General features: G+C 35.8%; 9 protein-coding genes, 1 long non-coding RNA gene and 1 other non-coding gene across 18 annotated transcripts; 8 read left to right on the top strand and 3 right to left on the bottom strand.

Moving 5' to 3' along the window:
* Positions 1-5,877: 5,877 nt before the first annotated feature.
* On the top strand, positions 5,878-11,803 carry LOC130733725 (pyridoxal kinase). Of its 3 annotated transcripts, XM_057585971.1 has the most exons (13): positions 5,878-6,025; positions 6,208-6,320; positions 6,479-6,572; positions 6,661-6,765; positions 6,950-7,033; positions 7,381-7,454; positions 7,669-7,733; positions 8,560-8,623; positions 9,475-9,540; positions 10,320-10,376; positions 11,122-11,166; positions 11,262-11,315; positions 11,497-11,803. In XM_057585971.1, the coding sequence occupies exons 2-13, from the start codon at positions 6,243-6,245 to the stop codon at positions 11,635-11,637; spliced, it is 927 nt and encodes a 308-aa protein (XP_057441954.1). In that variant the 5' UTR covers positions 5,878-6,025; positions 6,208-6,242; the 3' UTR covers positions 11,638-11,803. The 3 variants fall into 3 exon arrangements, 2 of the variants coding, with proteins under 2 accessions (XP_057441954.1, XP_057441953.1); XM_057585970.1 differs by lacking the exon at positions 5,878-6,025 and having other exon boundaries at positions 6,042-6,320; XR_009017577.1 differs by lacking the exons at positions 5,878-6,025; positions 11,262-11,315; positions 11,497-11,803 and having other exon boundaries at positions 6,039-6,320; positions 9,475-9,576; positions 11,122-11,165.
* Positions 11,804-13,671: 1,868 nt separating this feature from the next.
* LOC130733724 (uncharacterized) lies at positions 13,672-21,903 on the top strand. Of its 3 annotated transcripts, none has more exons than XM_057585968.1 (13): positions 13,672-13,887; positions 14,004-14,059; positions 14,438-14,495; positions 15,612-15,671; positions 16,390-16,519; positions 16,613-16,836; positions 16,980-17,072; positions 17,150-17,221; positions 17,764-17,796; positions 18,533-18,658; positions 20,637-20,693; positions 21,352-21,447; positions 21,530-21,903. In XM_057585968.1, the coding sequence occupies exons 1-13, from the start codon at positions 13,792-13,794 to the stop codon at positions 21,578-21,580; spliced, it is 1,152 nt and encodes a 383-aa protein (XP_057441951.1). In that variant the 5' UTR covers positions 13,672-13,791; the 3' UTR covers positions 21,581-21,903. The 3 variants fall into 3 exon arrangements, with proteins under 3 accessions (XP_057441951.1, XP_057441952.1, XP_057441950.1); XM_057585967.1 differs by having other exon boundaries at positions 13,675-13,887; positions 13,977-14,059; XM_057585969.1 differs by lacking the exon at positions 17,764-17,796 and having other exon boundaries at positions 13,977-14,059.
* A 1,679-nt stretch (positions 21,904-23,582) lies between these two features.
* Positions 23,583-24,227, bottom strand: LOC130733722 (histone H3.3-like). Its single transcript, XM_057585965.1, has one exon. The coding sequence runs from the start codon at positions 24,162-24,164 to the stop codon at positions 23,760-23,762; it is 405 nt and encodes a 134-aa protein (XP_057441948.1). The 5' UTR covers positions 24,165-24,227; the 3' UTR covers positions 23,583-23,759.
* Positions 24,228-29,906: 5,679 nt separating this feature from the next.
* LOC130733723 (histone H3.3-like) lies at positions 29,907-30,651 on the bottom strand. Its single transcript, XM_057585966.1, has one exon. The coding sequence runs from the start codon at positions 30,590-30,592 to the stop codon at positions 30,188-30,190; it is 405 nt and encodes a 134-aa protein (XP_057441949.1). The 5' UTR covers positions 30,593-30,651; the 3' UTR covers positions 29,907-30,187.
* A 4,445-nt stretch (positions 30,652-35,096) lies between these two features.
* On the top strand, positions 35,097-38,678 carry LOC130733720 (receptor-like cytoplasmic kinase 176). Of its 2 annotated transcripts, XM_057585964.1 has the most exons (7): positions 35,097-35,370; positions 35,442-35,488; positions 36,039-36,370; positions 36,714-36,849; positions 36,948-37,090; positions 37,171-37,294; positions 38,113-38,678. In XM_057585964.1, the coding sequence occupies exons 2-7, from the start codon at positions 35,458-35,460 to the stop codon at positions 38,529-38,531; spliced, it is 1,185 nt and encodes a 394-aa protein (XP_057441947.1). In that variant the 5' UTR covers positions 35,097-35,370; positions 35,442-35,457; the 3' UTR covers positions 38,532-38,678. The 2 variants fall into 2 exon arrangements, with proteins under 2 accessions (XP_057441947.1, XP_057441946.1); XM_057585963.1 differs by lacking the exon at positions 35,442-35,488 and having other exon boundaries at positions 35,099-35,370.
* A 407-nt stretch (positions 38,679-39,085) lies between these two features.
* LOC130733721 (uncharacterized) lies at positions 39,086-41,235 on the bottom strand. 2 transcript variants are annotated; one of them, XR_009017576.1, is made up of 3 exons: positions 41,099-41,235; positions 40,809-40,895; positions 39,086-39,739 (listed from the first exon to the last, which is right to left on the bottom strand). It is a non-coding gene; the product is annotated as an uncharacterized LOC130733721 (long non-coding RNA). The 2 variants fall into 2 exon arrangements; XR_009017575.1 differs by having other exon boundaries at positions 39,086-39,736.
* A 3,134-nt stretch (positions 41,236-44,369) lies between these two features.
* LOC130733719 (uncharacterized) lies at positions 44,370-50,721 on the top strand. The gene is made up of 10 exons (XM_057585962.1): positions 44,370-44,616; positions 44,727-44,802; positions 44,948-45,045; positions 45,613-45,714; positions 45,879-45,965; positions 46,170-46,286; positions 48,733-48,836; positions 49,592-49,731; positions 49,832-49,968; positions 50,064-50,721. The coding sequence occupies exons 1-10, from the start codon at positions 44,443-44,445 to the stop codon at positions 50,247-50,249; spliced, it is 1,221 nt and encodes a 406-aa protein (XP_057441945.1). The 5' UTR covers positions 44,370-44,442; the 3' UTR covers positions 50,250-50,721.
* A 1,802-nt stretch (positions 50,722-52,523) lies between these two features.
* LOC130733718 (serine/arginine-rich SC35-like splicing factor SCL30) lies at positions 52,524-56,595 on the top strand. Of its 2 annotated transcripts, none has more exons than XM_057585961.1 (8): positions 52,524-52,681; positions 52,795-53,053; positions 54,003-54,167; positions 54,282-54,319; positions 55,607-55,685; positions 55,761-55,958; positions 56,056-56,177; positions 56,262-56,595. In XM_057585961.1, the coding sequence occupies exons 2-7, from the start codon at positions 52,803-52,805 to the stop codon at positions 56,174-56,176; spliced, it is 852 nt and encodes a 283-aa protein (XP_057441944.1). In that variant the 5' UTR covers positions 52,524-52,681; positions 52,795-52,802; the 3' UTR covers position 56,177; positions 56,262-56,595. The 2 variants fall into 2 exon arrangements, with proteins under 2 accessions (XP_057441944.1, XP_057441943.1); XM_057585960.1 differs by having other exon boundaries at positions 54,279-54,319.
* Positions 56,596-58,395: 1,800 nt separating this feature from the next.
* On the top strand, positions 58,396-61,429 carry LOC130733717 (16 kDa phloem protein 1). Its single transcript, XM_057585959.1, has 5 exons — positions 58,396-58,806; positions 59,196-59,261; positions 60,380-60,518; positions 60,902-61,037; positions 61,166-61,429. Exons 1-5 carry the CDS (start codon positions 58,740-58,742, stop codon positions 61,217-61,219), a joined length of 462 nt encoding a protein of 153 aa, XP_057441942.1. The 5' UTR covers positions 58,396-58,739; the 3' UTR covers positions 61,220-61,429.
* A 616-nt stretch (positions 61,430-62,045) lies between these two features.
* Positions 62,046-62,117, top strand: TRNAK-UUU (transfer RNA lysine (anticodon UUU)). Its single transcript has one exon. It is a non-coding gene; the product is annotated as a tRNA-Lys (tRNA).
* Positions 62,118-62,661: 544 nt separating this feature from the next.
* LOC130731618 (uncharacterized) lies at positions 62,662-65,971 on the top strand. Its single transcript, XM_057583894.1, has 9 exons — positions 62,662-62,780; positions 63,220-63,336; positions 63,449-63,767; positions 63,985-64,405; positions 64,632-64,731; positions 64,836-64,895; positions 65,003-65,086; positions 65,288-65,395; positions 65,463-65,971. The coding sequence occupies exons 1-9, from the start codon at positions 62,712-62,714 to the stop codon at positions 65,769-65,771; spliced, it is 1,587 nt and encodes a 528-aa protein (XP_057439877.1). The 5' UTR covers positions 62,662-62,711; the 3' UTR covers positions 65,772-65,971.
* Positions 65,972-68,423: the final 2,452 nt, after the last annotated feature.

Below are 68,423 nucleotides of genomic sequence, written 5' to 3'. Positions count from 1 at the left end.
CAATTAGAAATATATTGACATGAAGTACAAGGGGTACTTCAACCCAATACAAAGAGAAGAGAGTACGAAGGAAAAACTAAAAGCAACAACATATGCAGTAGACAAAGGTTCCATCTACTACTAAATTAGCCCCACCACCCTTTGAAGAAGGATTTTAAAGAACAAGTCTCATTAAAACCTTACTAGGAAAAACCTCATTGAGAAAACCTAGTGAAGGAAATCGTATTAATTCATCGCCACACGGTCAATGCAATAAATGGTAAATGGTTGGTCAATTAGTTTTTTCATGGACAACAATCAGGATTCAAATCTCTAACCATTAGTTTAAGAGACAAAATACTGAATAAGTCAATTCATTTAGTACATGTTTGGTTTAACGTTAAAGTCGACGTCAACATGATTTCAATTTTCAAGTATCCCAATAAACTAATGAAGAAGTTGAAATTTGTCACATTGAGTTTAACGTGAATCAAAAAAATAAGTTTTTAAAATGTTGACTTCCACGTTAATCCACCTAAAGTTCAACGAAAATCCAAACACACATAGTTCCTATGAACTTACTTGATCGCTTTTTTTTGTGTGCAGAAAATGCAAAATTTATTTTAAAGGAACGACCATAATATGGCAACCAGGCCTACAAGCCCAATATTTGAGAGACCAGGAAGATAATAAGAAAACCCAACTGGATGGTTGATTTTATTTAAAATTTAAAATTTATAGATAGTACTCAAAAAAATTAGTCAATTAGTCAAAAGTTGCACCCCTCAAAATTCTTTTACTCCACCCTCCCTTAATTAGTCAATTGTTGATTTTACTCGACGTGTTAAATTTCCATTTACCTATTTTTTCTAGTTCCATCAATTAACAAAGACAACCAGTAGAGATTTTTTTTTTGAAGGCCAAAAGATTATTATATTATATATATAAATCAAAAGATACAACTAGGTACAAGATGTACCCATCCCAAGTACACAAACAAACCAAATGGAATCAGACAAACAGCCTGAGACCAAACGAACAAAAACAGCACACTAGCAAAGATGTGCCTCAAAACCCACGAGGAGACCAAACAGTGGCTCAACAAACCAGAGAAAGACAAGGGAAGAGGGAGCACAGTTTTGATAAGCAAGAAAAAACAGCTCAAAACCACTTCCTGCTCGAACCACACAAGCACATAGAGAACAAAGAAACCAGTAGAGATTGATAACTGAGAGTTACAAAGATCAACAAGAAGACTCAACCCAAAAAGTTGCGAGCTGCATAGCTCATGGATTGGCTATTCCACTAATTTCATGATCTTCCTCGACAATACAACAACAATGTCTGATTTTCAGGATCACTTAACTCCAAAATGAGCCAGGTTGGATCTTGACTCTTGAGTACCCCCTGGTGATTGGGTATCATACAGAAAAAATTTCAAAGCTACAGCAACAACTGATGGTAATTGGTAAGTATGACAAGTTGACACTCTTCTTGAGAGAAATAGTATAGAATAGAATAACATCAACAAAATATGTAAGCAACAACAGTAGTATACTAGCATAGCATCCTTGCACAAACTCTGTTAACACAATACTTGACCTATCACCACAAGTGGAGGTGTCAACCATAAATGATCTACATTTGATAATCTAAACAACAAAAATACTATACTGGGAATTTGTTAAAGGTAAGCAAAATTCCTAAAGTGGCCCACTTTACTTGAATGGAATAAGATAACAGCATCAACAGCAGTCATCCCTTCTATTGGCACTGAATTTTCAAAGGAAAAGTAATTTTGAAAACACTAGTCAACAAAGTGAATCTGTCATTTGTTTTGGGTAAAGAAATATCAGTTGGCCTAATTTCAGAGCATCTTAGCAACATAACCAGCAAAAGGTCGCAAAAGAATCAAGGAACTTACACACCCCAACAATATTAACAAGTTAGATGAATAAGAAACATGAATGGAAGCCAAAAAAACACTATCATCAAAACTATCTAAGAAATTATCATCATTGATATCCAAGGAAAAAATGTTTTGAAATTCATCGCATATTATAGTCCAGCACAAACATGAAAGTCAAGCTCTATCCCGAACACAAAAAGCAACAATTTATTATTAGCCATACCGCCCAGAAGTTGCACGCACTTTCGATGAAAGAAAGGATCAAATATGTGATGCATCTATCTATCTCATTGTAAAACTTACAATTGTTTGCACAAGTATTACACCTATTGAAGCATATGTATTATCAATCAGCTACTAGATGAAGAATAAGATATTGCATGCCAAATGGTGGAGCTGGAATGAATATTGAGAATTTCAACATGTACAATATTAATGAATAAGGTTTCTTACTTCAGTCAATATGCTTACTCCTCAATTCTTTTCTAATATATCCTGAGCAGGCTTCAAAACACAGCATGATTGCATGAACACACAGTTCTAATGTAATGTCTACACTACAGTACCTTAATCATCAGAGGAAAATAAAATGATAACATAAATCCACTAAGACAATAACCAATGCATATAGCAGCAGAAACAGCAAAATAAATTATTGAAACTTTAGACCATTACTCCTCTATTCAAATTACAAGTGCTAAAAAGTAACATTTTACATCTTTTCAGCAGACTAAAGATCCAATAGTATTCTTAAAGGTTAAAAACATGTCAAGTATACTCAGATATTACTTGTTGCAGCCATCCAGCATTCATATTTCCCCAAAATTGAACATTTTCTTCAAAGGGAAAAGGTTTAAGAATATGATACAATTGCCAAAGATCAGAACCATCTAACAGAATAACAGAAATGAAACCTGATGGCACTTCACCCGCGAGAAGATCACTAGGACTTTAACTAGAACACAATGTGCAATGAGGAATTCAAATCCGAAACGGATTCTATATGAATTCAGAGGGCGAATTGGCATCAGGCTTCACATTTTCCAAACCATCCGCATGGTGCAAATCCTGAGGAGGCAAAGCCCCTAACCCAGCACCCAATCCATCACTCCTGGAACCGAAGAACTGACATAGAATCCGAGCAATAACTCCAAGAACCTGCATCTGATTCTGACAAGCCTCGGCGTGCAACTGCATCATCTGCTTCTCGTGCTCGACCTGCATCGCCACCATCCTCTCCCTCCACTCCATCTCCTCCTCCTCCATCTTCTCCTCCACCTTCTTCCTCCTCCTCCTCTCCTCCTCCAGCTCCCTCTCAACCCTCACCCTCTTGTCAATCTCCCCCTTCACCCACCTCAACTGCCTCTCTTCCATCTCCAACTCCTTCTCCTCCAACCAACTCTCCTTCTTCTCCTTCCTCTTCCACTCCCCTTTCTCCCTCAAAAACTCCCTCTCCCTCCTCCTCTCCTCCCTCTTCACCACCGCCTCCCTCAACCGCAAAACCCCCAACCCCAATCTCTTCACCACAGCCTCATCCTCAGTACATCCACCATCACCATCATCCTCATCATCCTCATCATCATCATCATCATCCTCATCGATCTCAAACCCTAATTCACGAGAGCGATTACCACCACTCTTAGACTCAAGTTGAACATCACCGAAGACTTCCTTGTAGTTGAGGAAATTCTCCCAGTGGTTAGGGCCATCCTTCCAGTTGAAGTGGTGAGGTGAGAGGCGGATCTTCTGCTTGACGCCGAGGTACTGGTGGCGCATGTTCTGGACCTTGATGGAGACGTCGCGCCAGGACCAGCGGAAAGGGAAGGCGGCGGGGTCGTAGAGGTGGTGGACGGCGTTGACGTGGTCGGCGATGGGTTTGAACTTCTTCTCGCGGGTTTTGAGCTTGGTTAGTGTGCCGGAACGGAGGAGGTCGGAGTATTTTGATAGAAGGGTTTGCTCCTCCGTTTCTGACCATTTCTTCCGCTTCATTGCAATAATAATCGATTAATGGATAATTCAATACTTCACAGTTCACACTCAGTCTCAACCTTGCTTAGACACTGGCATGACACTTTTTCTCCTCCCCACAGATAAGAGCCACGCACGCAAAGTAGAAGGGAGTCAAGGAGGTAAGAAAACGTGAAAGTGTTTTGTGGAGGAGTATTGATAATGGAAAACAGAAAATGTGGATTTTTTTCTTATTAAGAAGTTTCGGTGAGTTGGGCTCCGATCACGATAAGTCATTTACAAACGTGCTTACAGGTCGTTTAACCTCCACATCAACAATGAAAATCTAACTCACAATTTTATGTTTAGAAGTGTGGATTGTGTTTATTAAGAGAAAGAGTTGTGTTTTTTAACAGGTTACTATATCGGTGAATTCATGTAAATACAAAAGAACCATATGACTAATCCATATGTTTATTCTCTTTTTTTTTTTTTACAAATCCATATGTTTATTCTAGGTCTATAGAAATGATGGTTCACACAATAAATAATCATGTGCACAAAATATATAAGAAATTATCAAATTGGAAAAGAGTTTTATTGAGAATACTAAATGTACTTATAACGAAAATTACTTAATGATCCTTAAAATTATCTGATGGTGTGCCTTTAGTCAAAGGATTGGCAATCATCAACTCACGGCTAACATGTTTGATGATCACTTTCTTTTTCTTCACACGTTCTCTTATGACTAAATATATAATGTTTGATGTGTTTACTTCTACTTTCACCCTCGTTGTTCTTAGGCATAAATATTGCAACTCGGTTTTCGATATAGTAAACTTTAATGGTGTAGAAAATAGAGTCTATTACTCCAAACCCATATATAAAACTCTTTAACCATAAACTATGTGAGGTAGCCTCCAAACAAGAAACAAACTCAGCTTCCATTGAAGTAGTAGCCAATGTCTGCTTGCACTTCTTCAGATATAACTCCGCTAGCTAGCATAAAAACATAACCAATGTAGATTTTGGGAATCAATGTTACCGATGTAATTTGAACCGGAGTAGCCATTCACTTCCAAATCATCAACATGTTTGTACATCATTATGAAGTTCTTTGTTCCTTAAAGAGATGTCAGTACCTTTTTTGGCAGCTCTCTAGTGCTCAACACCTCGATAATATATTGCTAAACCTCCAACATCATCTGCAATGTTGGGCCTAGTGTAAACCTGAGCATGCATAAGGCTTCCAACAAGTGAAACATATAGGTATTCTTCACGATTTCTTGTTCCAAATAATTTTTGGGCCATTGACTCAAATTAAGTTTGTCACCCTTCACAACGGTAGACTTGACGAAAAATATTTCATGTTAACTCTTCTCAAAACTTTGTTGATATAAGTCGCTTAAGATAAATTTAAAATACATCCAAATCTTTCTCCATTGATCTAGTCAAACAAATGATTATTCAAAAACTTTAAGTTATTGAAACATGAATAATTTGATATTATTATTTCTAACGTGTTATCTCACGCAAGAACCCGTGTAGACTTGCCTAATTTGATTTGAAGCGTGGACAATACACAAGTCTACTTACCATGTACTGATATACAATTTTTTTACTATAAGATTTGAGAGTAACAATGATCAAACTTTATACCTTATCAAGAATTTAATACCATATCAAATAACTAATTAACTCAAATGCTTAAACTATTAAACTCTTAAATTAATGTCACATCCATAACTTTAGACTATTATTTATACCAACAACTATGCTTGCCTACAGTCAAAATTTGAATTTTAAAAGCACACATACAAAAATCTCAAATTTCAACATGGAAAAACATGTGAATTTGGTCGGGTTCAGGCTTCTATACATTAATCTTATTTTCTCCCAAGCCAACCCGACAAACACTACCTAAACAAAACCAATTTTTTACCTGCTAACTTTCCCATTTTGGGTTCACCGGTGAATGTGATTACAGCTTGCCAAATTTTAAGTCAAACATCCACGTCATATCCGAGTCACCCTACTATTATTTTCTTACTTTTTAATTATTATTTTTACTAAAATCTCCTAATTCTCTCTTTCACCAGTTTCACACAACATTGTAAGTGGTCGTTGTTTGTTCCTCTTCCATTTTCTCATCACACTACATTTTCCCGAGAAAATCACATTTTCCCGGTAAAACACCTCTCTCTTTCTTTCTCTCTTTTCCAAATCCTCCATTATCTAAATCTCTTTCGCTCTCCACGTGTTTGTTCAAAGTCGATGCATCATGCACAGGAGCCTCACCTATATACGCGCATTCGATTTCGCAGTTTCATCTCATAACAATAATCTTAACTTCCGTTTTCTTATCTCAGATTCAAACCCGAGAAGAAACTCCAGGAATTCATCCATGGCGCCTCCGATTCTCTCCCTTGCTCTTCCCTCCGAGACCGGTCGCGTTCTCAGCATTCAATCTCACACCGTTCAGGTTTTCTTTCCCCTTTTCAATGTGTAAAACTATTTACAATTTTGATTGATTCTACTTAGCTTCAGCTATTGCATGTTCTGTATTGGCATGATCATGAGTGTCTTCTGGTTTAGGAATTACATTGACATTGTGGCTGAGTTTGCTGTTGTTGTTGTCAGGGTTATGTTGGGAATAAATCAGCTGTGTTCCCACTGCAACTTTTGGGCTATGATGTGGATCCAATCAATTCTGTGCAGTTTTCGAATCACACAGGCAAGCTGTTTCTATTGCTTCCATTTCTTGATTCCTCCTCTGAATAATAGTGGGGTTTATGATTGATGGATTTTTGGGGACTATGCAGGGTACCCAACTTTTAAGGGTCAGGTTTTGGATGGAAAGCAACTATGGGAACTTGTAGAAGGACTTGAAGCTAATGATCTCTTGTACTACACTCACTTATTAACAGGTGTGTGTAATTTAATTGTTACTCCATCAGGGACTGAAATTGTTTTTTTCTTTTTCGCGGGGGGAGTAGACTTTTATGCATTGCAGTGCTGTTGTCTAAATTGACAGTTTTCCACATTTTAATTTTGTTTCTAGTTTTAATTTTAGTTACTCTAATTATTTGGATCTGTCTCATGTACTTTCAGGTTACATTGGTTCAGTTTCTTTTCTCAGCACTGTATTGGAGGTTGTCAGCAAGCTTCGCTCGATAAACCCTGAGCTTATATATGGTAAGACCTGAGAGCACTGGAAATGCTTAAGTTCATGGGTTGGTTTAATTTGGTTCAATTCTATTTGAGATGCAGATTTGATATTAATTATAGCTTATTAATGCAAATACCAAAGTTTGAACATTTTAGGAACAAAATTGAACCAAGAGAAAGCTTAGAACTTCCCAAAGCAAACCACTAATTTTGGTTTGATGCAGTTTCAGCTCTCATTTTTTGTTGCTATTTTTATTGTCAGGGTTAGCGGTTGTCCTGGGGAATGACATGTCTTTATAGAAAATTTTCCCTTTATTTTGTATTTCTAGAGAGGAGTTGCCTAAACATGTGTCTGCAATTTGTTTCCTTTTCAGTATGTGATCCAGTGTTGGGTGATGAAGGGAAGCTTTATGTTCCGGAGGAGCTGGTGTCAGTGTACCGTGAGAGGGTAAGACTGATAATATACACAACATGACCAGTTCAAATATATATAAACTTCTCTAACAAAACTATGCATCCCAAGCTTATGTCTCGTATAACTGAAAATTATATTTTAATACATTATTATTGAGTACCTATTTATGAGATGGTAGAAGCATCATGCTTTTAATGCCTATAATTCTTAACTTGTTTTGACATCTCAGTAACACACATTTTGGTAGGTTGTTCCTATGGCTTCAATGTTGACTCCCAACCAGTTTGAAGCAGAACTATTATCAGGACACAGGTAATTATAATAGAATTAAGATTACTCAAATTTACTCTGTCAGGAAATCACTGATATGTAAAACTATGTGCGCGTGTGAGTACGTAAGGAAAACTACCTTTTGGAAATGCATAGCATCCCCTGTATGCCTCAGACATTTCATATCTTCGATCTCTTTTGATTTTGCAGTATAGCTTGTATCATCTTGCTTTTGTTTTTTCTGGTACATAAATCAATTCCTTGACTAAGTTTGTGAGTAAACATTGCATTTCTTGAGATGGATAGGAATGAAGAAGTAGAGACACAAATTATTTGAAGTACATTTACTCTGTTTATTTCATGGTTTTTTTGTGTGGAGGGGGGATGGGCTTATCAATATTAATGGTCCCCTTCTCATGTGCATTGACATCTTTGTTTATGTGTTCTGCATGCTATGTGTTAGTTTGGGGTTTGGATACTGTCCACAATCCACATTGATGGAAAGGGTCTTGTTCGTTTTTTAGTAGGATGTTGCATGTGCATTGTGCACTGATGTCCGTGCCTCTGTGGGCACTTGTTGGTGATGCATTTGCCATTAATTAGGTTTAGAGCTAAAGTCACACCCACCGGTCACATTTTTTTCATATGTCTAGAAGGCATCGAGTGATTGAAATATTATTTTCAACATATGAAATACAACAGATTGGGTTTAGAACACATTTTGTGGTCTTCAATTGTTTTAATTTTTTCCTCTCTCCGCTGGGAGCCTGGGAGCTGGAACTATCAATTTTTGTCTATTTATTCTGTTTGTTGATTTTCTAGAACATATCTGGTTTATGTTTTAACTTTGAATATATATATGTCACAGGATTCAGTCTGAAGGAGATGGTCGAGAAGCTTGTAACTCGCTTCATGCAGTTGGACCTTCAAAGGTTTGCTTCCAATCTTCTATGTTTGAAATTTTTCCCAGTTAGGTGGGTGGGGATTGAAATCGCTGAGTTCCAAACTGCTTTTTTGTCCCTCTTTGGACAGTCTTCTTGTTTTGATCCTGACTTTCCCTTCTGATCTATGTCTTGACATGTACTAGGACCAATTAGTCACAAATGTCTCATGCATTTTCTTGTGCTCAGGGATTTTGAACAGATAATGAAGATTCACTAGATCTATCTTCTTTCAGTTGCAGCTTAATGATTTGGATGAATTCCTGTTTTATTCCATAGGAAGCATGCTGATATTTAGTGTACACTGTACATTAATAGAAAAAAAAATCAAACTGCTGTTTTATTCTTTACTACTGAAATATCAGTACAACAGTTATACACATTTCAATCATATGGCTCTGTTGAAAGGTGGAATCCTATCACTTCAGCCTGTCTTCCACCATATGCATCCTTTCACTGATGGTAAAACATAATCTGAAATCAATGCTGAGCTTTAAGGATTACAGGCTTCAATCTTTTTCAAACCCAAACATTCTATTCTGATTTTAGCTATGCTTCAATATTTTTCTTGCATTTTTTCCTAGTTCACCTATTTCTTTACATAATAAAGTTCTGATGGTTTCCTGGCTCCATGAAAATTTTGGATTTTAAATTCGTACAAGATATAAGTGGGAGATAGCAATGACTGAAATTTGTACACTCTGCTGTAAAGACGCCTGCAGGCCCACACACACAAAAAAAGTTGTCTAAACCTAATGTTGCAACTAACTGAACTTTTCTTATAATGATTGTTCTGTTTCTCACAATCATTAAGCTAATGTATCATGTATGTGCATCCTCAGGTTGTAATTACAAGTATAAGTATAGATGGGAATCTTCTCCTCATTGGAAGCCATCAAAAGGAAAAGGTGGGATAAATGTCACGTATAATGTTATTATCAATGGTAATATTTTATTTCTAACTTCAGAGTTCAGATATATGAATAATAGTATAGATCAATATTATTGACTTTTTGTAATTAGCTTATGGTATGTGTCTGCTTGCCCCTTTAATAGTTCTGAGAACCAAACTGAGTAGACTAGTCAATTTGATTTAAAAAACTGGTGAACTGGCTAATTGTCCAATTTGTTAACATATGGTACCTGGAGAAGCTGCGAACCAATGTAAACTAGGACTGAAGCTGGTTTAGAGCCAAACTAGCAATCAGTTGGGTTTAAACAGTTGATGTGGTGCAAATTATGGTAATGTTGCACAATGTGGATAAGCCACATGATCACCAGATTACACAAGTAAAAGCTAGTGCAGGTGGGGTTGGACCAAAGTCCATTCACTTAGGGGATTTGGCTAGTGTCACACCAATGTGTTAATTTGTTTTTATTAATATATGCTTTATGGGTAAAATGTTTATTTTTCTGTCACTCAATGATTATAATAAAACTGCAAAATTTCATTGATGGTATTCAGTATTTAAAGTTTTAAACACTTTCATTTTACAGAAAATAGAAATTTCTTTTTTTTTTTCTAGACATGCATATCCACTAGTTTTGATTTTTCAAAACATGTTTATCAAAACACACTAACCATGGGAACACTGAAGTATAAAGCGTGGAATTTCTATTTAGTCATACTCTGAAGTCTGACCTCTTCATAAGAACCTCTTAAATTTGTATTGCCTTTTGTGTGCAGGGACATCCTCCCAAACAATTTAAAATCGCGATTCCCAAATTACCAGCTTATTTTACGGTATGAATATTCTATATATAGTTCTGTTGATTTATTTAGTGTTTGTCGTGCAATCCATAAAACATTGTGTTAACTACTTAAGTTTCTTTGGAGTCAAACATGAATGAAATTCAGCTGAAACCAAGTGGCTGTTATTTGTAAGCTATATGGATTATGATAAATTATCACTCATATATTGTCTATCTATTTCCCTAAATAGGTGAGAGCTATGTGTATTGCTACTCATTAGTGTGTACATCCGGAATAAATGCCCTTTTTCTGAGTTTCCATTACAAAAAATTGAAAGACAAAAATTTCTTGACATCAAATTTCCATCGAAACTAAAAAATACTGCATATTGTTCCCGTTTACATTGTTCTCCTTGGGAAAAAATGATGAGGAATGCAGTTCACTTACATGAGTTGCATCATTTAACCGCTTTGCAAACTAGCTTCCAACAAATTCCACCTTACATACTTCTGTCAAACACAGTTATGTAGTGCCCAAGTAGACAGGACATACTGCTTTAACTGCTAATTGTCTAATGAACCTGGTGCTTGTTAGGCAGTATGAAGTATTGGACGTGTTATCCAATTCCAGACAATGAAAAGAAAGAATAAAAAACTCAATCCAAGAAACTTTCAAACCAGCCAAATTGACTTAAAAATTTATTCTATAAAGTTATCTATTCCTATTCTGCTAAAAACTGCCTTCATGCAGTCGATAACAGTTGCTTTAATTATGTTTAATGTTCTTATGTTTGTAGGGAACGGGAGATCTCATGACTGCACTTCTTCTTGGTTGGAGCAACGTAATGAATGCCATTGCTTAATGGTTATGGCTTTGATTATAGTCTTCCTTGTAATTACATCATATGAACCTAAAATATGCCTTTACTCATCGCAGAAATACCCGGACAACCTTGAGAAGGCTGCAGAACTTGCTGTATCAAGCTTGCAGGTACTTTTTTTTAAATACATACTATCAATCTTGTTCTTTTTAGATTAAACAAATTATTCCTAGTCCTGAGATTTTAAAATTTGGATAATTTCGGTGAATAGACCGGGTTACCATATCATTACCAAAAAAAAAATTTCCCAATGATAGATGATCAATGGTGTAACGATGACAATGTATGCAGGCACTTTTGCAAAGGACACTTAATGACTACAAAAGCGCTGGACATGATCCACAGTCAACCAGTTTAGAGATCAGATTAATTCAAAGCCAGGATGATATTCGCACTCCACAAGTCAAATTCAAAGCTGAAATATACAGCTAAGTTGATGATATGATATGAAATATACAGATAAATTGTATTTAAACTTTTTTGTGAGAATGGTGTTAGAACTTAGAACTCAAGACATAAACGGTGAGGAGGAAAGTTGCTTCTTTCTTCGTCTATTTCTTTGTTCAAATATAGAAAATTGAGTTATGATGTTGAGTAATTACACTGCAAGCCCAGCCCTTTAAAACCAAGTCACTTTAAACCGATATGGCAGATAACAAATAAATAGGAATAGTGTTCTGTAAGATGTTCATTTTCAAATATAATCCTCTTTAAATACTTATAATTTTTCGAAAAAGTAAGTATTGAATGTTTTTTATATTTTAAATGTATAGATAGTTTATTAAAGATTTGTAACCAATGAACTTAATACACTGGCTAGCATTTTTATTATAAATTATGATTAAATTTTTTCTCGGGTTTCCTTTTTGTAAATTATTGAGTTTTTCTCTACATGAAACCCTCAATATATGGTTCACATTATGTGTATCATCCAACATTGAAATGAATTACATTATTCTAAAACCCTCTCCCAATGGCTAAGTACAAAAAAATATTCTTTCAAAGAATTGATTTTGTTCAAACTAATTATAATAAGAGTGAGTTAAAACTTAAAAGTGATGTTATTAAACTCGACTTAGTCATCATTGAGTCACTAGTTGAATTGGTTGACTCGATGTATATATTCATAATACAAGTTAATAACAAGTTCAAACTCTAAAATTAAAACCATTGATAAGTTTATAATATAAGGTAGCATTAGTATTATATTTTTGACAATTCTTATTACATTTTCATTTTAAAAATGTTATTAATTATTATTATTATTTTAATTAATTATTATTGTTTTTTACCAGCTCGCCTTTGCTTACTGCTTTATTTTACGGAACAAAGCCATAACCCTTTCAATTTGGCGTCACAGCCTTTCAAACGGGCAAAAGGCCTAGTCTTTCCGGAAAAAAATATGAATAAAGCAAACCTGTTGGGCCCAATAGCCAAAAAAAGTCTAAGCCAAACAAAAAATATATAATCTCACTAATGTTTTGTTTGGTTTGAGAAAAAGAGAGGGTGAATAAAGAGAAATAGGTTGGAAAGAGATTATATTTTTTATATTGTTTGGTATATTAAAAATAGAAGACACAAATAGAAGGGTTAGAGTTTGTTTGATTGTAATCTTATTTTTTTAGAATTTAAAAGTCATTTTCATAAATCTAAAATTTGTTTTTTTCAAAAGAAAAAAAACTATTTGAATAAAATGTTTTACAATATTAAAAAAACTTAATAAAATATTAAAAACATAGCACCTCCGAAAGAAACGAAGGACTTCATCCAGTGACTCCGCGATCGCCCTTTAAACGATCAAAATAAGGTAAAGTCTGCTCGCTTGGTTTGGTCCTCGTCATAAGATTCTCATGCCAAGCTGAACATTGATGGTTGTCATTATTCGCAATTCATCTTCTGAGTGGGTGATAGGTTTTTCAGCTTCCTTTGATGGTAATTGTTCTCTCCATGTTGAGCCTTTGGCCTTGAAGGAAATGTTGTTGTAGGCTTTAGGACTTAGGACACTATCATATGATTTGTGAGAGTGATCCCTTAGATGTCATTCATTCGCTTGAGGCTCCCTCCATGGGCAAGGGGAAGATGTTATCTCTATTACTATTCACTCTATAAATATCTCCTTCAAGCATACTATTCGTCGAGCAAGCTCTTGTTTTATTTCTTTAGCTATTTTGGGAGTACACAAACAATGTTGTTTCCCTCATTTTTCTCTTCCTCCTCGAGATATGTTGTGTTGATTGCACAAGATAGTAAGAGTTTAATTTTGTTTTGCTTGATTTGTTGTTTTTGCCTTTAATTAAGTACTAAAAAAACAAGTTTTTTTATTTGTTTTTACTAAAAACAGAAAATAAAATAGTTTTCAGAAACTAAAAAAAAAAGCAAATTTATCTTTGCAAAAATTACAAATTCTGGAGCCATACTACACTTTCATGCGGCTAAACACCGCCAGAAGTAAGGGCAAAACTGAAGAAAAGAAAAATTAATAGCCAACACTGCCTTTTAAGAGCATTGTAGAAGCTCTAGACAAGACGCTTCTCAGTTCTCAATTCTTCGAATCGCTACTTTGAATCTTCTTCTTCTTCTTCATCGATGGATTCTTCCACAGCGTTGGAGCTTGTCAAGCATGGTGTCTCTCTTCTCTTCCTCGATGTTCCTCAGTACACCCTCATTGCCATCGATACTCAGGTAACCAACACTATTCCCCTTTTTTTGTTTTAATTTTGTCATCATGGTATTTGAAAATTCAATGAAGCTCTGACACTGATTTTCTATAGATGTTTTCTGTGGGGCCTGCTTTTAAGGGTATTAAGATGATTCCTCCAGGCACTCATTTTGTGTACTATAGTTCATCAACCAGGTTTCATCATGCTACCTAATTCTTTTGCAAGTACCCTTTTATTCCTGCAATGTATTTAAACAGTGTTTCTAGCATCACTTGTACTGAATTACTGAGGTCTTAGTGTATTACTGTATCTTGTATACTGTGTGGCATTGGAAATAATATCACTTTCTGAAGGTCCCTTTATCAGTGTTATCAAATCGCCATCGCGGTGAGCCAAAAATCCGCTATTTCGGCCGCTATTTGGCGGCGAGTAGCGGAAATAGCGGGCAATAGCAGCGTCGCGATTAGCCAAAAATCCGCTACGCTATAGCAGCATAGCGCCGCTATAGCCGCTATTTGATAACACTGCCCTTTATTAATATGTTTTTTTTCATTTTGTTTTTCTTTGTACAGAGATGGAAAGGAGTTCTCGCCAATTATCGGATTCTTCATTGATGCTGGTCCTTCAGAGGTATGTAAAACAATAATTCAACAACTCTAATTCATCCAGTTGTATTCACATTCACTGAGTTTTGATTTAATCCTCGTTGTAGTTCAGGAATCATGACGAACTGTATTTCTTAATGTTGTGATTTGTATTTTTCTCTTTTTATTTGACAGAGGAATCACTGTTGAAACGGGGGTGGGTAGAGTGTAAGCTTGATCAATAACTTCTATGCTTTGCAGTTTGCTTTAAATGTGTTTATTTGAGGCTTTGTTGATGAGTACTTTCACTATGGTTTCTTGATTGATTCAATTCATGAGATTTTGTTTCTGTATTAGCCTAATAGAACTTGTCCTGAATATGCAAAAACTGGGAGAGTTCATAGAAGATTTGGTTTTGAGCATCAACTATGGTTAATTTTTTATTAAGTCAGAATGACTAAATCATTTCCTGTTAATAGTGCTAGAAATTTTATTATCTCCTTGTAAAATGACGGTGAAATTTTATAGGTACCAGCAGGAAACATGTAATTATGAATGAAACTCTGAAAAAATGTATATTAGGATCTGGGTAATGCACCAGAATCAGTATAGAGATGTTTACAGAAGAAAAAGAACAAGGAAACAAGTATAGGCAAATTAGAGAGAGCCTAATTCTCTCTCAATATTTCACCCAAGTCCTAGCCTACCTCATGTTCTCATCCCTTACACAGTTTTAACCATCTCCCATTCTCTCTCCCACGATTCCCTTTCCTACCTAACGTGTTCCTTTCCCCCCTAGCCACGTCACACAATTAGCTATTCCTCCCTCTGGATGTGATTTGGTGTACTGGGTCTGTTCTGCCTCCTTTGGTAGACTCTAGTGATTTGGGCCTAGCATATACTTGGCCTGGATTAAATAAAACTACAGCTGCATGTATTCATTGCCTTCTAATCCTAAGTTTACTATATTTTCTATTACTCTTTCCACATTAAATTTCAATAACTATGTTGTGTGTAAGTGCTCTTCAACATCTTAGTGATAACTAAAATCACATCTGAACTGGATTTGGTCAAAGTTAACTGATGCTCATCTGTTTGAACCTTTTTGTGGTCTGAACATCTTTTAAGAAAGTGTATATGTTTTGGTTTCATTGCCATGCAGGTAATTGTTCGTAAATGGGATCAACAGGAGGAAAGGCTGGTCAAAGTATCTGAGGATGATGTATGTGTTCATTTAAGCTGTATTAATATATACAGTAAATGTCTTATGTGTGGCAAACGTTTACTATCGACATAGTTTACATTCTGTTGGTCAGCTTAGGCTTTGTGAGAAAGTGTTTGGGTCACTTATGTTTTTATTGAATTTACATTCATATATCTTGATCATTTTGTAGAAAATGTGTTTTTACAAAAAGAAGGTAGAAAAGTATGCACCGACCTTAATACTCCATCAAATCAGCACTAATGTGCGTTTGTGTTCACATATTTGCGAATTACTTAATGAGGAATAAATTTTCTTTATTTTATTCAATGAAAAAAACAGACTTTTAAGGCGGGTCAACAGTGTTCTGAGCTGCCTCAATTGTACAATAAGATCAATATGTTCTATCTCTTTGTCTACATGTTCCTATCTTCATGCAACGCAATAACTTTATTAGTTTTGTTGAAATAATGATGATATCATCTATCACTTGATGTTGCGGGCACTGACATTGGTTTAATTCTTGATGATTTTACTTCCAACTTCTTTCTTTTTCCATCCTCCTGTCTCTGCTTTAATTTATCTCTTTCTTGACTCAATTTCCATGTCATATGTGCTTGCTTTAGAGATTTCATCTTGAGCTAAATAAGAAACTTCAGCTCAAATGATTATTTGTTGAATTCTATGCTCTTCTATTTATGGTATATATTTATTTTCTCTTCTCTGTTTTTTCCTTCAGGAAGAAAGATATACTCAAGCTGTTAGAAATTTAGAATTCGACAAACAACTTGGGCCTTACAATCTTAGCCATTATGAAGATTGGAAGCGATTATCGAATTTTATTACTAAGAGTATCATTGAACGACTTGGTATGCTATTTGTAATTTGCTTGACTGAGATATTCTTTGTATTACATAGTTAATTGATATTCAAATTTGAATTAAATTTTCATTTTTGAGCAGAGCCCATTGGAGGTGAAATTACTGTTGAATGTGAAAATGAGATGGTTAAAAGCACTCCTAAAGTACCAATGGAGAAAGCACTAGACGAACAGCTGAAGGCTAGTACTTCTGCAACTTCTGTTGGTAGGTCTCAGAGGAAAGGCTGTTATTATACCACCATTCCACGTGTTGTAAAATGCAAGGGGATTAGTGGACAGGAACTTACTTCTTTGAATCTTGACAAGGTAGGCATCCGAATAATATTGAATATTTGGTATCGAAAATGAGATTGCGAGAAAATTTACCATAACCAATAATCTAGCTTTAAAATCTTAGCCTTTTGGTGTTTTCTGATTTGCACACATGTTTTTTTTGTTCACCTTCTCAGACACAATTGTTAGAAACTCTACTGGCAAAAGATTATGGAGGCTCAGAAGACTTGCTTCTTGGAGAACTGCAATTTGCATTTATTGCGTTTTTGGTATTGTGAAAAAACATAATTTCTTAGTAAATTTGTTGATCCTGTTAAATCTGATATCACTTTTGCTGTTGGTTCAGATGGGTCAATCGCTAGAAGCATTTCTCCAGTGGAAGTCCTTAGTTAGCCTTTTGCTTGGCTGCACTGAAGCTGTAAGTATAACTTTCCTGTCATATATCCAGACTGAATAATGCATGCATAGACTTTGTGCGTGCATTTAAAGTTTCATGTTTCTTTTGGTATAGTTGTTTGCTATTTCTGCCACACAAAGTTTCATGTGTTCTGTTAGATCTTGGTTTGGTCTTTTAACTTGGGTGGGTCAGCTTGTGGCTTTCAACTTCGATTTGTGGGCTTTCCCTTTTTTTCCCTTGCAGCTTTTGCAGGAGTGTTCCTTGTCGTTTGAGAATTGTATTTCAAGCCTCCTAGTAGATTTGTATATGATGAGATTCATGATTTTCTTTTCTTTTAATGGAAATTTCTGTTGTCTATATTTTTTTCTATGAATGGTTTTTATTTCTTAGGAATTTTATGGTGTGGTAAGGCCTAGGTTATGAGTTATGACTGCATATGGATACAAGATACTTATTGATTATGGTAAGACGTCTAGTAAGGGATTAAATAGGTTTAAATCAGCTTGACTTCATAAGCATATATTTTTTCTATTATATTTGTATGACTGTGTAATCTTTTGCAGCCTTTCCGTACACGAACTCAGCTATTCACGAAGGTAAATTTAACTAATGTTTTATTACAAAACGGTGGCATTTTTACTTGCTGTGCTGTTACATTCATCCCTGATTGTAGTAGTTGTCATTGTAGTTTAGGAACAGAAAGCAGCTGAATCCAGATTTGGAAAATGATTCACAATCTTGAATCTTATGGCGTGTTATTCCTCAAAATCGTTTCGAACAACAACAAAATCCTTTTTCCGCTAGGTGGGGATTCATCAAACTCCTTTAATGAAGAAATTCAGAACCTTTACCTTCAACTTTTTTATTTGGGGGGAGGGGTGCCTAAGATCAGGCCGAAAGGCGTAGTGATAACATAAGTTTTGTTGTTTTGACGATGTGTTGTCCTAGACATCAGAGAGAGTTGTTCAGCAGATGAATCTGGTATTGTTATTTAAATGTATAAACAACACTTATCAGAAAAAAGAAAAATCTGCAAAATAATTTGAAAGGCTACTGCAAATGATCTGAAGTATGTTACTATCCAAAATTTTGAAGTCTTTTAGAAACTTGCCATATTTTAATATTTTCTTCCTTAGCTATTTGTAACATAAGATTTTGTTCGGGAATTTGATTGGCAGTTTTAATTGGGAAGCAGTAACTTTTCACCTTTTCTACAATATATGTGAGAATGTTTTTTTGGTTAATGATGGTCTAGTATTTGTACCTGCATTCATATTTTCTGTTCATTTCTTCTCACCGAACTGACGTCTAATATTTAATGGATTCTCGCAGTTCATTAGAGTCATTTTTTACCAACTAAAATACGGACTACAGAAAGATCGTGTGGATGAAACAGGGCCAGCATTGTTGGATGATTCCTGGCTTTCTTCTGATAGCTTTTTGCACCATCTTTGCAAGGTATTTTATGGATTGTGCATTCATGTGCACAAAATTTGATCTATTTCCTAGCTTTGTATTTCATGAAAATATATAGGCATACCTATTCCGATCAGTCTTGAAATCAAGATCTTGAAAGAGACTATAACAGATTATTTTAGCACCTAAAAGATACACATGAGCCAATCTTTGATACGGAGGCCAGCAATTCATTTCTTCATTATATGTCGCGTGTACTTCTTGAGGGATAATGGTTTGCATGTTGGGTTGTACATTGTTTGCCTCTTCTTAACATCACTGTCCACTTTCTTTATCTTTCCTTCCTTTTGTATTTTTTAATGGATAAATAGTTTCATATCCTTAGGCGAATACTTGTTTAATAAGCAACTCACTCCAGGGAAAAAAATCAGAAAAAGCTGAAAATTTTAATTAAAAAATGTAGAACCTTTCAGAATGCAGTTTCACAGGACTATTTGAGTTTGTGAAAGTGACCATAACAGATTTGCCTCTGATAAATAGCCTGAACCATTTTTTCAATGCCATCCAGCCTGGCACCTTGTTGGGCCTGTGCTGCTTCAATGTTGGAGATGGATGCTTAAAGGCTGGAGGCATCATCGGTTGGTTGATCTGAATACTCCGGGCTCTGGCAGTTCTTCAAATGGGAGCCCTACTCAACGGGGTCTTGTTGACTGTTGAGGCTTGTGGGGAGACTTAGTTGCCCTTGTTCTGGATGGTTTTTCTGTTGGGGTCAGGGAGGGGAATCAGCATTCCGTTATCCTTGATCGTTAAATAGTAGACAACTCCATGCTATCTAGTCTAACTTTGTTTAACTTACCCGATGAAAGAGCAGTTCGATTATATGAAGAGAGTCATTTTGATCAATGCATCCAAATATCTTATGAGACATTACGCAGTGGACATACTGGAGTGCGCTGGATTTTGATTTAAAGGAATCAAAAGAGCATGAGTTGTTAGAGCATACCAAACCTATGTGCATCAAACTCCCTTGGAAGTTACATATTAAGCCTATGTTCTTATTGAGGGACCTAAATAAGACCCTCCTCAAAATCTTCCCTCATAGAATCTGTACGTTGAGAGCTTAGAAATTCTAAGGTCATGCTCATAAGTAGGGGCTTTCATAGTTGCATGAGTGGACCAGCCAACCCTTTCTAGCATCTGATTAACATTGTCTAACAGTTCTAGGGTTGCTAAAGTACCGTTATCCAAGTATTGAGTGCACAACAATTTTCTCTTTTCCAAACTATTATACCTAGTCTCATGTAATTGATCACTAAATACAATACTTATACTATAACGGTTATGACTTATGAGGCACTTGAGCTTTACCTTGGGACTTGGTGCAGTAAAGATACTCCCAATATGAAGAGGATATTTTTTAGCAAACAGTAGGGTGTTTGGAGCTTAGGGATTGAAGAATGGGTTTTGGAAGTTCAGCTTTGGAGGAAGGGGGTGTGGGTGAGTGGGAATTGGAGATTAGATGTTAGAGTGAAGGTTGAGGAAGAATGGAGAAAAGGTTTGGAGGTGAGAAGGAGATGGGTCAAGGTTGTTTTATGGTGTAGGGAAGGTGGCTATGGAGGTTTTGTGGTGGTTGAGTGATTGGAGAAGAGAGTATGGAAGGTATGAATGTTTTATGGGGTTTTAATGGTGGCTTGGTCGTTTGTAGGATTTGTGGGAGATGGAGATGTTTAGACTTTAGACTTTAGGGGTGATGGGGTGGCTGAGAGAAGAAAAGTAGGGGATAAGTGAGAAGGCTGTTATTTTTAGCATCCTCACACTCTCACAGTCATGCGGCATGGGTGTGGGTTGGTTGTATCATATGATATCCAGATCATATATCCCATATTTAGGATGAATATGATTCTTTCCCTTTTTTGCCTTGTGCATTGTATATATACTATGATTCAGGATCAAATCATTGTATATAATCAGTTTCCTCTAAATTCAAGTGTGACTAATGCTTCTTGTTTTGGTACTGCAGGATTTCTTTTCCGTGCTGCTTGATGGTTCAGTCGTTGATGGAGATCTTTTAAAATGGGTATGGGCATTGAACTTATTTCATAGTATAATATTATTCTTGAAATTTACCCTTCTTTCCTACCACCTGTCAGTAGGAACGCAAACAAAGTCCCAATAAGGAATTGAATCTGGAAAAAACGAAGATCAGATAGAAAAAGAGAAATAAGTGAAGGGTATAAAAAAAATACAAAGCAACTTCAATATTAGTTCAATGTGCTTGCAAAGTATATTACGCAATACTCAGCAGTTATGGGATTCGTGAATTTAATTACATCTCAATCTGGGTAATTCATGGTTTAAAATTATTTATGGTCCCATTTTTAGGCTGAAAATATGTTAATTTGATTTGTATAGCTCTGTGAACATTCCTTTGTATGCCAAGTCTAGTAATTTAAGTAGGAACTGAATACTGATTCTAATCTTGCACCTAACGTGCATGCACCCGCCGGCAAGATATACAAGATTTCAAGCTTATTACGCGATAGGGTCTAGAGTAGTATGCCAAGTCTAGTAATTTAAGTCGGCATGCATAATCACTGTCAATGCTTTTAACTTATTTTGTGTGCAACAAAAATTTGTTGCTAACTTACTGCATTTGCTTTTGCCTAAGCAAATCGGCAACGTAAGGACGATTTATGAAGGTGAAGTATTGAATTATAATATTGCTCTCCTTGCAGACAAGGAAATTTAAGGAGCTATTGGAGAGCAACCTAGGGTGGAAGTTTCAGCAGAATAGTGCTGTGGATGGTATTTATTTTGAAGACAATGATGAGGTTAGTAGTGAACGAGTTACTTTGATCTGTGCGTGTGTATGCGTATGTTGTTCATGTAACTCATTGGTTGTTCATTTTGCAGTTTGCTCCAGTAGTTGAGATGTTGGATGATGAAGAAGCGTTAGCTGTTTAGTAGTGGATTGTATCATCTTTTGGCCATAACAGGTGTTTCCAGGGAATCAAGTTATGAGTATTAAGTTGTCATATATTCCTAATTTGATAATGTAATCCAAATTACGTAGATATAGTATCTTAATTTGAATAGAGATATAGTTTGTTATATCCGTATTCTTCCTTATATCATGCCATTTTGATTGTTATTTGGCCAATTTTGCATGTTCTTTGGCCAACTTCACTCACATTGTACAGTGGAACATGTTGAACCTACATTAGCAAACTCTGGAAAGTGAGTATTCTGTGTTAGCCTACACCAGAATGGAAGAATATTTTACAATACCTCAAAGTTTGATTGTGTTGAAATTTGTGGTTGGACCTGAAGCAGTAACCAAACAGTATGCACTACACTGAATGTCAGTTATTATTTATTTTAGGGCAAAACTATTAATATCATCCTTATACATATTCTCACTATCCTCCTTTTTAATTTTCCAAAAATGCCCTTGACAACCCCACCTACCTAACCCTTTCACCATCCCTTCTTCCCAACCCCATCATCTTTGAACCCTTGTAACATCTTCTTCCACACCATATTCCTCACCCTTCATCATCTTCTCCAAGACCAGATTTTTCGAACTCCACTCTCTTTGGGTTGTTCTTGATGACGAGTTTTGAACTCTCCATGAAAGTAGCAAAAGGGACACAGACATGAACTTTGGACGAACCAGATTCTTGCAATGTTCCATGAAAGTAGCAAGAATATAGTTCGTTGCAAAAATCTGGACACATACCACATTCTCGAGAATCCCTTTTTCTGCAATAACTACCAGCCCGCAAAGAAAATGGCGTATGTAAATACAATTTTAGATCATTGTAAATTAAGTTGCTGTATGTAACTTTTTTTTTGAAACGATCAAGTTTAATAAAGCACAAATTAGATTGTAGAAATAAAGATTTATACGGCAATTTAAATTGTGGAACGTAAGTTTCTAATTATGCATTTCAGATTGCAAAATTTTCTTGTACCCCTAAAAATACGTCCAGCAAATTTTAAAATGCATATGTAAGCGCGGAATAAAACTAGCTACCACAATGTGTCACGAAGAGTTTCGATATACTCCCTCCGTTCCTTATTAACTGTCCATTTTTTAAAAAAAATTGTTCTTATATAAACTGTCCACTTAGAGTTTCAAGAGAGCATTAATTGATGTTTTTCCAAAAAATGCCCTTACATAAACAATAAATGAAGAAAGATAAAATACATTCTAAAGGGTGACATAGGAAAACAAATAATACTTTTATGAAAATCAACACAATTAATTGTTTTTCTTAATTTGTGTGAACCTTCTCTTCCTGAACAGATAAATAGGAACGAAGGAAGTAAAGAGTTTTACTTCATGGAATATCTCAATCATAACAGGACATGAAATTGATCTAAATTATTTATGGAATCATTTATTACGGTTATTTGTTACGGTCATTCCTAAATATACTCTTTTCCCAATCTCATGAATATTTACATGATTTTCAAGATATTCATTTTTTTTAAGATCGAAAAGATTCAAGATAAAAAAAAAAAGATATCCCTTTATGATTTGATGAAGTTTTACATACTAATTAAAAGAGTGCATACACACAAACAAATGTTCATTAATTACATTTTAATCATTAATTACCTTCTAATTCTAATTTTATCTAAAGGCACAAATTTAATTAAATTGATATTATATCAACCCTTCCTTATTTCAAAAAAGAAAACCCTTCCTCATAGTGCTTTTCAAAAAAAATAAAAAACCTTCCTCATAGTATCAATAGCCACAAAATCAATCAATAACTATAAATGCAAATTGATATTATTAATTATTCGATCATATTTGGACGCGTTAATAGAAACCACCATATGAAGAATAGAATAGAATATATTCAATGTAACTAGAAGAACAAACTTGTGCGATGAAAACAAAACCTAATTTATTCAGGTGCTTCTGATAACGAATACTAAAAGGGAAGCATAGGTATAGTCCAGAACAGAACTACCATTGAAAATGCATAGGAAACTAGAACGCCTGCCACTAAAACCCTAAGAACATGACAGTGTACTAAGAAATAAACGAAACGAAAGAGAAACTAAATCCCTAAGAACATGAGACTGCATTGAGAAATAAACGAAACGAAAGAGATACTAGAATCCTAATCTAATCTGCACGAAGACGGCGAGCGAGTTGAATATCCTTGGACATGATGGTAATCCTCTTGGCATGGATCGCACACAGGTTGGTGTCCTCGAACAAACCAACCAAGTATGCCTCAGCAGCTTCCTGAAGAGCAAGAACAGCATGGCTCTGGAACCTCAAGTCCGTCTTGAAATCCTGAGCAATTTCACGAACAAGACGCTGGAATGGTTGCTTCCGGATCAGGAGCTCAGTGGTCTTCTGGTACTTTCTGATCTCACGTAGTGCAACAGTTCCAGGACGGTACCTATGAGGCTTCTTCACTCCACCAGTTGTTGGAACAGACTTTCGTGCAGCTATTCGTGCTATGTCCTTCCGAGGAGCCTTTCCGCCGTGGGACTTGCGAGCAGTTTGCTTCGTGCGAGCCATCGAACAGACAAGATTGAGAGAGAGAGAGAGAGAAGAGAAAATTTATTGGTTTTCCGAAACTGTTTCAGTTGGAAGTGTGTGAGAAAGAATGGGATGGATTAGGGCTTTTATATGAGAGTTAAGGTCGGTCTAAATTAGGATTAAATCAAATCTTCTTAATCCGTGTGCTTGTTTTCTATTGGTTCTAGTTCTTAGACTCCAGGATTGCCACCGTGGATTTTTTCTCATATAATAAAGATATACTTATATTGAGTTCAAGTTTTAAATATATAGATCAAATTTTAAAGTATACATAATATAATATAGGGTACATTAAATTACATCTTATAAATTTCAAAAAAAAAATTACATCTTATTAATCCGTGTGCTTGTTTTCTATTCGTTCTAGCTCTTGGAGTCCAGGATTACCAGCATTGCCAATATATTTTTAATACATTCTAACAAAAAAAAAGTATTATCCAATCTTTTTTTTCAAAATATTTACTGAAAATTATAATTTTTTTTAGTTTTCCTTAGTTATAACCTGTGTATGGTGCATGTGTTATTAGACAATATATAAAAATTGGATTAAATATAATTTTAATTTTGTCCTGAATTAATGAAAAATTGGTTTTCATCCCTCAATTAAATTTTTTTCAATTTTTCTCCCTTAACTTGTGTTGACATGTGTGGTTTTTATTCTTTGACCCATTTAACTGATGACAGAGTGTCAGCAAGTCAATTTTTACTAATGTTTTTTTTTTTATGCTTAACAACAAAGGAAAAGAAAAACAGAAAAGAAAAACCAACCTACTGCCTAATCACCACAGTCCCCATGGAATCAGCCAGAAGAAGACTCTCCATCCCTGGCAGGGGATGGTGCACCATATAGAAGCTCTGATCTTGCATAGCACCCGCCTTGGCCAAGAAATTCGCGCAAGAATTCCCCTCACGTAAAATATGCTCCACTCGCACCTCCCAGTCACGCCTCAACAGGGCACAAATGTTATTCACCAAAACAGCAAAAATATGAAACTGAGAGGGGGGATCACGCACTAATGAAATAGCTAGCATGGAATCTGAGAAACAAACAACATGTCTGATTCCCAAGTCCCAAGCAATGCGTAACCCTTGGAAAATCGCCAGAAGCTCCATATGGAGAACCGATTCCTGCCTACCATAACCCAGGAACCCCACGCACTAATGTGAATTTGTTTCTTTTTAAATGCTCGTGTAGAATATAATATCATAGAATCAAATAAAAGTTAATTTCATCATCCCTCATCATCTTCATCCCCAATCATCTTCAATCTCCATTATATATTTAGCTCCATCTTCAACCCCACTTAAAAACCCAAAAATTTATCCTCTTCTTCATCTATCTTCTTCTTTCTCATTCATCCTCAAATCATCAACCAAAATTGTTTTGTTCATACCTCTTAAGAGCCGGAAAGAGGTGAAAGGATGTATGAGATAGGACGAAAAGAGAGAAAAGTTATAAGATATGATTAATGATATAATAGAAAAGGAGGAGAGAGATAAACACAAAATTGTGTGAAAATGAAGTGGAAAAATAATATGGTGTGAATGAATCATTGCTGATATCATTAACCTAGCTAATATTATAACCCAATCATCTTCAACCTCCATTATATTAAATATTAAATACTCCTATGAAAGCTTTTTTTTATGCTTCGGAAATACTCATATAAAAGCTTTTGTTACCTATGAATGAATTTACATCTTATATAGAAAATAATTGTGATTAGAGTAAAAAAATTCTGCATCTAGCTCTATCTTCTGGAGTTGGTCCTAGTCTAATGTGTAGATATCATATTGACTAGTAGAGCCACGTGCGTTACACCATTTTTCTTCTGGTAAAACCTTTCGTGCAATTTTTTTATTATATATCAATATAAATAACTTGGTTGATAAGTTCTTTCGGTTCAGTGTCCGAAATACTTCAAAGATCTAATATGCACAACTCTCAGTCTAGCAGGGCGGGTCACGAATGCTCACCCCTGCTAGACCCCAACTTGGAGATTGTTGTGGAAATGGAAAGAAGCATAGAGGGGCTAGACTCGTTGTTTGGAAGGCGCGCGTTGAATGGTGGCCTGATGAATAACCAGAGAAAATTAAAGACTTAGATGCCACTAATTTTCTGACTTGGATTTATGTCTTCTTTGCGGGGCTGTTCGGGAGACCACGATTAATGTGTTAAGGGACTGCAGCGTGGTGCTTCCAACATGGATGGCGTTATTGTTGGTGGACTAGCATGCTGACCCTTAATGTGCTGCACAATGGGCCTTAATTTAAGAATTAAATTGGGTGCACCTTGAGTTTTTTTATAAGAATCATATTGAATTTTGCATGAGAGAGGAGACTGGCGTCCAGCATCAGCAAAGAATGGCATTCCCCGAATGGAGAATGTGCCTATGTTGGGTCTCTTGACCCTTAGTTTTTGTTTGTTTGGGGCCTAGCCTCTCATTTGTAACCAAAAAAAAAAAATTTGAATTTTGCATCATATTAAATTATTAATTATATTTTGATAATATTACTCTTATTTAATTATGAATGTATCATTTTTTTTAAAGAAAAATATATTGATAGATAGTGTTGAGAAATATCCCCTCTCAACATGGGTATAATAACCTAATTAAGCCAGCAAAAGTCGGTAAAACCCAACCAACATAAAAAACCCAAGAACCCCTCACAGGCAAAACCTGCAGTAAGCATGAGTGACATGCTTAAGCGCCTAACAAAATGGACCCTAACAACACCTCAGAGGGACACCATTTATTATAATAATTTTCCTTTACTTTAATCAACAATGTGGAATCTGCTTCTATATCTGCCTTGGTAAATGGGAGTCCGACAGATGAATTCTTTATGGAAAAAGGACTAAGACAGGGCGACCCGATAGCTCCTTTTCTTTTCCCGATTGTTGCCGAGGGATTGGGTGGATTAATGAGGGAGGCAGTGAGAAAAAATCTATTTGTTGGATTCAAGGTGGGCAAGAGCAATATAGAAGTGTCTCATATCCAATTCGCAGATGATACATTGTTGATTGGTGACTTTGTGGCGCAAACTATATTTACTGTAAAAAGCATCTTGAGATGGTTTGAATTGGTGTCCGGGCTGAAGGTCAACTTCTTTAAAAGTAAATTGGCGGGCATAGCAGCGGATGAGAGGGATGTGAGAAATTTTGCAGAGATTCTTAATTGCAAAATCATGAGGGTTCCCTTTGTGTACTTTAGAATCGCGGTTGGAGCAAATCCAATAATTCAGAAGCTTCAGAAACGATTGACCCCTTGAAAAATGAAACATATCTCTTTTGGTGGCCGCCTTTGTCTCCTTAATTCGGTACTTAGTTATATCTCTCTCTTTTATCTTTCTTTTTATAAAATTCCTATTTTAGTGGCTAACAAAATTAAACAGTTGCCGCAGAGGTTCCTATGGGGGGATGATGAAGAGAGGAAAATCTCTTGGGTTAGGTGGGACAAGGTGTGTAAACCAAAAGACCACGGGGGGTTGGGAGTGAAGGATATAGTTTTATTTAATAGGGCATTACTACGGAAATGGAGGTGGCGGTTGTTGATGGAGGGAGATAGTTTGTGGGGGAGTGTGCTGCATTCGAAATATGGGGAGGAGAAGCGAGTTGAAGGGGAAAACTATTTTGGCAAAGGGTCGATTTGGTGGAGGGATATAGGCAAGGTGGGAGAGTGTAGTGAGAAGACGGAGTGGTTTAAAACAAATTTGAAGAAAGTGGTGGGAGATGGTAGGAGTGTGAATTTTTGGGAAGATGTTTGGGCTGGGGAGGTGTGCTTGAAGCAAAAATACAAAAGGCTATTTGACATGTCGGAACAGAGGGAGGTTGCTGTAGCTAGTATGGGGTGTTGGGGGGTGGCTGATTGGGAGTGGAAGCTTCGGTGGAGGAGGAATTTTTTTGATCATGAAAAGCCTTTGTTTAATGCTCTTATGCAGGATATTTCTACAGTTCAGATTGTTAAAGATAAGCATGACGGTTGGAGCTGGTTGGGAGATTCCAAGGGTGTGTACAGTGTCAGATCAACATATATGGTCCAGCAAACATATGGTGATGGTAGCATATTCTTCAAGATTATTTGGAAATGTTTGGCACCGTCTAAGGTGGTCTCTCTTGCATGGAAAGTTGCTCATGGAAGGGTACCAACTTTGAGTAATCTATTAAAGAGAGGGGTGCTGTCACAAAACAATTCCAAGGGTCGCTGTTTGTTATGCTCACAGTGCTTGGAAGATGTATCCCATGTTTTCTTTGGATGCGTTTTTTCATACAGAATCTGGATGTCATGTTACCATTGGTTGGGGGTGAAAACAGTGTTGTCGTTGAGCTGTGAGTCTCATTTACTGCAGCATGAATTTTGGGGAAAAAATAAGAACCAAATGCAGTGTGTGAGAACAATCTGGCTTTCAGTAATTTGGAGTATTTGGATGCACAAAAATTCAATTGCATTTAAAGGGGGACAAGTGGATATTGAGACTGTTTTGGACTTGGTAAAAATGAGAGCTTGGGTTTAGCTTAAATCTCTGTTACAAAATTTGAAATTCACTTTTTATGATTGGGATAGAGAACCACAGATCTGTATTGCAGCTTGCTGAAATTTTATAATGGATAAAGGTTGCTAATCTGGGATGGCAGCAAGTCTTGGAAAATGCTATTGAATGGAAGCTGATTTACTTGGGGAAAATAGGGACAAATTTGGTACTTGGGTGTAATGATTCTATTCCTTGTATTAGTCTTCACTATTTGCTTTGTTTACCTCTTTTGTATTTAACTCTTTGGGTTGGGGCACCCTTTGTGCTCCATATTAATTTATTGGTCTTTCAAAAAAAAAACAATGATATATTTACACCTAATTTTTTATACACTTCATTTCCACTTATTTTTATTTCTATCTTTCTAATTTTATTATCTACTACATCTTATATTTTATCTCTTTTGTTTTTTCTTTTCTTCCTATTTCTCTCCACCTTCACCTTTTTCCACCTCATCTTTGAGGTGTGAACAAACAATTATTCTAAAATAGATTTTCTTAAGGGGTGCAAAATTGTTAATTGGTTCACATTGATTATATCACTCACAGCCTTAAACTAATGATCACTCACAGTTTTGGAAATCATCCGTATTTAAGAATAAGGTAAAAGTAATTAACCAATTTTCTTAAAGGATGTGAAGTACGTAGATCTTATATTAATGACCGAAGGAAGTGATACTAATAAAAAATTAAATAAATATATATTAGAAATATTATTTATTTAGAAGTTTTCAAATTCTAAAAATAAATTGTATATTTTTTCATTCTTATCATTATTTAGTTCTTTTCCTACTTACTACCACTGAGCTCTTATCATTAGTTTACAATAGATTGATAGTAAGTAGGACAAGAACTAATGAAAGAAATATGAGATAACAGCTGGAAACAAAATGTGCATCCACCTTTGGTATGATACTAGTCTATACAGACTCTTCATCTATTCCTAACTTTGATTGAGATCCAAATATTCATGATTTAGGTCTAATTCAGTCACGTTTTCATGCTCCAAAAATATTTATTCTTTTTATTTTTTATTTCTTTCATCATTACCAAATAAATCAGATTAAATTTTAATCAGAAGTACATAGCCATACAAATATTATCTCTGTTTCTTCTACCGTTTACGGAAAGGTTAAAAATAATTTTGAATAGTTTCACTTTTCTCATATAGATAGGAAACCAGCATATGAATACATTCAATGTAAACAAACTTGTCCAATGAAAACAAAACCTCATTATTCAGGTGCTTCTTAGTTTACGAATACTAAAAGGGAAGAGAAGGTATATATAGTTCAGAACAGAACTACTGAACTACTATAGAAAATGCATAGGAAACTAGAACGCCAGCCACTAAAACCCTAAGAACAAGAGAGTGCATAGAGAAATAAACGAAACAAAAGAGAAACTAAAACCCTAAGAACATGAGAGGCTGCATTGAGAAATAAACGAAACGAAAGAGAAACTAGAATCCTAATCTGAACGCAGACGGCGAGCGAGCTGAATATCCTTCGACATGATGGTAACCCTCTTGGCATGTATGGCGCAGAGGTTTGTATCTTCAAACAAACCAACCAAGTAAGCCTCAGCAGCTTCCTGAAGAGCAAGAACAGCATGGCTTTGGAACCTCAAGTCCGTCTTGAAATCCTGAGCAATTTCACGAACAAGACGCTGGAATGGTTGCTTCCGGATTAGAAGCTCAGCGGTCTTCTGGTACTTTCTGATCTCACGTAGTGCAACAGTTCCAGGACGGTACCTATGAGGCTTCTTCACTCCACCAGTTGTTGGAACAGATTTACGTGCAGCCACTCGAGCTATGTCCTTCCGAGGTGCCTTTCCGCCGTGGGACTTGCGAGCGGTTTGCTTCGTGCGAGCCATCGAACACAGAGAAGAAACAAGATCAGAGAGAACAAGAAGAGCAGAAGAAGATTGAGAGAGAAGTGAATATTAGTGTGTGAGAGTGAAAGGGATGGGTTAGGGCTTTTATAAGAAAGTTAAGGTCGGTTTAAGACTACAACGGTAAATACTAAATATGATTAATTAAATCTTAATCCGTGTGCTTGTTTTTTATTGGTTCTAGCTCTTGGAGTTCAGGATTGCCACCGTGGAATATTTTCTCATATAGATAGATACTTGACAAAATTAATTGATATACTCATGATATGGTTTTTGTTTTGGTGCACTCATGATATGGTTTGCTTAAGAAAGATATAGGATTTCAAAATAAAAAAGATATAGATCAAATTTTAAAGTATAGAGAATATAATCGAGGATTAAATTAAATCTTATTAATCCGTGTGCTTGTTTTCTATTGGTTCTACCTCTTGGAGTCCAGGATTGCCAGCATTGCCAATATTGTATTATTAATACATTCTATAATTTATATACTTCTATTTTACTATCCAAAATAAAATATATTAGTACATTCTTTTTTTTTTCAAATATTTGTTGATGATGAAACCTATATGGGTGACACATAGCAGGGATCGGAGCAGCTTATTAGTTTGGGCCACCACTGGCTATTCCCGCAACAAGGTGGTGGAAAAGCTTGACATGGATGGATCCATGCATGCATGGATCGGTGGTGTGTTAGCTGGAAGAAAAGCTTGGTGAGGTGCTTAGAGATAGTGGAAGGCGATGGATCTTGGGCTATTGTAGGCGTTTGGGGAGACATCTAACCCACTCTTTGCTAAATTGTGGGCGCGCGATTCGAATGGCTGTGGGCTTATTTTCTTCGGATTTTCGAATGGGTTCTCAAGGACTATTATCAAGTGTCATTCAACTTTTGCAATGGAGTCTGTGGCGAATTCTAGTGGCTTGGTGAATTCTTATACCGTTGTATTCATAGCGTTATTACCAGAACTTATTTTAGGGAAGGTTCAAATATTGTACATGGTTGAAAATCACAGTGAACAGAATCGTGTTGATGATCTTATATTATAGCTGTGATTTTCTACTGTGTGTCTGGACATACATTATAATTTATAAGCAAAAACTGTACTTTTTTCACAAACATTACATGTGCAAATAAATTGATATGTAAATAATAATTTTTTATAAGTAAAAGATATATATATATATATATATAATTAAGTAACTTATAAGTTTGTCAAAACTATAATATATAATAAACAAAAACTAACAATTGTGGGTTTCGTTGATTTTTTGTTGGATAAAATTACATTAGGGAATGAAGTTTGATACAATTATATTTGATATTGAATGAAGTTTAATGCAATGATTTGCGTTTGAAAATAATATGGAAAAGTGAGTTTAAAAAAATGAATTTTATTTAGTAGAACAAAGTGAAATCACTTTTACTTCTTTGTCTTTTTCTAATATGTATAAAATACTATTAGTTATGATGAGAGAAGCAAGTAGTACCTGTCTACCTGAAACCAAAAAGGTCGTTAATGCGTACCCCTGTAATTCAATGAAATGAGTGCAGCATTCTGACTTTCTCATGATTTTCGTGAAGGAACAGAGTGGACTTTGCGCTCACTAGTGATTTGGACGTTGAAATTCTCAAGTTGTGACCGATATTAAATGAGTTGGAGTTTCTTCACGGTTTAATGCCCTGCTTGTAATCAAAGGGCCAAAAAACGTAACGGCTATGCCCTTTTTGTAACATGTAGCATTATTGATGTCAAATTTACTTTGTAGATCTAAAAAGAATACACTCCCTCCGCTCATTTTTATAAGAAACTCTTTGATAAAATCACAGAAATTAATAGTTTTTATAAAATAAATCACTATGCTTAATTAATTTTGATGATGTATTTTTCTCTTCACAAGAACAATCATGTTAATTACCACAAATGTTGACAATACATATTGATGCAATTTCCCTCCAAATTTTTGCATGGGGAATATATCTCTTTGCATTGGAATTGATCATTTGACATAATTTAATAAGAATATTTCTTTTAAAAATGAACAATTTTTTTTTCCAAAGTGTCCCTTACAAAAATGACCAGAGGTAGTATGATTTTAACGTAATATTTTGTTCATGTCCCGATTGACCCAAAAAGGCTGCCAGACGTAATGTCATATGAGGCGGCCCAATTATTGCAAGATTAAGTGAATATTGTGTTGGGCATCCGGAACGACCGATAATGAGTTTCATCTTGTCTAATAGTTAGTCGAGCAAAACTAAAATGACATATTTATAAGACCATTAAAAGATTGCCTACGTGCGCAGCGTCATCATTGTGTCTTTAAATACAACTTTGATGGTTCATTTGCATAAGTATTACTCATTTTACTGACTCATTGTTCTTCTATGACTCTAAGTTTCTCTCTATACTTGCATACCGACTTAAGCGTCATAGTATCTATGCAGATATCTCATCCGTTGTATCAATATCACATCACCGCGTGCTCAAAGATTCATCTAAAATCGTGCATAAGCACTGAAAATCAAAAGCATCCACTATGTCAAACATTGGAAATGCTCTTTTTTTTTGATGTCTTTTACAGGTATTATATAAAAGAATTTGTATATTGAGTCATAAACATCGATTAAGGTATAAATATAAATTTATATACACCTAATATTTCTTGACAATTCTATAGGAAATTCAATTTTAATTGATCAACAATTTCATTGATTAAATTTTAAAAAATAAATTTAAAACAACATATCTGTAAGGTGTTTTGTAAATTTTCAAAATATAATGAGTTTTACTTACTAAATGCAAAATTAAAGAAACATGTGAGTAATTTACTCTTACACATAACCTCTATGTTGAAGAAGAGCAAAAAGTTTGGACAGTGGATTATTATTTCCTGACTTGCTATCTCTATTGTTTTTTATTCATTTAAATGAATTTCTAATTTTACCCCTAAAAACATGAGCAAGGAGTTAATATTGGAAGCTTTTCTTAAAATAATTATTAATCTAGTGCCTTTGAAAGAAAGGTCCTTGTTAATTATGGAGTATTGAAGGTTTTTTTAGACTTGTAAATGCGTGTGATGTATCCACAAAACTATATATCAACAACAAAATAACAACAAGTCAACAACCACAATTAAGAATAATAAAGAATTAAATGCATGCATGTAGAACTTTCAATTTTCTTTCTAATTTTTAAGAAAACTATGAATTGACAAAAAAAAAACTATGAATTGGGCTTTGACATTTCAAGCCAAGCCATCATCATCAGCTAGCATACCTATTTTAGAAATATTAAATATTATATTGGTAAAAACTATTGAACTTAATTTTAAAATTATTATCACTAACAAAGTTTTTGTTTTTGTTCTAGACAAGACAAATCTAATGACATATATCTAATTATAACTTGTAACCGATAATGTTGGCAACCTCATGCCTCCTAATATTTAGCAAAAACAATTGTAATGCTCTATAAATATTGGGCAATCATATATTATCTTCAAAACTCTCAATTGTGCGTGGCCTACTTTTTGTCACTGATATTAGTCAACATCTTCAAAGGCATCTTGAACAAGGAGAAGCAAATGCTCTCTCTCTCTCTATCCTAATGGTTATAAAAAAAAAATCATCTACCGGTTCAGGATGGTTGTCGCCATGCAAGTTGTTGGTTTTTGGCTTTTTGCAAGAGGCAACATGCCAACAAGAGAAGGATAAGCTTGATTGAAAACCATGGACACAAAAAAAGAAGATAAAGTTTTCTTTATCATCCATCAAAAATAATTTTGGCTGGGTAAACGTGAGATACCATTAGGACACACGATTTTACATTAGTCTTTAACTATCACAAATTTTTACGGAGGTTAAGATCGGTTGCTAAAACATATGTTTAAAAAGTGTCGTGAAATGTGTTGATGTATAATTTTTTTTTTTTAATAACCTAAAGAATTGTATTCAAAACTTGTACGAGGAGTGCTAGGCCTAAATACAAGATGAGAAAGGAAACATCCACACTACGATAAAAACATCCTCATTACGATAAAATTAGTTCTTTCCATCTCAATCATAAAATTCCCACGTACATAAAACTCAAACCTCGTCAATCAATTAAGACAATTAATCTTATACTACTCATTAAATATTTGAATCAACGGTGAAAAATCATGATTAGTCAAGATCATAATAAACATAAGCAACTTCCTTTAACTTCCTTAATTTCAAGTTTCATGGTACTTTTCCACCATGTATCTAATCATGAGCTTAAATGAATAAGAACCCTTGCAATGGATGACAATGCTTCATCTTTGTTCCACTTGCTGATAATAGTCTAACCAAACACATTGGTGTCAGGTCAACCCCGTTATGGTTTTGTCTTTGTCCTTGTCCAAAGTCAAAAGTCAAAACCATGAACTTTCCAAGATCCAAAAGAACCATTCACACACACACACAAAAGCAACAAGTTGTATTGAATTACTCCTTTGAACTAGAAGCTTAGCCATTTCATTGAATTTAGGTGGTTAGATTCCGCGGTGCCAGCTAGCCTTTTCATGTGGAAAATAGCGTTGCTTTCACACTTGCATAATAGTTTTTTTTATCCCTTTTCACAGCTTCTTTTGCTTCCCCTAACTTCCTCATCTGTTCTTCACTTTTGTGAACTTCAACTTGTCCCACCCCACTTTGCTTCTTTCTCTGCTCACTGTGTTCTTCTTCATGGGTTGCTGTTTTAGTGCCAGAATCAAAGCTGAGAGCCCTCCACGCAATGGTACAACTGTTTTGTATATGCTTTTTCATCTGTCTTCTATTTGATCTTGATCAGATTTTTGTGTAAAACAGTTGTGTGGAAAATAAGATGGGTGCTTGTTTTGGCTGCTCCAGAAATGGTAGGAAAACAGTTTTATGGGAATTTTTACTTTCTATCTGTTTTTGAAGCATGACTCACAATTAAAGGACACTTGCTTTAATTGATTATCATGTGCTTGTCTGGTACTTTTTGGTGGTGAGTTTTCTTATGTAGTATTTGAGGAAGACAGTCAAGTAATAAATGGAATGGAACCATAGTATTGATTTATGGCAAAAGATTGTGGAAATTTGTCAAAAAAATTGAAATTGAAGATGTAAACTTTCCATTTTAGGAATTTGTAAGATATATTTCTTGTATCAAGGATTTTGCCACTGGCTTCAATTCAATCTTGCTTTGTTATTACAATTGTTAATCATGAGGTATGTATCAGAATTTAAGCTTGCTTATGTCATTTCTGAAGTGTTTGACCTTTTCTCATGCGATTCCAACAACCATAAAATGTAGTGCATAACTGGTAGAGAAATTACTGTCACCTGATCCTAGTTTTTCTATTCAAGTATAAGCTGAGTGAAATTAGTCATTACTCATTAGATTAGAGTGCTTATACATTTTTCTTTTGACATGCACAGGACTGAGTTCCAAGGATGGTTGCAGATCGGAGGATTGCTTGAATGGTGCAAGCAGCAGCAGCAAGGTCTCCATTCCCTCGATGCCTCCAACTCCTCGGACCGAGGGTGAGATCTTGAAGTCCTCCAATATGAAGAGCTTCACCTTTGGTGAGCTTAAAACCTCGACAAGGAACTTTCGTCCCGATAGTATGGTCGGCGAAGGTGGGTTTGGTTGTGTATATAAGGGCTGGATAGATGAGCAGTCACTTGCCCCAGCTAGACCGGGAACTGGAATGGTCATTGCTGTAAAGAGGCTTAACCAAGAAGGTTTGCAGGGACACAGTGAATGGCTGGTGAGTGTCTTTTGGCAGAGCTTATTTACACTCTGGAACTTTGCTCAAAGCCTGAGAATTTAAGATACAGTTCCACTTTAAAGTTTAGGAAAATGTTAAGTTAGTGCATGTTTGGAAACTCTTCTACAATTAATTTTGAAGGTAGAATCAACTCCGGGATGAAGCTTCTGAGAGTATGTTTTAGATTTCAGGATTGATTCTGATCAAAGAGAAGGTGATCCAAACATGCTATTAGTTTAATGGGATGATTTTGGGAACTTATCCTTTTCTATTAGATGGAACAAATAGTTAATACTTTAGATGATTTGTTATTTTGATGTAACTAATTAGCCTTATGCTATAGACAGAAATCAACTACCTGGGGCAGCTGCATCATCCTAATCTTGTGAGACTGGTTGGTTACTGCGTAGAGGATGACCAACGGCTTTTGGTATATGAATTTTTAACCAAGGGGAGTTTGGACAATCATTTATTTAGGAGTAAGTTATTGATTTTCCTTCAAATTTTTCTATGGAGTAAGATTAATTCAGTACCTTGAACACCTCTAATTGTCATTTACCTATTCTATTTATAACAGGGGGTTCTTACTTTCAACCTCTTTCTTGGAGCATCCGCATGAAGGTTGCTCTTGATGCTGCTAAGGGTCTTGCATATCTTCACAGTGATGAAGCAAAAGTGATATATCGAGACTTCAAAACTTCAAATATATTGCTTGATTCGGTTAGCATATCTATCTCATGGATCTTACAATTTACTAGTCATACATACTGGCCTTTCTAACATCTATTTGTTGATGACAGAATTATCGCGCAAAACTTTCTGATTTTGGCTTGGCAAAGGATGGACCAGTGGGTGATAAGAGCCATGTGTCTACAAGGGTAATGGGCACATATGGCTATGCTGCTCCTGAATATATGGCCACAGGTACCAAATTTTGCAGGATGCTTAAGCTTATGATCTCTTTAATTTGTCATAACATACCATATTTCTTTTGCATATGACATAATCCTATCTTCTAAATTATTTTGCATTGACTATATAAATATAATACATTACCTTTTACCGGGAAAATGAAACCCTTAACCCTTATGAGTTCTTTTTCAAACCAGAGTGTAGTTTCTTAGCTTCTTTTCTCCCTATATTAGCAAGCCATAGTTATGCACCACTTGACATTTGATCCTACTATAGTATCTTGCATTTTACTGGGTTAGCATTTGGAACAAGAGGTGCTGCCATGTGACTAGGAGGCACTGGTTCAAACTGTTAAATTAACCTCTTGCAAACTCTATGTTTGGCTGCCTGTAGTAGGCCCAAAATCGGTTAGGCTTTTCCCTAGACCCATCACAGCAAGAGTTTTGTTACAGTGAGCTGCCATTTTAGCATTTGGACCCAACAGATTCTATGCCTCCATATTCTTGGATTTTCAATAACATCCACCACCAGTTGACTCATTTTTATAATAAGACATCATCATTCAATGTAAACTGAACTGTTTTTAGTTTTCACTTGCTCAACAATGCATCTCAAATCCAGAAATGAACTATTAGCATCTTCGAATTAGCTTCTATTTTCTCAGACTCAATTCTAACACACAGAAGCTTCTGTCCATAATAGAATTCGACTTTAGACTCAATTATAAAATGACTTCTAATCATCCACCAACATGTTCACTTAGCTGGGTGAAGTTAATTCCTAGTTTTCCCTCCTGACCTGTGTTTTTTCCCCATTGTTTTTTTGTGAAGGTCACTTGACCAAAAAGAGTGATGTATACAGCTTTGGAGTTGTTCTCCTTGAAATCATGTCCGGCAAACGAGCCCTTGACCAGAACAGACCATCCGGGGAGCACAATTTGATTGAGTGGGCAAAACCTTACCTCAGCAACAAGCGCAGGATCTTCCAAGTTATGGATGCTCGAATTGAAGGCCAATACACATTACGCGAAGCAATGAAGGTAGCTAACCTTGCAATTCAATGCTTGTCTGTGGAACCAAGATTCAGACCGAAAATGGATGAGGTGGTGAGTGTGTTGGAGGAACTTCAGGGTTCTCATGATGACACAGCTGGAGGAGTGGGAACTTCTAGAGATCAGCGTGCTAAAAGGAATGTTCATAGTGGTCCTAAGCAGCATAGAAGTAAACAAAGTGGAATAACTGTCCAGTGACAATGAAAGTAGTGTGGCCATCTGGTTTTGTTCTTGATTAGTTGCCATATTGTATATCATGATAAACTTAAGCATTTGTCTTGAGATATCTGATTGCTGTACAGGTTTTTTGATTCAGTAATATTAAAATTTTCATTTTCATTTTCATTTACCCAAGTAATATATTCAATACTATTTTTGTGGAAACAATGATCAAACGTTTAAACTATCAAAACATTAGTATAAAAATACTCATTCAGGCAAAAAATATTGAACTCCTTACGTTCCTCAAGGTATTTAAATCAATAAATTAAAAATTACAGGTAGAGTTTTAATAATGTCAATTACTTATATTGCAATAGAGGAAAATGAAATAACTTAATAGTTCCAGTTATAACAGTGAAAAAACATGGAACTACTATGAAGTGTATAAGAATTTTGGATTAAAATGTATAAGCTTCTTAATATGATTTGTGTTAGGATCAAAACTACAGGCACTCAAAGCCATTAATTATACTGTGAACACATCTATATACTTCAATGAAAGAAATAGCATACATGAAACTGATCTGGTACCAATCATCCATATAAAAAATAACATAAAGCTAAACATAATGTCAACTGAGATAGCATACCCCATCAATCGATAGCTAGTGACTCAGGGGAATGTACAATCACTTGATTCTGATCAATAATTAACTAACATTAGTGTAAGAGTTAGAGTGGTGTAGTTTAATCTCTCCTCACCTAATAAAGAAGAACCTAATATAACTAGTAGTAAATGCAGACAATGCAGCATCAGCGAAAAGGTAAAGTGTAGAAAACAGGACTATACAAGAAGCATGCAGACAATGCTGCCGGTATAGGTTCTGCAAGCGAATAACCCGAGCCTCATCTGAACGAGGTCTATGTGCGCCAGCACGAGAAATCTAAACCCTAGGATAAAACACAAGGAAGAGATGACAAGCCTGATGCGAAATGTAGAGAGGAACGAGTTGTTGGCAGCGAGCTTAACCTTGAGGCTAAGGACTATGGAAGCCGAGATCACGAAGCAAGCGAGTGCATAATAGTGAAAGACCATTGTGTCCCGGGCAACGTCATCACTAGCAACGCATGCAGGCCTTACACTAAGGCTCCTACCCGGCTCTACCATGTCGAAGAGTACCAAGTGGTGAGGCTGAGACCCTTCAGAATGGCCTCCAATGATGCACTGAAAAAGGCCCTATCTGCTGGCAAAATTCATTTGTTGCTTTAGTGCATTTGTTCTGCTTGCTTCAACGATTTAAATTTATGCTTAGTGGTAAACTGGTAATGATTACTTTTTTTGTTTTTTAATATTTTACTTATGTTATGCCCTTGATACATCTCTATCTGCTTTTCAAAATTGTTACTACACTTGGAATTACTTGGAATTTCACAACAGTTAACTTATATTCTCACATATGCAAAGTTGAAAGATAGTTTACAGATAAAATAAATGATAAAGAGGAAAAAATAAATTCTTCAGTAATTAACATATTTCCATAATTTCTATGTTAATACATATAATTGGAAACCCCTTCCACCCAATGTAGAGATATATAAGAAAATAAAGAAAGAGCATATTTTTACTCAATTACCATTTTTTTTCTTAAATTTCTTTCTTATTTAGTTTGATTTTAGTTGAAATGAATATAAACTTTTATCTTTAAGTTAATTGTTATTACTATAATTATTTCCATGGAAAATACCAAAAAAAAAGGGAAAAAAAACAAGAAAATGAAAAAAAGGAGTTAAAAAAAATTGCATCAACTGCAAAGCGTTGAAAGGATAAAGTGAGCAGATTTAGGCCAAATTGAATTGAATTGAATTTTGCAGAAACCCTAAACATGTCATAATGATGCTTATGTGATATAGAAAAAGTAGAAGATGAACGATAGAATTATATTTTGTGTTTGGACTGCAAAGCATAATTTATTCTATTGAAAAGCAACATGGATTTAAATACATCAGAAAGATAACTAGTGAACCTAAACTCTAGCATAAGTCTAGGAACTGAACAGAAAACAGAAAAGATACTAATGTCTCCACTAACAACTTAGTGATGTATTCGTATTTGACTTATTCAAAATAAAATAAAAAACCAAACTACTCTAAGCATCATCCAAAGGCACATGATTAATTTCTCAACGCAGGTCACTCAAATAGCCAAATTAACTCCATGGGATTACTTCAATTTCAACTTCAACATAGAGGGAGAATAGAGTAGGGATTTTGAACACAAAAAGATAATCGTATAGTAGAAGATGAGCAAGGTACCTATTGAGCGAGTTTTGAGAAATGGGAGTGAACAAGAACGGAGTGTTTGCTGTGAAAACCGAGACTGGAGGAAACGAGTTCGAGAGCCTGATAACATAAACGAGAATGAGAGTCTGATGAGAGAAAGAGAAGAGAACTACGGCTTCAAATAAATATTCAGAGAAGAGTGAGTTAGAAAACTTGTTGATTTTGGAGAAGATCTTTGAGTGTTTCTATTTCCTCTTCTCACTTCAACATGACAAAATTAGTGAAGAGAGTATTGAGAGAGAGCAAGGGAGAAAGAGATAGACCTTTATGTATGTGACTGAAGATAGTTGATAAAGACTAAGAACATGTATGACTAAATTGCAGAATTCCTATGAGAAAACATTGTTATAGATGCAGCAGTGTAGTGAAGGAATTAGACAAAAACACAAGTAAAGACCAAGTCTCAAGAGACAAAACGAAGTGTGATAACTCTATTGACATACACAGTGAGCCAAGTTAGCTAGACTTGGAGTAATATTGGGATAGGTGACCTCCTGGGAAGTTTTCCCGGGAAGTGCGCGAGTGAGGATAAAGCGCGCTGAAAAGACTTGTGTTGTTACCATGAGGTCAGTCGTCAGATCGGGATGTTACAAATGGTATCAGAGCCGACCTCTCCCAGTACGGTGTGGTTCGGGGACGAACCAAGCGGAAGCTGGTGGGCCTGTGACGCCCGGGGCCGACGAGGGCGGGGAGTGATCGCCGGTGCAGTGAGGCACGGACAAGGAGCGGCTCCTGGCAGACTTCTAGGCGGAGGGGCACATGAATGAACCGATCTCACACCCGAACAAGAGGTATTCCGAGACTGTATAGGGATGGACTTACAGTTGAGGAGGGCATAAAAGATTTGATTGGTACTACTCATGACAACAAGTTACAACTTCTTTTCGGGAGCCCAACTCATAAGAACTTCATGGTTAAGTGTGCTAGCCTTGAAGTAATATTGGGATGAGTGACCTCCTGGGAAGTTTTCTCGGGAAGTGCGCAAGTGAGGACAAAGCGCGCTGAAAAGACTCGTGTTGTTACCGTGAGGTCAGTCGTCAGATCAGGATGTTACATAAAACATAAAAGAGACTAATGTCTCCACTAACAACTTAGTGATATATTCATATTTGACTTATTCAAAATAAAAAAACCAAACTACTTGAAGCATCACCCAAAGGCACGTGATTAATTTCTCAACACATAAACAACGCAGGTCACTCAAATAGCCAAATTAACTCAATGGGATTACTTCAATTTCAACTTCAACATAAAAGGGAGAATAAAGTAGGGATTTTGAACACAAAAAGATAATCGAATAGTAGAAGATGAGCAAGGTACCTATTGAGCGAGTTTTGAGGAATGGAAGTGAACGAGAACGGAGTGTTGGCTGTGAAAACCGAGACTGGAGGAAACGAGTTCGAGAGCCTGATAACAAAGAAGAGGACGAGAGTCTGATGAGAGAAAGAGAAGAGAACTACGACTTCAAATAAATATTCAGAGAAGAGTGAGTTAGAAATGCTAGTATGTTTTGAGTTATCTTTGACCTTCTCACGACCTTTGGGCTTTCAGTCTAAAAACCTAGTATGTTTTTCGAAAGGCTACAAATATATCTTTTTATGTATGTTGTTTTAAATCACAATATATAAGTTTTTCGATGTATCAAAAAAATCATCATAAATGTACACCAGACATTATTGGAAAATACTAAGTGAGGTTGGGGTTTGAGGTTGGCCGGATGCTAAAATAATAAAAAAAAATTCCCTTTGAACAATGTTTCTAACTGAATTTTGTTCATAATTATTTGTTACTTTATAAAGTTCAACAGTACATTATTTCTTTTTACTAGTTTTATCTCTCAATTAAAACTCTTCTTAATTACTCACACAATTATCAAAAAATTAGTTGTTGATGGTTCCCGTAATAGTGGAGTAAATTATTTTTGGTACATCGGAAACATAGTGGAGTAAATTATTTAACCAATTTCACCTTTTTATGTTTAGATTCATTATATAAATAAGGATACGAATTATGTTTAAAAAATTATGTGGGAAGCAATTGAAAATTATGGAGTAGACAAATTTTGATTTAAACTACTCCTAAAGCCATAATTTTTTTTGGCATCCAAATGTATGGAGTTAAAGATTTAAACAGTTTTTTTTTTTTATTGAAAACGTGAAGATATATGGAGTAACCAAAAGACATGAGTAAATGGGGTTAGATTTTTTCGATGAAGATTTAATGAGGTTAGATGGAGTAACCGAGTAAGTCTCATCTAATGATGTAAAATGATAGAAAAATTTATGAGCAAGTGAGATAAAGGGCAATATTTGAAGATTAGTGAGTAATTTTAATGGAGTAATTACATATTTGCATTTTTTAATAAGTGTGTAAAAACCTTAAAGTGTCAGTTTAAACCTTAAAGTTTCTATAATTCCAAGGTCTAAAACCCGACAACTAAAATCTAACAAACGAGATCTTCCAACCAACCAGTCTGTCATTCTATTAGACTCCTGTGGAACATGATAACGCTTAATTGCCAAACTTTTTTTACCAATCTCAAATTAGATTAATCATTAAAGTTGTATTCATATCAACTAAATGAAGAAAAAAAAACGAATAAAATTGAGTGCTGACAACATGCTTGTTCTTCAATTTCTTATGTATCTGTGCATTGTTGTAGCATTATGTGATATTTGATGTTGCATGTTGACAAAGGAGTATGTTAGGTTTCAATACCTAATCGAGCCTTGCTATATCACACGACAATGTGTGAGCACGACTGTTGGTTTATAATTTTTCTATTAAATTAAAACTATAATAAGTCTAATAAATGTTGATCCAACGACTCATCATGTTGTCGTCACCTGTCATCTGGAGAGCTTGTCGAGCTCTTTATCATTACCGTACCTGACCATATTGGTGATGAGATCAAAGTAAATTGGTATGCTCCTCATTGTGCTATGGATGAGGGCAATGTTGTTGCTGAGTATCCCCTGCAGACGGCCGAATCTACAAAGCCATGACGAAATGCTGCTTGAGCTTGCGTTTTTTGGACATGCACATAGTTTGAGGATGTTGTTGAAGAGGATAAAGATGCATGCAGAGGCATATATCTCATCGTGATGACCGAATTGAAGAGATTCCGATCATTGTTCCACGTAGGTTGTTGTGACTCGATTGGTCGATATAATTTTCATTTTTAAATATGAGGATTTGTAAAAGAAGAGGTGGCGACGACACAAGGGAGTTTGAGTACAGTGGAGGTGGCAACAAACGTGGCTTCAATAAAGTAAAAAAGATGATGTGATGTTTAGCTAAGAGGTGGTCCCTAGAGGTCAAAGTTAGGGTGGGAGGTGGGGGATTATGGGTGATGCTATGGTGGTCATCTAATCACAAATTACTTAAAAATAGTTACTCTCATTTTTCACCACTCAAACTTTAAATATAAGTTTTTTTTTTTCACAGAAACATTTATTTTGAACTAAAAATATATATTTTTAAAACAAAAGGCATTTCTTTTTCCCAAAAAAGAGGGTTTAATAAGACTAGGGGGTTTGGTTCCTCTTGATGATTTTTCATCTTCATTATCTCCTCTTGTGGAAGACACTGTAAGAGAAGAGCGATAATGCTGGCGTTGCTTCAGCACTGCTCTGCGCCTCTCGCACGTGCGTTCCGTCCGCCACCTCGCACACGTGCCATGGCCATCGCCGCCGCTTCCCCTCGCACCATCTCACAGCCTCAGGTTCTCCTTGGCTTATCTGAGCAGGACCTTCGACAGCTTGCCCTTGACTTGGGTCAGGTAAAGTTGTTCTCTTTTTCCAATTCACTTCACTTTTGCATCATTCAATTCCTCTAAAAACAACAACACAGAAAGATATTTGAATTTCTTTTTTTTGGAAATTTTCTTAGCAAGGTTTCAGGGGGAGGCAACTGTATCATCTTATATACAAGAGGAAGATTAGAGAAGTTCAGGAGTTTATTCAGTGTGGGTATTTTTTAATTTTTTTTTATAAATTTAATTTCCATTTTTTTTATTAATCTTTTTCTGTTGTTTTTGGTTGGGATTGTGGAGGTAGAGACATTAACATTGGATTGTGGTGTGGTCCTGTTATGGTTTGTTTGTATTGCAGTGCCTCAGGCATTTAGGAATGATCTCGAGGAAGCTGGATGGAAGGTGGGGCGGTCTCCTATTTTCAAGAGTGTCACTGCAGCTGATGGGACTGTTAAGGTAAAGGATGCAGTCACAATTCGGCAGCTCTAATGTTGTTGTTCTTAATTTAGGATGCGTTTGGAGAAACTTATTTGAGCTTATCTTAATAGTTAATAGTATAAACGCTTATGCAAGTGTTGAGAAAGTTTATGGAAATAGTTTATTTTCATAAGCTGCTCTGATTAGCTTATGAATTAACGTTATATATACCTATAAGCTATTTTGAGCTTATTTCAATGAGCTTCTCAAATTAGCTTATAAGCGCTTATTGTCTCAAAATGGCTAATTGAGTTGTTTACCCAAATGCACCCTTATCGCATAGATGGTAGCTTTTAAGCTTTTTGGTTTTTTTTAAGATTTCTTGTTGTTTTAGTTACCATTTTATATTCAGAGATATCTACATGCAAACTTAATTTGATTGCATGGTCACTGTTCCAAATTATTTAGGCAATGTTTTGAGGTTTTTCTTTTCGTGTTTTACTTGGTATGTGCAGACAGTAGGATATTAACTTGCATTTTGAAGAATGTGGTTGTTGATGTTTCCTTGATTTCTTGCATTTTTCTTGTTGGCGTTTGATTATGCAGTTGTTGTTAAAGTTGGAGGACAACAGGTTGATTGAAACTGTTGGTATTCCAGTTGATGATGATAAAGGTTCAGGTCGCCTCACAGCATGTGTCTCATCACAGGTGTTTCAATGACTCTTAAATCATCAAATAATGAGTTTATTTTCTCCTGTGCTGAAATATTTGTATAGTTGATATGCAAATTGGTTTCTGTAATGTTTAATATGAAAATATGTGCTGATGTTTTCCATTATTTGGTTATGCCCATCTGTTGTTTGTATATTCAGGTTGGTTGCCCTTTGCGTTGCTCTTTTTGTGCCACTGGGAAAGGGGGCTTTTCAAGGAATCTTCAGAAACATGAAATCGTTGAGCAGGTTTGTGTCATACCTCATCCATGTCCATTCATTAGGCCTAGAGTACTTGAGATTAATTTAAAGAACTAAAAAGAGAAAATAAGAGAAACGAAAAAGATAGGATGTAGTAAAGATACTCATTCGTTTAGGGATTCCAAATGTTCTAAAGCAAGCTTGACTTTGTTTACCAATAAAACGGATAAAAAACACATCTTTTGTGAACAGGTCTTAGCGATTGAGGAGGTCTTCAAACGCAGGGTGACAAATGTGGTGTTTATGGGAATGGGAGAACCAATGTTAAACCTGAAGGCAGTACTTGGAGCACATCAGTGCTTAAATAAGGTGAATAAATGACTATCATTTTTTATGTTATTTCCTTATCAAATGCTTACTCTTCTTGTAATTGTCACAGAACTCTATGAGATTGAGAGGTCAAACCTTAATTTATTCACACTATGGAATTGACTTTCTAAAAAATAGATACCATCTTAGTAATTTTTAGATTCTCTCTCTATTGAGGATCAAATGTTTTTCATAATGTATTATCTTTTCTTGTAAAAGGAGCAAGAAATGTTTGTTTGGAAAATTTCCAGGCCTTGCTTTAATGTCATATGCAGATGCATGTGTAATTTACCTTTGATAGGTATGTAAATTGTGCAAGTAAAGAACAGAGAAGATTAATACTGAAATGAGAATTATATTGATGAAGGTAAGGAGTAATACAGGAATAGAAAAAAGATAGATGGTGTATTGTTAGAGAAAACTCTAACAACCCAGAGAAGCTCTAATGGCCCTCTTCCTAGAAAGATTCCTCTTTCTCTCTCCTATAACCGAATTTGATAATCATCAGTGTGTTCTCACCCCACACCTCACTACTCTATATACTAACTTACTAACTAACTCCCTCCTCTCCATTTTGCCTGAGACACCTCAGCACCTTTCCCTTTCTTTCTTTCATAAACTTTCCACACCTTGGGCTTTCCTAAGCCCATTTCCCCTTTTGTGTTCGAGTCTCTATCAATTCCCTCCCCCTTAGAAACAGCCTTGTCCTCAAGGCAGAAGTCTGGAAATTGACCAACTAAGACCTCATTATCCTCCCAAGTGACATCATCCACTGATCTGTTGGTCCACTTAATCAAACTTTGGTGAACCTCTCTGTCACCTTGCCTGATACTTCTGGTGCCCAGAATCTCCTCAGGATAAAAGTCAGGAGTTTCCCCAATATCTAGATCAGTAGGCAGCTCTCCTTGGACTTGGTAATTGCCTATAGCCTTTTTTAAAAGAGACACATGGAAGACAGGGTGTATTCTTGATTCTGCTGGCAGTTTGAGCTTGTAAGCAACAGCTCCAATTTTGTCTTCAATTTGAAAAGGGCCATAGAACCTTGCTGCTAACTTTTGATTGATTCTCTTGACAACAGAATGCTGCCTGTGGGGCCTGAGCTTGAGGAAGACCCATTCTCCTATGTCAAAGCTCAAATCCCTTCTCTTCTTATTAGCATAACTGACCATCTGCTCCTGTGCTCGCTGTAAATGTGCCCTCAGTTGCTTCAAAGCCTCATCTCTCTCACTTAGTTCTAGAGCAACAGCTGCTACCTTGGTCTCATTAGTTAGAAACCTGATGATGGGGGGTGCTTTTCTGCCATAAACCACCTCAAAAGGAGTTTGGCCAATGGAGCAATGAAAGGTAGAATTATACCAAAACTCAGCCCAAGGAACCCAATAAGACCAAGTCCTCGGATGCTCAGAGGCAAAGCATCTCAAATAACTCTCTAAGCACCTGTTTATGACCTCTGTCTGGCCATCAGTCTCAGGGTGGTAGGAGGAGCTCATTTTCAACTTGGTACCCTGTAATTTTCAATAGATGTACGTAAATGCAATGAAATTAGGGGGCTTATCAAGTGAGAGGAGGGTACTATTGTGAGAGATGAGAGCATTAACTATAGATCGTTGGATCAAAATACACGGTCAGGATTTGTCCCATCTATTAAAGCTACACGTGACCCTTAATCCCCTTCTCTCTCCACCCACATCCAGAACTGGTTCCTATCGCAACACCGTCTTTGTTCCTCTGTAGAAAGAACAAAGCTTTTAGCAAAATTTATCACGATTGAATCAAAGTATAGGTGTTAAAACATAGGATGAGGACAAACTGCCAGTCATTGTCCAACCCCAAAAAAGCCTAACTTTTCAATTTAGTTTCATGAACCAATACACCAATTAGGGCTGCACGTTCTGCATAAAACAAATGAATTTTTTTTTGGAACCTGAAAAGATGAATCAAACCTCTGAATGAATAGAGCATGAATTGAGAAACAAATTCTCTCTCTTTTTTTTTTTTTGAATTGATTTTCCTCATTCTCGTCACCGGCAGTAGGATTTACTTGGCCCCCACCCACTACGGGAACCTTCTGAGCATCCTCTGGATTGGCACCAAACTTCCTCGTGGTGGTTCCCTTATCCAGGAGGACGCCGCATGCAGCAGTGGAGTTCACTTCACCGATGGCCCTGGGTTGAGACTTGAGAGAGTGTGAGAGTGAGGAGAAGATGATTCAGAGACGCAGAAATTAATGGAAAAACAGGGTCGATCACGTGACAGCGTTTTAATAAAAATCAAATCTGAACCATCTAATTTCATCAAACGGTTATAATTTAATGCTCTCACCTCTCACCATAAACCACTCCTCTCACCTGATATGCCCCCATGAAATTATATGCATATGTATGCTTTCTCCGTTAAAAGTTCAAAACTCAAAGAGATCAGTTTAATTGATTTTAGTTTCTTGTAGGATGTGCAAATTGGGCAGAGAATGATGACCATCTCCACTGTGGGGGTTCCAAATACAATGAAGAAGCTGGCTACTCACAAACTTCAATCGACTTTAGCTGTGAGGTAATCGCCCTTGGTGCAAATGGAACTTTGATTTATGATTAAGTGTCATCAATTTGACATATGCTAAGTTAGATCTCTGATGGAAAAGTGGCATTTGTACGAGAGTATTAGACCTTCAGGCTGCCACAGTAACTGGAATCCTTTATACTCTGTTCTGGAGTCACTGTGTTCTGTGCTGCAGTTCATTACCTGTACTTGATAGGTTAGGTTTCGGGTTCATTAGGAGCTTTCAAATTTAGATTTCATTGTGTCCCTGGTGAAGAAATATCCAGTCCAGTGCATAAAGTTTTTTATTGTTGGATGTTGAACAATACAACTAGAAGACACTATCAGAAATAAGGGATGTTTTAGCGTGAAATTTGAACTTTCATCAGTCAAATCTTTGTTCCATTAACTTATAATCTTCTCCAGAACCTAAATGTTAAAGCAGGCTCTCAACTACATATACTGCTGGAAGTTACTTGTATACTTTCTATATTGAGCCAGTTAGTGATTTACATTGCTTTCTTTTTATCATTAATTTTTTGTCCTTTTTTAGAGTGCACTGAAAGTCTATTGCTTAACCGCTCTCTCCCCAGGCACTTCCAAAAGAAGGGAAAAAATGCAACTCCTTTGTAGCCTACTTTAGATTTGTTGCAAAATGTAGCATCAGTTTGTGGCTGTAGTTTAGCTTGAGATAGTTTTTTTGTGGATTCTTTCAAATTCATGCATATAATTCTCTTTCTACTTTTTTATTTTTCTTTCTCTTGCATCAGCCTACATGCTCCTAACCAGAAACTCAGGGAGACAATTGTTCCAAGTGCGAAATCCTACCCATTGGAGGCACTCATGAAAGATTGCAGTGAATACTTCCGCGAAACAAATAGACGAGTTTCCTTTGAATATGCACTTTTAGGTCAGAAAATTCTCATCACATACTTGCTCCTCTTTGTGTATAAAGGTTAATGAAATTCTTATAATGTATTTGGCACTTTCTTTGCATTATATTTGAGCAGCTGGAATCAATGACTCAGTGGATCATGCAGTAGAACTAGCTAAACTACTTCGTGAATGGGGATCTGGTTATCATGTCAACCTGATACCTTTTAATCCAATAGAAGGCTCTGAGTATAAGCGTCCTTACAGGAAAGCAGTATGATAATCTTCTCATTTTTTCATTCATTTTAAACATGATTTACTTCATGGTTTGAGTTATTCAATAATATTTAAATGTCTTATCCGAACTAGGTGAAAGCATTTTCTGATGCTTTAGAGTCCTCTAAAATTACTGTTAGCGTACGTCAAACCAGAGGACTGGATGCAAATGCAGCTTGTGGTCAGCTCCGGAACGAGTTCCAGAAAGCTCCTATGGCCACTGACTCTGACAATCTGGAATCCCAGCTACCAAATATGGAACTTGCAGCAACCGGATGACGCGCTGGCAATGTCGGTTACACGACTGTTTATGTGATCAACATTCTGCTTATATGCCATACAATAACAATTTTGCAGTGAACAATTGGTGATTGGTGAGAGGTTTTATGAACCAAAGATGAACAAAGCCTCTCTTACCAATTAAGAAGTGATAGAGCATGCAGGCCCTGGATATAAGTTGTTGGATTCTTTGGCATCTGGGATGAACTTCATGAGAAACAAGCTACAGGATTAGGCATAAACCTTAGGACTTGGGTATTCATCTTGTGTGTGTGGGGGAGAGATTTTCTCATGTATTTGACCCCTCTTGCATGATATATATTTATGTAGTAACTAGTGATTCTGTTTTGTAAAAATCTGACTCTTAAATCTTAGTTAAAACATTTTATAATAGTTGAAACGTAAGCTCATTGGTGTGAAAAGCAGTGTGCTAGTTTTACACAAACTTTTAAGTACAGGATTTTTTTCCCCATTTTTTGGCCTTCTACTTATCTTATTGTATTTTCTCTTATTTTTATTTTCCCCCATAATCACATATTCATGTAGTCTGTAAATCCAGTTTGTTAAAATTATTTGGAAAATGCTTATTGTTACGAAATTAAAGAATGAGTAGCATTTTCCTAAATTACTACTTTTTATTACAAGAGGAAGGCTAAAAAGATAAAATTTAGAGTTTGATTATTGGGCAAGAATGTATGGAGAATGATTTGTTAGGAAAGTTTCCATGATTTATCTAAATATCAACAACAACAAAACAATTTTTAAAATTTTTTTTTACACAAAATGAATTGCATAAGACTCAAAGTTGGTTTTCTGACCTGGATTAATTTATGGATTATTTGTAAATATTTAAATATTTTTAATGTTAATTGATCGAAGAAATCAACTGCTCCTATTTATCAATTAAAAAAAAACTAATAGTAAAATATTTCAATTAAGTAGCTATATTAAAAATATTTAATATTAATATTGGTATTATTGATTGATTGAATCAAACTAAATTTAAAAATACCAACGAGTGGTTGGTTCAAGTGGTACATATTTGATTCCTCTTAAGCAAGGTATCGGGTTCGAGTTAGCTCCACCATGGTGTGGATGTTCCCGGCTCGAACAGGATTGTCTCCGAAGGAGGACACCTGTCTTACACAAAAAAAACTAAATTTAAAAATAAGAAAAGGTTTGATTGAATAACTAATAAAAAAGTAGTAAGTATATTAAAGTATTTCTATTAAGTTTATCTTAAATTATCATTTGTTTCCCTCTTGTAACAAAAAAAATCTCCAATCTTAAATTATCATAAAAATTTATTAAGTTATATGAAACGAAGTATAAATATCTTCATATACCAGACGATCACTAATGAGGTTATGATATCACTATCACAGTATAAAGCAAACATTTGATTGCTTCATGGTTGGGCAGATTCTAGCTCAGCTGCCAAATGTTATATTAAATTTTGCTTATATATGTTTAACATGGTATAAATGAAAATAATTTCTATGCAGTGTAGTGTAAAGTTTTTTATATAGTTAACTAATTTGAGTATTTGTATGCAGTTAGTGTTACATCCTTAAAATTTAATGATCCACTATCTAGCACAATTGGTAGATATCTAAAATGAGTAAAATCCTTAAGCATAATTTCTATGCCTTCAAATCTGAGTTGTTAGCGCTGCATAAGGGCCTTTTACACGTTTGGGAACTTGGTTTCTGCCAAGTGAATTACTTCGTGGATTGCTCCGAGGTGCAGAAGGTGATCACAGCGAATAGTGATGTCCATAACTATTGGCATGGAGAGGTGATTCTTTTAATTCGAGCCGTGTTAGCTACAAACTGGAGTGTCTCGGTCACTCTTGTTCCCCGGGAACGAAATATGGTTGCGGATGCGATGGCGAAGCTAACGGTGCAGGAAGGATACGATTGGAAGGTTTGGAAGCTTCCCCCTGTCGATGGTGGTACCTCTACTTTGTCAAGATGTAGTCGGTTAGCTGTTTTTCTATTCCTCTTTGTAACCAAAAAGAGTTTGACTATTGGGCAATATATAAGGAGAATGATTTATTGAAAGAGATTTACTCATTCAATGTGATCTTCAAACCTTAACGAGATACCTTCAGAAACGAAAATCTAGTGATCCATAGAGTACTTTTTTCACATGTATTTACCATTTTCTCTTAATAAATAATACTAACAAGAAACAAAAAAAAATCACAATATTTTTTACCATATTTCTTTATTTGAGCCAAAAAATTTCAACCCACTTTCTATTACACTTAATCATCAAAACGGTGCACTTCGATTGGTCTCTAAAGTCACACTATCTAGGGTTTAAAGCAGGTTGATCTCGCTCTACCTCGCAAGCAAAGCAAGTTCCTTTTTCCCCCAATTCTCTTCTTCCTCGCTTCAACTTTCGAGTTTCCTCTGTAATCACTCAAGGTACACCATTCTCATCATCGATTTTCTCACCACTGCAATCTTTCAATGTTAATCCACATTCGAATTTGCAGTAATCTGCGTTGATTTTGATTTTCTGCATTTTTCAATGTTAGGGTTAGCGATGCGGAGGAGCAGTCCAGGATACTACAGTCCTCCTCGTAGAGGATACGGCGGCAGAGGGCCAAGTAGGAGGGGATACGGCGGTGGTGGAGGTGGAGGTGGTGGTGGAGGTAGGCGCGGCAGGGAAGGTAACCAAGGAAGCCTTTTGGTTCGGAACATTCCTCTTGATTGCAGGGCTGATGAAATTCGAGTTCCCTTCGAGCGTTTCGGACCCGTTCGTGATGTCTACATACCAAAGGACTATTACTCTGGGTAAGCAAGCTTCATGGGTAGCAAGGCCCTAATCTCGATTGAGACTTGTGTTTTGTTGTGTGTTGTATGTTGTGTTTTCAGATTGTTGAGATAGATTGGCTAAATTGTCTTCAAGGAGTCAAAGTGCTGGGTGGGAATGTTCTGTCTTGATTTTGATTAAGCAGTTTGAATTTGTTTAAGCTTTTTGAAAATTTCAGAATTTAAGAAATTGATTGATTTTGAGAATGGAGAAGTTTACATGAACAATAGATTTTACTCTACATGAAATCTCTTGAAGATGAATCACTTTTCTTTACACAATCTTATAATGACTTTTTTTCATAAGCTAAAGCAAATGGGTCCTAAGTTTTTTTAGTATTTAACTTTTGCATTGTGAATTAATTTTGGACTGGTTTGTCAGGGGTAATGTTGGTTTGAAATTCAAGTTAAAACAAGCCCAAGTACATTTGAAGAGGAGATATCCACTTACTCTTTAACATGTTGGTTCCCTGAGTGTGTTAATGTTCATACCAAGAGAAACTATATAATTACACCATACAATCAATGCGGGTTTGATTCAAGGTTGATTGGTTCTTGTCCAATTGAAGACTTCATCAGGAGGTTTTTATAGTTTGTGGTTGTGGGAGAGCTTTGAATTCAAGTGCTTCTTGTAAATACAACAAGAATGTTGAAGAATTTTTGAAGTCACTACTTCCCCTTTACTAGAAAAGGCCCGGTCAGTCACTACTAATCCTTGGATTTTAGCGGCTTTAATAATTTCAGTGTCCACTGCTGTGTACGTGTCTCAAAGAGCTATAATTAAGTTGTGTAAAGAATGCTATGCTAAGTAATGTGATTTGAGCTGGTTACTGGGGTATGCAAAGTCTACCTTGTCAGCTATTCTACGATCTGTCTCTGCCAATGTTTTTCTAGCAGTGTTAGAATGAAGCTCCATTTTTTCCCCATACAGAGAACCTCGAGGCTTTGCATTTGTGCAATTTGTGGATCCTTATGATGCTTCAGAGGCACAGTACCATATGAACCGTCAGATTTTTGCTGGAAGGGAAATAACTGTAGTTGTGGCTTCAGAGACAAGAAAAAGACCTGAGGAGATGCGCCATAGGACCAGGTCCAGGTATTTATTTTGCTTTCTCTGCGTTGTTTGCCCTGTTGTGTAACTGATTGCAGAGTGTCTCTAGGTTAACTCGTTCCCTTTAATTATATTCCTATGATTTTTGTTTTGCAGTAGACCAGACAACTATGGAGGGCGTAGGTCTTCTCATCATGGTAAATTCATTTTTTAGACTTGGGTTAACTTTTAAAAATCTGTACTATACATGTCATGCTACCCATAGATGGAAGGTTTTCCTATGTTATATACAAAATACGCTTCACCTGCATTTCTAATGCATTTTATTCTTTTGCTACATTAAAACTTTTTTCCTTGGTGGGTGAATATGAAAATGAAATGATAGTTTGAGGGATGTATGTTATACCCTGGTTGAATTGCTAATTTGATCATCTCTTTTCTGCTTAGAAATATTGTCTACTTTGTTGTCTTAAAGAAAATGGCTGCTGTGTCCTGATAAAGTCCTATGTAAATTGGTAATTCCTAAGTCTAGACCATTGCTTACGTATTCAGAATTTGAATTGGTGAATTTAAGCTCTATTGTGTCTAATCTGATATATCAAAATAACAGTACCATTTTTTCGTAAAATACTTTTACTTTATGCACAAGTTTGCATCCCTAGTTTTCTTATTTTAAAACAGAAAGGAGAATGCAGTCAATCCTTGTGCCTCAATTACATAGTGAAGAATGATATATGCAATATGTGTCATAAAAGGATGAAGGATCAATTGTTACCCAATTACTGTAATTGTACAATAATATACAATATAAGATCAGCCTAAAGCTACCCTGTTTAACATTATTTTTACAGTCCTAATCTACTGGGGCATATAAATCATATGCACCTAGCTTCTTAGAGATATAATTGATTTGAAGACATCTTAAAAGACTTAGTATGTTGTCTCCACAAATCAGTGTATGGTCTCAAACACTTATCATATTGATGCGCCAATCATTACTTGTCAGATTTGCTGGTCCTAATGGAAACTTCCCTATCTTTCTAAAAGAATTTAATTATTGATTTAGTTTGCTTACTGAAAACCCTATAAGGGCATGAAGGCAGGTTTTTTGGTCTGATGGATCCCATCATTGATTATCATGATGGGGATCCGGATAATGCCAACTTGTCAAGGTGGTGATTGGTGGAAACCACTTTCTCATTGTTGTAATCATGCTTTTTCATTATGTTCTGTCTCTCATTTCCCTACTTAAAGTTTGGGTGGTTTAGTAATGTGCTGACTTGGTTCCACATTTTAGTAGTACAGATTTTTCATGTTTCTTGTAAACCTTAAGAATAATTAACTTTGTTTCTGTGGAGGCCTTCATATATTTTTAGTATTGTTTATATTGAATCTTTGTTCTTTTGTTGACCCAAGAAGTGCACTGCTTTGTGTTTCTTATCAAGAGTTGTAACTTCTGTTCATTGTTATGCCAAATCTATCAGGGCGTTCCCGATCTCGCTCCATTACCCGATCACGCTCACCACCTTATCACTCTGGTTCTAGAAGTAGATATCGCTCAAGGCAAGTTTCTTCCAAGTGTTTTCATTTTATTGTCAACTGATGCATGTAATCATGGGTTTAAATTGAATTTTCCAGGTCCTTTTCTCCTGCTCCAAGACGGCGTGATGATTACTCTGTTTCCCCTAGAAGGCAAGCAGAGCACCCTAGATCACCTAGAAGCCCTAGATCACCTAGAAGCCCTTCTAGGGAGCGAGATGGTGATCATAAGCGCAGGTCATACTCTCCACCTTATGACAATGGTGCTGATCAGAACCAAGGCAATGGCTATACTGAGTGAGTTCATCTATTTTCTGTTTGGCTCTTTTACTTGATTTTGCTTGGTTTCCTCCCTTCTCTGGGCTTGTGTTTTTACACTATATTCTTTAAAAAGGAAATCTGTATACAAGTCTGAGGCTGATCGAGGCCAGTTGAAGTCATCCCGCAGAGAATCAAGATCACCACTTCGATCTAGATCAAGATCTGCTGATTTGTCACCCAGACATGGAAGATGAGGTAAAAAAATTACGAGTAGTATTTTATATATTAGGAGATTGGTTTGTGGTGTTTGAATTTGTTTCAATGGTTTTCATCTTGCAGGCATCAGGCCGTTTGCAATGTGTTGCTGGCTTCTGTACAACTCCTTGAATTTATCAGGGCATTTACAAAAACCTCTAGTCTGCGTAAATTTCACATATACTATGGATGAATGTAGAATATTCAGGTTCATTACTGGTGTGGTTTTTTGAACATTGCTGAACTTATATAGTAGAACTGGACCTTGCTTGGTGAATTGTTTTCGGCTTTGTTTTTGAATTTGCTAAACATCCTTAGCGTGATTTCAATTTAGCTGTTGCTGTTATATGTGAGCCCCTGTCACTAAAGCATGAATTCCCTGAAAGGCATATATACCAGTAGAGGCTTATTTTTTAGATATTATTCCATTTCCCTATGATGAATTTACTGCTCAAAATTACAAAATACCCATGATTTTATTGTGTCACGAGGCCAACTTGCCTATTCTGCATTGACATTTGAAATCATGTTAGAATGTCCTATGTTTTCATGAATCAATCCCCTTCCTGGATAGCTCTTGATCTATCTCAAAGCTTGAAACATTGCATCCCCTAGTGTTTATCACATGTAGAGTTAAAGTAATGGACTCATTAACACAACACAGGAAGAATCTGCACTTGGTAAAGCTTCCCCTATCTTGGAAGCACGGCATTCCTGTCTATAATAGTATTCTTACCAGGTTTACAATCTTTGAGTCCAGTGTTTTTTCTAAATATTTGGAACATATTTACTTTGAGGAAGCAATACAAAGTTATTATCTACACACTTCTACACACTTGAATCCTAAAAGTGCAATGGAAAAACAATTTTTTAGCTCAAAATTGTTGGGATAAATGATCTTTTAGGCCTTTGATGCATGATGATATCATTCACATAAATAATAATCTAATTACATTTGTTAGAGTATAAATGTTTATAGAATGCAAACTGATTTGCCTCCTGATGGGTCCTATTAAAATTTTATAATTTTCCTTTATTATCTACTCTTTACCGGAGGGTATTGTGTGAGAATGTATAGAATTCAAGTGGCTAGCAAGACTACAAAACTCTTAAGCTGAAAAATAAATGAAAAGAAAACTCTTGAGCAAGTGACTCCATATAAGTTTTTTTCCTTGAAAGTCTCAACGTACTTTTTATGTTCAAATGTTATTGAAGGCAGTGATATAAAACTTTCTTTGAACATTCAACTTTAGTGTAACGGAGAGTGTTTTAGGGTCCGTTTGGATAAGATGAGATGAAATATTTTTATGTTCCGTTATTAGAGTATGTTAATGAAGAATGAGGTAAGATGGAAAAGAGTGTGATAGATACTATCCAATTCCATTGAAAATACAAAATATAAGAAAGTGTAATATAGGAATAAAAGAGATACAGTCCATTAAGCTCGGTCTATTATCTAAACAATGGAGTGATAACTTTCATTTGCTTCATTATCTAAACAAGTCAATCCGTTCCTTTATATTCTATTATATTGTCTTATGTTTTATCAATCCAAACATAGTCTAGGTGAAAATCTAAAATCTGACCTTTAACCATTGAGCAAGCTTTCAACTAGTCCGGCAGAGACTATTTTGATCAGCAAGTATAAATTTTTATATCAAATGGTAGTTAGTGTTCTATATTATATGAATGAAGACTACTTGATAAAAATGAGTATTATATCTCGCCTATGGAATTGCAGTTTATAAAAATGTGATTTAAGAATCAACCACTTCTTGACTTCTACTCTATTCATGATTTGTAATCAAAATCCTTGAGAAACATGCTGGCTTGAGGTTATGAACTTTAAGTAGTTAGGTATCACATTAGACCAAGCTTGAATAAATTTTTATAGAAATTTCTACTTGGTGACTTTTCTAGGTTTTCATTATTTTCTTCGGTGAAGGAAAATTGATTACGTACTTAAATAAAATTAATGAATAAATAAAAGTTGATAAAGTAAAGTGAAGGTATTATAAAGTGAAATGTATTGTATCTTCCTACTGTTTCCAAAAAAAGCGAAATGTATTGAATATGGGAATTACTACTATATGACATTGACACATACAATAAATTGTCTAGTATTCTTTCAGTGTTAGATTGAGTCAGCCTTGTCATTTCGGCTGACTCAATCAACTCAAATCTAGAAGGCCATGTTCGAACAACTCATCCTTGGAACCCATGGGAAACAAAGAAAATGCCAAAACGTTGAATAACTCTCAACTCAAGACTTGAATTGGTGGCTATCTCTCCTCTGCATTTTCACTGATCCCTTGTTTTATTTTTTGGTTAAACACATACATTCACTCGTTTTCATAATGAGTTTTGTACTTTTGTATCCATGCGCTGCTCATATTGACCATGACGTTTCCTTTCTCTCCTCGATATAAACCAGGGAAGGTTCTTCTATTTCATTCAATTCAATCCCCTCGTCAACCTTGTTAGACAGAGAAAGAGAGAGAGAAGCTGAGAGAGAGAGAGAGAGAGAGAGAGAGAGAGAGACAGAGATAGAGATAGAGAGATATGGCAAGTGGGTTAATGGAGGTGCTGCTGGTGAAGGCAAAGGGTCTTCAAGAACATGATATCTTTGGTAAATCATGCTAAACAACATTGTCCAATTTATGTTTATATCCCATTGCTCAGATTTAAACATTTTCCTATTCTAAACATGAGATTTTTCTGATTTCATAAAAAAAAAAGATGGGATTTTCTGATCATACATGCATATAGATTATACCCAATTTCTGGTTTAACTTTTGATCTGACCTCTGAATTCCTTGAGTCCAGCTTAACCATGATTTTCTAAAAATGGAATTTCTCTGCTAGAAGTATAGAACTACCCCCATGAATTTTGTCTTGATTTAGTTGTTCTTCTCCATGTTTTAAAACAAATGGGTGATGAAATGTTGAAATATATGCAGGTTTTGTCACCTCTCTTTATGGTTTGAGTCTAATTTAATCTGTTTTCTTTGTTGATAGCTCGTATGGATCCGTATGTTCTGTTGCAATACAAAGGTCAAGAGCGCAAGAGCAGTGTACTCCATGGTTGGTTTCTTACTTTCTTTTGCTCTTTTCCTGAGAAATTCATATAGCATTAAGCCATTAACAATCATATACCTTGATTAATGTGGGATTTAGGAAAATGAAAACTTTCAGCTGTCACCAATTACCAATTCTCCATGTGTGCTTTCTGTTGTAGCTGCTATAATCTAGAGAACAGTTGAATGGTGTTTCACATGCCATTGATAGATGTATTTCATAGACTAAGTTTTAGAAGTACTTAAGATTAACTAATGTAGTTCATGATTGATCACTGGACTTATGAGCTAAGTTTCACCAAACCAAAAGTTGAATTACTCAAATATAGTAGCTAATATCTTCAAAGGAGTACAAGAATCAGTATAATATTTGACAAAGACATGAAGTTAGATTAAAATTCTTCTGTAAAACTTGTCTAATTCATACAAGATCGTATATCAACTTGCCTCATATAAGAGCACTCCAAACATGTGAAAGGTTTTTGGTAAAATTTAATGTTGTGTAGAAGTACTGAATCATTTAATATCACTGCTGAGATTGCAAGAGGGGTAACTGAAAAAGGAAATATGAACATAGAAATTTGATAGGCTGAATCTGGGGGCATAGTGGCATACAGCTCATCTGCAAGTGGTGTGCTGATTCAATCTGTTGTTTCTTTGCTTTTCATGTTTCTTGTTTTCTGAAGGAATTTTTTTGTAGTCAGATGCTTATACAGCTCAAGAATCTCACACCGTCCCACAAAAATTAAGAACTCTGTCACACATGGATAGATTGATCATCACATTTCACCACAAAATGACATGTTCATGGAATGGAACAGTTTTCTTCATTCCTTCCCCCTCCTCTCCTCCTTCTTTTGTGTCTAAGGAGATGACTAAGCAAAGTTGAAGAAATTTTCTTTCTTCTTGCTTTTTCAAATGCTAAAAAAATTATGCAATTTAAAGCATCAAAACCACACATCCATATGCACCAGTAAAAATAAATCACTGCTTGCTTAAGTCCAAGTATATTTTTATCAATGTAGTGGATGATACAAGAACCTGAAAGAAATACAAATGCTAATAAAACCTTAGATTTTGACCATAGATATGGTTTTTGGTTGCTTACTGTGTTCAATGGTGCAGAGGGGGGCAGAAACCCTGTATGGGATGAGAAATTCATATTCAGAGTGGAATACCCTGGCTCTGGTGGACCATACAAGCTCAACCTTAAAATCATGGACAAGGATGTATTTTCTGCAGATGACTTTGTTGGCCAGGCCACGTAAGACTTCAATGGCTTCATAAATCAATTTCTTGCATGTTTGAAAATCCTTCTACAAATAATGTTGAAGCCAGAATCAATTCTACAGAGAAACTTCTGTGTGTAGCTTCTGGTTTCAAAGTTCTTTCTGAGGAAAGAAAAACTGATCCAAACTTACCATGCATGAGTCATGATGAGTTTCTCTAACTGGCTAAAATGACAGTTAGCAAATTTTGAAGTTGCCCCTTTGCTACAGATTCAATTAAGTAGTTCAATTTCTTTATACCAAATGAACAAGGGTGGCAAAGAACTCAATGAGGAAGACATCTTAAAAGATCACAATGCACATCCATACTTCTTTTATTTTTTTGGTTCATAATATAGGATCAATTTTCTGTGTTCAGAATCTATGTAAAGGATTTATTGGCAGAAGGAGCAGAGAATGGATCAGCTGAGATTCGTACTCGCAAGTATAGTGTGGTTCGAGCAGACCAATCTTACTGTGGTGAGATTGAAGTTGGTATAACTTTCAAACGAAAGGTAACATATTTGAAGTTAATAGCTTGTTATGCTCATATTTGAGTTCATATGAAAAGCATGTTAGTTAATAGGCAATGTTATATGATATCATATTAGGATTCCTTTAATGTTGTTCTTGGAACTCACAGGAAGAGGAATACTCTAACAATGACTTTGGAGGATGGAAGGAAAGTGAGTATTAGTTCAGAATGCATCAGATGTAGATTTTGGAATGAAGATCAAGATAGCTTAATGTCTTTTCTGTAAATCGTTGAACACAGAAATTGTTATCCCTTCTGGTGGTTGTGATGTGATGAAAACATTTTGCATTAAGATAGTTGTTAATGAGATTCCTCATACAATTTGCAGTCACAAAAGGAGTGAATCACATATCATTACTTGGAAGTTGGAAATTTGGTTTCTGGTTTAAACCCTGAAATTCTCTTTAGCTGTTTGAGCTTAATTACACTTAAATCTAAATTTTTTTGGTAGAACTTAAATCATCATTTGGTAGAATGTAATTAGGTGCAAATTTTCCACGAGAAATGCACTTTATCCCATGTGCATGGACCATTTTTTAAATTTTGGAATCATCAAGTAAAAATAATCTAACAAACAAATTTACATTGCCTTAGTTCATTGATATTGTTGAGAACCATTGATTGTAAAATTAAAACGTGGGATAAAATTCTACAAAAGGGAAACTGTGTATAGGTTGGGTTTGAAAAATATTTGTCAATTTTTTTCAGAATATCGTATTATTATTTTACTATCCTGTTTTTAAATATTTTCCTGTATTCATGTAATGATGAAAATGATTTTTTCATTATTTTCTCACCATTACAATTTACAAGTGCTAACCATTAATAACAAAAAAATAAGGTATTATTTTTGTAATTATCAATGATTTCTGTTTAAAACTAAGGTATTATTTTTGTAATTATCAATGATTTCTATTTATACATATCGTTACCATATAAATAATCTTTTTAAAATTAAATATAAATTTAATAATCGTAAGTACCAGCAGCCGACTTAGCTCAGTGGTAGAGCGCGTGGCTTTTAACCACGTGGTCGTGGGTTCGATCCCCACAGTCGGCGCTTTTGAAATCTTCTCATCCAAGTTTTTTGTTTTTTAACAACATCAACGAGCCCAAGTTCAATTCATGTTTTGTTTGTTTTGTAAAGCCTATTTCTATTCATTCATGGGCTTCATGGCCATATATCCATTTTTCATTCATGGGATTCACGCTATCACCTCCATCTTTTTCTTTTTTCAGAATCATCACCTCTATAACTTTTAATTTCAACTTAAATGAACATTCCATTAAAGGAAAGAGAGCTCATGGGATGCCCATGCAAGTTATGCAACTCAACCAAAATAACAAACACATATTCCCTCACCTTCCCAATCCACCGCACACTCTCATATCATATTTCAACTCTTCTTTAGTTATTTTCTTCCCTTAATCCATTCAAAGGCACGTTCATCCCCTCCAACTTTTTGCACCTAACTACTTATTCTTTAATATGGCACCCACTAACAACTTCTCAACTAGTTATATTAGTATTATTACCACCACCCTTCCCGTGTATATATATAAGAACCTTTTGACTGTGACCAAATTCAATTCCCTACACCAATAAAATATACATCTAAATGTCAAAAGGGCTCTGGCTTAATCCACATAGACTATGAAATTTGAAGACTATCTCATGGAGCAAAGCATAGAGCCTCAGAGTAGACAAGACCTTGAAGAAGAGGTGAGCAACACTTAACTTCTATTTTTTTTTTTGCCATTCATAAAAAAGACAAAAAAGAGATCGATATATAGTAGTTTGTTTGATATTTGAACATATTTTTCTATGTTTTTCTATGTGATGACTTAATAGTGTGTTTGAACTTTGTATAGATCGATAACTTAGTTAAGCACTTATGGTAAATTAGTAATCAACACTTATTAATTAAGAGTTTATTTGAGAATATTAGTGAAATAAATTGAAAATAGCTTATAAGTATGTATAAGCATTTATTATATACTAATCAAAGGAAAACAAACTCAAAAGAGCTTATAGCTATTATTACAAGTTAAACCAAGCACAGGCAAAAGAGTTCATGCTACAAGATATATTTCAATAAGCTCATACAAACGCAGTGAAGTGTTAATGTAACTGACTTTTTATATTTCTTATGTTCTTGTAGGTTGTCACATTGCAAGCACAGTTGAAGGGTGAAGAAGCACTTAATAGGGTGTTACGTTGTGCACTTCATGGACCTGTTTGCTCTCTTCCACTCATTCCCTCAATGTTTCCACCTCAGGTATTGTATAACCAAAATATCCTAAACCTACACAAAGACATATAACACTATAAGTATACATATATGTTTTTACTTTTTCACATTGGATTATTTTGACATAAAGATATTGCAGGTTCATGAGCTTCTTGATGAATTGGCAATGGTTGAGGAAGAGATCATTTTGCTAGAAAGAAAAGTTAGGGAACTTAAACTTAGATTGAATCAAGAGAGAGACCAGAACACAGATTGGGAAATGCACCATAGAAGGCAGCCTAAGCTGTATCACAAGTTCCAAGGATCATTAGGATATGGATCAATGATTTCTGAGCAAAGGTCAAGTTCACACAATTATGAAGTATTCACAAAAGGAAGAAAATCAAGAGATAGAAGAGACTCCCTTAGTTCTGCATTGGACATCCATAGCCTATTTTCCAAGCCAAGAAGATCAAAGGGTAAATACATGAAGCATGCTAAGCTTTAACTCTTTTAGCTAATTCGAATCAACTTCTCTTTCATTAGAATCAATTCTAAAACCCAAAAGGTGTCATAAGCTTCTGTGAAATTGATTCTGGCTTTGGAAACAATTGTAGTAGACTTTCCTAACATGCACTTTCTTATGATGTCCCATTTTCTTACAATGTGGTTTAATTTGGGTTATGTGTTGAACAGAATATGAAGTGCCAGGAAGGAACACTGGAAAGACCCCAAGGCAACAACATCCTATGCATTTAGAAGCTGTCGTTGAGAAACCAAATGAATTATCAGAGGAACTGCTTAAATGTCTAATAGGAATTTTCCTTGAATTGAACAAGGCATCATTGGACAGAGAAGAATCACAAACTACTGTCCCAAGACTTGCTCTTTCGTGCATGAAGTCCACCGGATTCATGTCAAAGACCTCATTCAACTGCAAGACACCTTCAGTCCTCTCAAATGTCAGTGCTTACTATCTTGATCCTTATGGCACATCATCAGATTTAGATTGCAAAGCAAGAGATGTAGGACCCTATAAGGACTTCATTCAAATCACTAGAAGCTCATTAGACATTGAAAGCTTTTCTCAATGCTTGCCAGCTTTCAGAAAATTGAGGTGATTCATTTGAGTTTTGATTATTAGCATGTTTGGTTTAGCTTATAATTTCTCAGAATAAACTCTGACACTCAAAAGTCAAAACCACTCCGAGAAGCTTATACTCAAAATTGATTTTGACTTTAAAATCAATTGTAGAAAAATTTCCAAACATATGCACTATGTTGTTCACATTTTCTACAACCTTTTTTGCACATCATTCTTCTCATCTCTCTCTTTTTTTAAGGGTTTTGATGCATAAGCTTTGCGATGTGGATTTAAGTTTCTTGACCTACAAGCAGAAATTGGCATTCTGGATCAACATCTACAATGCCTGCATAATGAATGTACTGTAAGGAATTTCATGCCTTCATTAAAAAGAACTTACCCAACATCTCTATGTGATAATTGATAAATCTTACAAACCTTTCTGTTTTTGACCTCACTACAGGCATTTTTAGATCAAGGTCTTCCTTCTACAAGGGAGAAACTGTTATCTCTTATGAATAAGGTATGAGTGCAAGAGTAGATGGTAATGGAGCAAGTTTTTACGGAAGTCATAAAGCTTATAGTTTTCACTTCTGCTAGTGATTGTGCTAATATTAATTATGTGCCCAGGCTGCAATGAATGTAGGTGGAATAGTACTTAATGCTCTGGCTATCGAACACTTTATTCTTCGGCATCCATGTGAATCAAAACATGTATGTAACATATTTTTTTTGACCTGCAGTTTCTACCATTGCCAAATGATGAGAATCATGATGTTCATAAACCTTGCATCTATGCATGACTCATGTTTATTTTTCTTTGCATTTGTCAAATTGTATTCGTATATATACATGTAGTGTTGATTGTATTTAAACAACCTAACTAATATTATAGTTCACAAAAATGTTAACTAGGACCCTGTGGATGAGAAGGAGGTGCTGCTGCGGCATGCGTATGGTCTGGGGTATCCAGAACCAAATGTTACATTTGCTCTATGCAGAGGAACTTGGTCTTCACCAGCGGTAATTAAGTGTATTGCTTAGTGAATTTGGTGAAAAGAGATATTGATATCTGATTTTCTTGTTGCAGCTAAGGGTGTATACCTCAGAAGATGTTGTGAACCAATTGGGGAGAGCCAAAGTAGAGTACTTGGAAGCTTCGGTGGGTATCACAAACAAGAGGAAGATAATTGTGCCTAAGCTTTTCCAGTGGCACATGCATGATTTTGCAGATGAGATGGAATCTCTGCTGGAATGGATATATAGCCAATTGCCGCGCTCAGGATCATTGAAAAGAGCCATGATGGAGTGCTTGATAAGAGAAACAAAATGTCCCATGTCTAAAATGGTGGAAATCCAACCATATGAATCTGAATTCCGCTACATCATACCCATGTAAATCGAAAAGAAAAAACGATAGTCTTAGTGTATGTTTGGTTGCAGACCCCAAAATCACATTCATCCATAAGCTACAATATGTAGCTTCTTAGCTAACATGCTTTCGAGTATATGTTCCATCCATATCCGAACATGTTGTAATACTATTTGACACTCCTTTTAACATTACCTGGTATTAGGGAACTTTTTAATAGAAATCTTACTGAATAAATAAACCAGGCTCATTCTCTATAAGTAGGTTTGACAGGAAAATGCACTAAACAATTTGATATCATTAAATGTTGTACCATGTAAAAGGAAAACCAGAAAACCCCATATCAATTAATCCACAGTCCTCCAAACCCTGCCTGAACAGATCCATAAGTGCAAGAGTACCAGATCTGCCACCAGACTTTTCATTCAAACCCCATATGAGGTTGAAATCACCTACACACAGCCACTTCCCTTGGTATTCTTGCTTAAGGGTCTTCAGAAGCTCAATGGTACCCGCTTTATTCATCTCTTCAGGGAACCCATAAACCCCAAAGAAAGCCCAAGGAGAGTCCCAAGCATCTGTTATTGTTATTGTTGAGAATTCAAGTGCGGAGTTGGAGTCTCACATTGGTTAAGTATGGGCGAGGAGGAGACTTTAAAAGAGATGTGACCCATAAACCTAATGCCTTAAGGTTTTTGGTTAAGATGTGACGGTTCGTGGGACCATGATAACGGCTCCTTTTGTCGAAAGTCTTCCTAGCAATCGTAGATCTCTATCTAATTTTTAAGTTTTGAAATTGAGAGAGTATCAATCTCATATTTTCATTCGCTTGCTCAATGATTGTTCTAGAAACAAAATATAACAAACTAAAACTATAATTAATAAAGCTAGAGCAAAATAAACTCTAATATTGGACATGAGTGAGGACAACCAAAGAGCTTAAACTCTTCTCCAATCTGTAGTAGGGCTGTCCAATAAGGCCCGATCCGAACCGGACCCGAAAAAACCGAGGCTTTTTTTGGCCAATCGGGCGTTCGGGTCGGAAACCGGGTTCATCGAGTGCAAAAAACCGAGTGTGTGGGGGTTGGTTCGGTCGAGTTCGGTTTGAAGTCCAGACCGACCGAACCAGATTTACATAAAAAAAAAACTTCTCCATAGCCCAGCCCAAGTCATGGCTAAAGGAAAGGAAGTCCAAAAAAGCCTAACCTAATCTGGCCTCTCTCTCACTTCACAATACCTTTTAGTTGTGTTTTTGTCTAATTCCTTCACTGCACTGCTACATCTATAGCAGGTTTTCTCATAGGAATTCTACAAATTAGTCATACATGTTCTTGGTCTTTATCAACTATCTTCACTCACATACATAAAGGTCTATCTCTTTCTCTCTCTCAATACTCTCTTCACTAAGGTTTCAATATGAAAATGTGTGAAATTTACGCTCTTATTTTTGCTCAAACGGGTAGGTAACTTAACTTCCACGCACACAACTCCTCTCCTCTCTATCACTTTTCATCAGGCAAGTTGGTTTTGCTTGATTAGAAGTATATCAATTTTGTTTCCTATTTTGATTTGACATAAACACCTCTAATGATCTTTCTATGATGGAATTTAAGTCCATCGATTTAATGTCTCATCAAGGGTTAATTTTGTTGGTTCCGATGTGAAACTGCGGCACGACACGACACCGACATCCTGACACGGCTAATCTTCAAAAAGTAGGACATTGGGACACCGCTTATATACATAAATATGTGTGTGTGCGTTGCGTGCTACGTGTGTGCTAGGGCGTGCTGCGTGCGTGTAGAAATTATTCTTACCGATGAATGATTTGATCTTCCAATTGGCATCACTCTCTCCGTCAGTTCCACCACGGGCATATGTGGTGGTGTCAGTGGTGGTGTCGGTGGTGGTGTCAGCAAGAAAAGGCCTGCTGAGCTCGTCAGACTCGGCTGAGGGCACTCCTAAACTTTTAGCGCGCTAATCATTGAAAGCATATAGGCTTAATAGCTCTTTTGGTCACTCACTTATCACGATTTTGCACTTTTGGTCCCCAATAAAAAAATTAGCATTTTTGGTCCTCAACATTGCTTAATTTTTTGCAAAAATGATCCCTAGTTGTGACTAAAACGACAAAAGTGTGTAAATGTGAAGGACTAATTTTGCTAATTTTTTCTAGAGGGACCAAAAATGTAAAATCGTGATAAGTGAGGGACCAAAGAGCTATTAAGCCAATCATTTATGGGACATATATAATTCAAAATATATATATATATATATATATATATATATGTGTGTGTGTGTGTGTGACCCAGCCCACTCTAAAGATCCATCAAACTAGAACCTAGGAAACCATAAAGTCCCTACATAACTACATCAAATCATGATGGGATGAGCATCTAAATCCTACTCCACAATGGTGGCCTAAGACCCTATATCAAAGTCCATTAGGGGAGGAGACGCCATCAGGGGAGCAAACAGCATCGACATCACTCTCTCCATCAGTTCCACCACGGGCATACGTGGTGATGTCAGTGGTGGTGTCGGCAGGGAAAAGACCTGCTGAGCTCGTCGGACTCGGCTGAGGGCACTCCTAAAAATGCTCTGTTGAGGTCCCGGTGCTGTCGGTGCTCGACGGTAGCGCTGGATGACCATATACGCTATGAAAGTTGCAATGCCAAC

The sequence above is a fragment of the Lotus japonicus genome, chromosome 1 (genome assembly GCF_012489685.1).
Source record: "Lotus japonicus ecotype B-129 chromosome 1, LjGifu_v1.2".
In the NCBI taxonomy this organism is placed as follows: Eukaryota; Viridiplantae; Streptophyta; class Magnoliopsida; order Fabales; family Fabaceae; genus Lotus; species Lotus japonicus.
This window is presented reverse-complemented; position numbering and strand designations above follow the sequence as displayed.

Excerpts from the sequence above, each read along its gene's own strand:
- LOC130733725 (XM_057585970.1), top strand. The coding sequence starts at position 6,120 with ATGCACAGGAGCCTCACCTATATACGCGCATTCGATTTCGCAGTTTCA. Across the intron at positions 9,541-10,319 it reads GAAGCCATCAAAAGGAAAAG|GGACATCCTCCCAAACAATT; the intron begins GTGGGATAAATG and ends TTTTGTGTGCAG. Across the intron at positions 11,167-11,261 it reads TTCTTCTTGGTTGGAGCAAC|AAATACCCGGACAACCTTGA; the intron begins GTAATGAATGCC and ends TACTCATCGCAG.
- LOC130733724 (XM_057585967.1), top strand. The coding sequence starts at position 13,792 with ATGGATTCTTCCACAGCGTTGGAGCTTGTCAAGCATGGTGTCTCTCTT. Across the intron at positions 13,888-13,976 it reads TCATTGCCATCGATACTCAG|ATGTTTTCTGTGGGGCCTGC; the intron begins GTAACCAACACT and ends GATTTTCTATAG. Across the intron at positions 15,672-16,389 it reads TCAAAGTATCTGAGGATGAT|GAAGAAAGATATACTCAAGC; the intron begins GTATGTGTTCAT and ends TTTTTCCTTCAG.
- LOC130733722 (XM_057585965.1), bottom strand. The coding sequence starts at position 24,164 with ATGGCTCGCACGAAGCAAACTGCTCGCAAGTCCCACGGCGGAAAGGCT.
- LOC130733723 (XM_057585966.1), bottom strand. The coding sequence starts at position 30,592 with ATGGCTCGCACGAAGCAAACCGCTCGCAAGTCCCACGGCGGAAAGGCA.
- LOC130733720 (XM_057585963.1), top strand. The coding sequence starts at position 35,319 with ATGGGTTGCTGTTTTAGTGCCAGAATCAAAGCTGAGAGCCCTCCACGC. Across the intron at positions 36,371-36,713 it reads AGGGACACAGTGAATGGCTG|ACAGAAATCAACTACCTGGG; the intron begins GTGAGTGTCTTT and ends CTTATGCTATAG. Across the intron at positions 36,850-36,947 it reads GGACAATCATTTATTTAGGA|GGGGTTCTTACTTTCAACCT; the intron begins GTAAGTTATTGA and ends TATTTATAACAG.
- LOC130733719 (XM_057585962.1), top strand. The coding sequence starts at position 44,443 with ATGCTGGCGTTGCTTCAGCACTGCTCTGCGCCTCTCGCACGTGCGTTC. Across the intron at positions 44,617-44,726 it reads TTGCCCTTGACTTGGGTCAG|CAAGGTTTCAGGGGGAGGCA; the intron begins GTAAAGTTGTTC and ends AAATTTTCTTAG. Across the intron at positions 48,837-49,591 it reads CAATCGACTTTAGCTGTGAG|CCTACATGCTCCTAACCAGA; the intron begins GTAATCGCCCTT and ends CTCTTGCATCAG.
- LOC130733718 (XM_057585960.1), top strand. The coding sequence starts at position 52,803 with ATGCGGAGGAGCAGTCCAGGATACTACAGTCCTCCTCGTAGAGGATAC. Across the intron at positions 53,054-54,002 it reads CCAAAGGACTATTACTCTGG|AGAACCTCGAGGCTTTGCAT; the intron begins GTAAGCAAGCTT and ends TTCCCCATACAG. Across the intron at positions 55,686-55,760 it reads AGAAGTAGATATCGCTCAAG|GTCCTTTTCTCCTGCTCCAA; the intron begins GCAAGTTTCTTC and ends TGAATTTTCCAG.
- LOC130733717 (XM_057585959.1), top strand. The coding sequence starts at position 58,740 with ATGGCAAGTGGGTTAATGGAGGTGCTGCTGGTGAAGGCAAAGGGTCTT. Across the intron at positions 58,807-59,195 it reads TCAAGAACATGATATCTTTG|CTCGTATGGATCCGTATGTT; the intron begins GTAAATCATGCT and ends CTTTGTTGATAG. Across the intron at positions 59,262-60,379 it reads CAAGAGCAGTGTACTCCATG|AGGGGGGCAGAAACCCTGTA; the intron begins GTTGGTTTCTTA and ends TCAATGGTGCAG.
- LOC130731618 (XM_057583894.1), top strand. The coding sequence starts at position 62,712 with ATGAAATTTGAAGACTATCTCATGGAGCAAAGCATAGAGCCTCAGAGT. Across the intron at positions 63,768-63,984 it reads CAAGCCAAGAAGATCAAAGG|AATATGAAGTGCCAGGAAGG; the intron begins GTAAATACATGA and ends TGTGTTGAACAG. Across the intron at positions 65,087-65,287 it reads ATCCATGTGAATCAAAACAT|GACCCTGTGGATGAGAAGGA; the intron begins GTATGTAACATA and ends AATGTTAACTAG.